The sequence below is a fragment of the Ciconia boyciana genome, chromosome 8 (assembly GCF_034638445.1).
Source record: "Ciconia boyciana chromosome 8, ASM3463844v1, whole genome shotgun sequence".
NCBI classification, from domain to species: domain Eukaryota; kingdom Metazoa; phylum Chordata; class Aves; order Ciconiiformes; family Ciconiidae; genus Ciconia; species Ciconia boyciana.
Genome location: NC_132941.1, coordinates 47185904 through 47246851, shown reverse-complemented (window position 1 = coordinate 47246851; position 60948 = coordinate 47185904). Strand labels below are relative to the sequence as shown.

The window sequence follows — 60948 nt, the reverse complement described above, 5'->3', positions numbered from 1 at the left end:
TCCCTGGAGGTATTTAAAAGATGAGTAGATGTGGCACTTAGGGACATGGTTTAGTGGTGGACTTGGCAATGTTAGGTTTATGGTTGGACTCGATGATCTTAAAGGTCTTTTCCAACCTAAATGATTCTATGATTCCATGATTCTATGACATGCTTAAGCAGAAAGAGCTTATGATAGAGCCTAAGGCTCTTTGGTTACTGTATGTCCAGGTAACATAATTTCCTTTTCACCTTCTCCATTTGCTTTCTGCCTTTTTGCTTGTGGTAATTTCTGACAGGGTTCAAGGCATGGCAACTTGACAACTGGAATGGAGACGGAACAGATCAATAGTGCCCTGGGTGCATTAAGGAGGGCAGCTGAGCTGCTGGAGCTTAGCCACAGGATGGGCTGTAACAGAAGTAACCCAGGAGTGACCATACAAGCATTGGGAGGCAAGGGGAGGGCTAGGAAGCCCTGCATTTTTAATGTGACACCAGTGATTCACTGAGTTTGACTTAAAGTGTTATAAAATGCAGGCTCTGGTCTGTGCCATGAAGGTTTCTCTGTGCTCAGTGGGGCTGCTGAGTTAATCCGGTCCTGAAGCAGAGGTGCAAGGGGACCCTTGGGGATGGTGCTAGCTGTTTATCAAATGCTTCAGTGTGCTGAGTCACATTGAGCAGGGATGTTGTCCGGGTAGCTAATAGCCTTCCGAGGGGAAGTATAAGGGGCAGCTGTTTCTCTTGTCCAGACACTGGCCATTCCAAGATGGCATTTCTTGGGAATGCATGTTTCTGAGGACTGTTCTGCACATACAACTCCAGCAGGCCACAGATTTCTTTCCTGAGACTAGTGTAACTCACACCATTTGGACAAATATAATCTATAGTGCTTGGAAATTAAAAAGATAAATGATCCTCCATGCCTTTTTTTGATGGTGGTGTTCTGAAGTGTAATTGATATTTAATTTAAAAAATGAGTTGCCCTTATTCTTTCTCTGGTGAAGGCCCTTCTGATGAACTCTCGGGTCACTTCTCACTCACCTGAAACTTTTTAAGTGTTGTTAAATTCTTTCAGGAAGTAAGAATCATGTTTCCTACACAGACTGAGTAGGTGACAGTTTGCCCATGCACTGAGACTTGGCACCTTTTGGAGAAAAAAGACTTATTCAGCAAACGAGGTTAAAAGTTTCTGGATTCAAATTCTCACTTATAAGCATGGTGAAGAACATGAAAGCAATACGTGAAGCAGAAGTGAACCTGTGACTACATTAATTTGCGTAAGTCTCATATCTCATCACAGTTGGGTTGCTTATCTGTTGTCCAGCTAAAGCTCTGACTGCAGTAGTCACTTAAGTGATTTTCAAGAGGGCCAGAGATGTGATGCTGGCTTAAGTAGTAATTTACACTGTCTTGGAAAAGGTGATGCCTGAAGCTATCGCTGTGCTTTGTGGAGGAGTTTGGTTTTTTTTTTTTTTGTTTTGTTTTGTTTGTTTTGTTTTGTTTTTTTAAATACTTTTCCTTGTTACCATGCACTTGTATATTGGTGTTAGGAGAGGATTAAGTAAACTACTAAGTTTTTATATGAAACAGCTGAGCGATTTGAGGTTTCTTTCAACGAGTTGTAGTTTATAAATTCTAACAACGTAGCCATTTGATGTAGGAGGATGTCTGTTCCTCAGGATCTGGATGTGAAGGAATACTGGCAAGGAATACCTTTTCACCTTTGAGGTGTTACTCACTCCTCCGTGTCTTTAGTCAGCAGAATATTCACTGCATGCTGAAAGATCAATCTATTGGGAAGATCCTAGTGAGGTTTGTGACAGGTTGGTGTAGTGTACGTTTCTGTTACAAGCCAACCCAATTTTCTTCTGGTAAACAGCCATTGAAAGGGTTAGAACTGGTGCCATCAAACTAACACTACAGTCAATAGAGCTATACTACTTTAACCAGAGAAGGATAGAGACAGTATATGAGTAATTTTATATGGCCTCCCACCTCACTGGAAAATAAATATGGTAATTGCATTGAAATAAAAGTTCTCAAATGTAAGATAGAGGGCTTGGACTTAAGATGGACAGTTACATGCAGATGTTTTAAAACTTGTTTACAAATATGCTTGAAATATAGCAAATATGGATTTAAACTATATAGGAAAAAGAGATTTTGGGGTGTCTGCAGACACTTGAAATATGCATGCCTTACTCAGAAAGACTGTCTGAGCGTAGTACAGAAGTACTATCAGCATCTTGTCTTCAGAGCCAGGCACACTCAAAGGGGACAGTGACATCAAGAAAAATTCTCTTCCCAAGGAAGCTCTACTGCAATTAACATATAAAATTAGCAGGTTAAACATCAACCATATTCATTGCTTGGGTTGGGGTAGGACAATAAGACTGAGCAAAAAGTGATGGAAGTGGCTGGCCTACTTAATAAGACACTGAAGCTAATTATACCGGGAGCTCTCATTAAAGGTGTGGGATCTAGTTGCTTCCCTCTTCCCGGTAGGCGTCTGAGGTGTTCTTGCAGAGGCTTTGGGCTATGTTTTAGTCAGAAGTAGCTCGAGTGGTGTCACAGAGGTACATTAAAACTAACTCAAACGAGGGACAAGCTCAAACAACTTTATTTCACGAAACAGCCAAAACCACACAACAGAAACCAATGCGAAACAGAGGTAACCCAAAACCCATCAACACTGCAGTAACAATTTAACATATAACAGGCTCGAGGTGTCAGTCAGGGGATTGTTACATTCTTGTTACACAAGAATGATGACCCAAAGTGCACACACACACTCACTCCCAAGGGGGGAAACTCTCTCTCCCTCGCGGGTACCCAGAAGATACAATCGCTCACCCGGGGCGGGGGCGAGGGCTCACTCAAGGATATATCCAGAAGAAATCACTCACCAGAGGTGAGGGCACTCAATCAAGTTTCCTCAGGCGGCGTCCCAACCCGAGGGGAGGGGTCCCAAACACAGGGCCACTGCTCCGAGAAGACCTCTCAAAGGGGGTCTCCGACGGCACCCCATTTGGACCCTGGGTCAGGTCGGAGCTGTGGTCATAGCTGGTCATGATCTAGAAGCTTCTCCGAGACAAGGCGCCTCACTGGCTGTGGACCCCGTCTGGTGACCAAGGGGTCCCGCCTCTCCTGCTCCCCTGCCGAGGTGTGTACGTGCCTGGGGGCACGGCAGAGCACAGAAGGCGCGAAAATGAGGTGCAAAAAGCCGGTGATGGCCATGTTAAAAGCCCGATCTTTATCGGGGGGGGGGGGGGAGGGTGCGGACCGTACCTGTCACAGGTGGCAAACTAGCTACCATTCATAGTTACTTGTTTTACGTTTTAGGTTTCATGCCTTTTTTTTCTTTTTCCCCCTCCCTTTCTTCACTTGTGAAATTTTCTTCCTCTCCCTCTCCCTTCTCCCTTCCTCAGCCTGTTTTGCTACTTTCCTTTTTAGGCAACCGGAAGCTGTTATTGCAAAAATGACAAAGGAAAATGCTTCTCTGTTGTAACTTGTTCTGTCAGTCTCCTGTAAGCTGCTGTTCTCACGCTTACCTTCCTGGGTTGGGTTTCTGAAGACAATTGTTTCATGCTACCAAGTAGAAATCACTTAAAGGAAATGTAGCTTAAGAAGGAGTGATACTTTTAAGTTAAATATTAACCAGATTCAGAAACGCTCAAGAGCATTTCAAGTGAGGTTAACTTGTTGGGCTGGTGAACAAGAACGCACTCAAGCAGTGAAGAACAGGCATGGGGATACTCTATTCCGAGGTACGTGACCATTTTCTGCACAGTAACTGAAGCTACTGAAGATAGGGATATTCACTGGGTTTGGTTTGTTCCTTTCACAGCCTCCCATACACAGGCTTACTCAGATCTGGAACTTCTTCTCCTTTGGAACTGCTGTACTTCGGCTATTACAAATGGACGGAAGTACTGTTTGTACCAGTAAAGAAAATGCAATAACCAGTGCAATTATTGTGACTTCACAGAGAAAATAAGTGTTCAACATTTTTTGTTGTTCTGTGTTCAGATCAGAATGATTCTCAGCACGGTGCAGACAACAAACAATTTTGCAAACTGCAAACAACTCCTTGGCTTATGTTGAATATAGATAATAAAGCTAACGCCTAAGGAAACATCCTTACCTCCCCGCCCTCCCCCTCTCCCCCCCCCCCCCCCCGATGTTTTTAGGAGTGTGATTTTTTTTTAGCTCTTTATGGGTTTGTCCCCAGACATGTTAAATGCTCCATCTTTATTCATGGCTCTAGAACTGGGTTCAACCGTAGTGTAAGGTTTAGAAAAAGATCCCACAAGTCAATGAGAGTATCAATCAGAAATGCCTTGGGCTTAATGGCCTGGCAAGTAAAACTCTTTGAGGCAGTACAGAAAGAAGGGCACAAAAGCATATCATTTGGTGACATGAGCTGCTGAACTAGCAAGAATCAGACTAGAAAAGGGTAAAGTTGTATGGTAAATGGCTGGGATTTGAGCAGGTGTTCAACCAAACAGCAAATCTCCTGCATCTTTAAATAAGCAAAGCAATACTTAAAAGCAAGAATAGTAGGGAAATCAGAGGTGCAGACAGACTCCACTTGATCTTCTCTTTCCTGGACATGAAGATACAGTACTAGACACCAACATGACAGAGATCAAAGTTCTAGAGCAAACTGATCATTTACATGGCACTGGTCTGCAGGTCACTTACACCAGGAGGGATTTAAAAGAGGGATTTCTCCTCAAAATCATTAAAACAGTTCTGGTTCTGGAGGAGTGTGTAATAGCAAATGGCACATGTAGGCTTTTAAAAGAATATAGACAGTCGATGCAAATTTACAGCGTTGCCTATAGTCTTTGTAGATTTTTGTCTGATAGAATAAAAACAAAACAAGAAGTGGTGCAAGGTCTGGTAAGCATGTAAATACTTTCTCTAGAAAGGAAAATCACTTCTCTTATGCAGCTGTCCAGAAGACTAAGCAGCAATGATGCTGGAGGTAAACTTGTGTTGTAGATCAAAGTTCATCTGAAGTGAAAGTGTAAATAAGATGGATCTTTCTAATGTTAAAAAAAAAAAGAAAAAGCTAACTATAGGGGGGGTGAGGAAAGGGCTCAGAGTTCAGGGCTAGATCTTGTTCCTGTAGTGTATTTAGTATGTGATAAAAGGAGGATGAGAAGGAAAAATTGCAGATAATATTTGAAGAAAATGCCTATCTTGGAAAATGGTGAATAAACCCCTCAGTATTGAAGACAGAAGAAAGAAACTTACTCTCTTTTCGACTAGATAACTTCAAATACTACCAATCTGCCACATTTCCCACTGTTATTTTCTGCCTGTGTTAGGCCATCAGAAACTCGTAGTACTCCTGTCATTCTCAGCTTCTCCTTAGTCTGAGTTCTCGCTGCTGGAGAGGGAAGGAATTGCACGTTAGGTCAAGGGTGCGTAGAAATACTGAGCGAAGACTTGAACAGCAAGCAGTTCTCAAAAGCCAAGCAGGATTTGAGCTGTGGGCATACATGCATGTATTTTTTAGGTATGAAGTTTAACTTGAAGCCCTAGAAAAGAAACATTGTGGATGTTTTAGGTTTTAGTGGTTGGTTTTTTTGTTTGTTTTGGGGGTTTGTTTTTTTTTTTGTTTGGTTGTTTGGTTTTTTTACATTTCTAGCTCAGCTTTCACCTGAAGTGTGGTTCTGTTCTGGGAATTTATGAGTCAGAAGTGGTACCTCTTATTCAGCAGTGCTCATCCAAAGGGAAAGCCTGCTGTAAACTTAGAGAGGTTGTGGGCTTGTCAGCGCTTGCTGCTTAATACAGTGACCAACTCCTGTGAGAGCAGAAGCCGTTTTTTTAATGGCTGCAAATGAACCGGATTTATTTCTTGGATTCTAGACACATCATCCAAATGGAACAGAAAGTTCATTCCACTGTGCAAGGGCTGTGACTTCTCAGGCTGAGGGCTAAGAGCTGCTGTGTGGCAGCTGCAGGAGTACCTTTTACCACCATCTTCTGGAAGTCACCTGGAACTGCAACCTCTGTCAGGAGTGCTTGGCAGTGTCTTAGCGTGTGCAGGTAGTAAGTCAGAATGGGAAAAATGGATGTCTTAGTGAAATGTGTGCTGATGAATATTATCTTCTCTCTTCAGCCCATTTGTCAGGCAGCTTATAATAACGATTTCAATGAAGTTCAGCTTCTTCTGGAGCACAACAGCAACTATCTGAACATCCAGGACAGCTTCGGAGGAGACACCCCTTTAATTTGTGCATGCAAACAGGGAAACAACAGGATAGTTAGCTATCTTCTAAAAAGAAATGCTGATATCAACCTCAGAAACAAGGTAAGTGGACACTGACTCCTCCTTTGCAGTGATTGTTTTTTCAGATTCTTGGAGTGTGTGTGGGAACAGTGACAGTACTGCCAAACCTGAGGTTTGTTTCTAACTGAGGCATAAGTAGAGCCCCCAAATTATAATTTAATAAACCTTTATGTTTCTATTTGTCTCCTCATTTATTTTCCTAACTTGCCATTGCACAGAAGATAATAAAGATCGCCAACCTGAATTTCTCTCAGTGTCCATGTTCCTAGTTTAGGTAATACTGCATGCCACCCCCAGGCCCCAGGGGGTTCTGCCTGCTTACCCATGCAGCACTCTGCATTCATCTTGCCCTCTAGCTTGTATCTGTCCCTTCTTGCTTTTCTTTTCCCTCTGTCTTGTTCTTCACCCTCGTTAAGAGGAAGGTCTGAAGGAGAGCCTGTCCATCTCTCACAAAGGTATCCCTGAGGAGAGACTGAATCTATGAAAACCTTCTTATTCCCTCTGCAGACCTCCTTTTGTCACATTATTTGACACATAATAGCATGCTGGGGGGTGAGGAGGGAAGCCTTTGTCTGTTCTTCACCTGTTCCCTATTTTAAAAAACCTACCTGCCTTGCACAATAGCTGTGACTGGCTATTTTCCCTAAGGTGATGCAGAAGTGTGTTTTTGTGGTAGATTTCCTTGTAGGTTACAAATAAAAAGTGGCCAAAAGATGTGTGTTCTGGTTTCATTGCTAATTTATTTTTATGATGTTAAGGTCGATAAATAACCGTGAAAAACCCCCACAACATTGTCAATTCTATTGTATCATCTCATACTCCAAGGCAATGTTTAACAAGTTCCTACACATTTGTGGGCTATCTTATATCTCTGGTTTCCAGTGCATTTGTTTAGTTCCTAGGAGGGCAGCAAATGTTCATGAGGTCAGAGGCATATTCTATCCTATCTATTCTTGATGCAGAAGGCTCTCCATCTTACCTCAAAGTCCCTTTGAAAGGGTGCAGTATTTTACAGTAAGATCATCCTAATTGCATTGGCAGCCATTTGCTAGCTGTGCCTGGCTTTCTTAAATGCTTCTCTGCTTCACCGTCCGAGATGGAATCAGGCCCTTGGGTGCACTGCTTAACTGTGGTGCTCAGGATGGAGAATGGGGAGCAGAGGATGACACAGAAAGGCTTCTCTGCTTATTTTGGGCCCCAGTATAACACTGTAGCCTAGTTTGTCAAACTCCAGTTTCACAACCTGTAGAAGATTTAACACACAAGTTAAAAGCTCTACCCTTTAGTTGCTTTGGTTCTCTCAGTATTCAAAGATTTTTTTAAACTCCCTTCTCACTAGGAATCTGCTGGGGGTGTTGCTACTTGCCTGTGTTTCTCATGAGTGCCAAAGGAGATCCCATAAACTCTCTTATGTCTTTGCTTCAGTAATCAGCACCTCTATAGGAAGAGCTGTGGGGATTCTTCCTGCTGATTTAACTTGCTGGGCAGTGTAGTAGCCACATGAGATGTCCACTCTTCCCTCTTTCACGCTGCAGCCATGTCCAAGTTTGCAGACATACACATGGAATACTTTGGTTCCCACACCCTTGCACGTGTAGCCCAATTTCCATGAGCCTGGATGTGTTAGATGTGCTTCTACTTGAAGGAAGCAAAATGCATGTGTCTGTTTCTGCTTGAAAATCAGAGAAATATTTCTAGTAGATAACCTAAAGGAAAGCTTGTGAAATATAAAATGGTCTACTATTGTCAATATTAAACAAATATAATCAGATCACTGAATCTGGTACTAATCAGAGTTATTTTGTGTTTAGAAAGACCGCACATGTCTGCATTATGCTGTGAGAAAACGGTTTACCTTCCTTGACTATGTGCTCATCATAATCCTCATGCCAGTTATGCTTATTGGATATCTTCTGATGGTGAGTCTGGATGAAAGCAGGAAAGCCCCCGTACTTTTACATTTCCCCTTATCACCTTCTCATGGCAGTATTTCAGGCCAGGAACCTGTATAGAATATGGACTGCTGTTTTTAAACCAAGGACTGATGGACACCAACAGAAGAAGCAGGGATTTTGCTGTGAATATAGCTAGTGAAGGAACAGAATTGTATCACTGCATCAGTCTGTCATTTGCAGAAGCCAGACACTATTTGGAAAAAACCCCCTCAGTATTTAGCCAAAATCTACTTAGTACTATATGCAGATGAACTGTGTTACTGTGTTACTCTTTCCCTTGCACCAAACAGGTCTCAAAGACTAAACAGAATGAAAACCTGATCAAGATGTTGCTTAGAGCTGGAGTGGATGTTAATGCTACAGACTTTGTAAGTGGGTTTATACAAATGTAAATGTGGTTTGTATGCATGCAACTTTACTAAAAACAGAATTCAGAATCTTCTAGCAATATAGTCCTGCTTTCAGAGTAGGATCAGGGACTGAACTGACTGTGATGTAGCAGGGTCATTCGGTGTTTCCCCTTGACACTTAGGCAATAGTTTTGTCATGTACATAGAAATAATTCTCCACTGATCAACTAATGCTCCCTTTCTGACCAATGCCCTCTTAAGAGAATCCAGGCAAACTGGGTTGAGATACTCACGTATTAAATACCTGATCCTAAAAAGATTCTAGTGATATAAGGGTCTGAGTTTATCACCATTTATGAGTTCTTGGACTGGAGCAGATTTGTGGGCAAAGGTCGTGCCACAGTGCTAGACCCTGTGTCTTCTCTTGATCTTCAGAGTGTGCCGATCTGCCATGTGTAGAGTTCTGTATCCACTAGCCTACTTGGGTGTGGTAAAGAGCTCCTCTCCTCTAAGGTAGAAAAGGAGAACCTGCAATTTTAGCAGTACCAAATTCTAAAACACTGAAGTGTGAGCAAACAGTATTGCTTAAGACATAATTGTTGAGATCAAGATCATGGAATCTTCTGAAGTTAGTAAAGAATTATTGGCTTCCTGATAAAGATAACTGACCTGTTTTAGCAGTTGCATCCTGGGGGAGGAATGATTTTTTTGTTCCTGTTGCTCTTATGCAAATGTATTTGTTTTACTGTGTAGTGTATTGTGACAGGAAATTATATGTGTCTTTTGCATCCAGCTGTTAGGGGGAAACTGATAAGGCTACAAGTAGTTGTACTGACCTAAGGTCTACTAAAGAAGTAGTGGAACTAAAAGTCATCTGCTTCTGTTTCCCTCCAGTCTGGTAGCACAGCCCTTCACTATGCTTGTGAAATGAAAAACCAGGAAGTCATTCCTCTACTGCTTGAAGCTCATGCAGACACTTCTGTAAAGAATCAGGTAAGAAGGTGAAGTTGATAACTGTATTTCCTTATGATGATGGTGAACCAGTATGTTGTAGGCCTTAGCTGGTGTGCAGCAGTTTAAAAAAAGGGTGCACAGCTTCCTGGCAGCAGACTTGTTTGCTGTGTGGTATAAAGCAGTGTTTGCTCCGTTGCCTTTGTTGGCAAGAGCAACTTTAAAGTCCAAATCCTTCACTGCTGGATTTCTACCGGTAAACACTGCGTGCATGTCCACTGGATTGGCAGATCTCTTAGCTATCTTTACAGTACCTCTTCTTAACTCAGAGCTGCTCTACAGTTGTTCCTAAGATGCAGGCTGCAGGGGAGTGGTAAGAGCCTTCCTAGGTGTTTTTTGTGCCACTGGACACCATTCTGAGAGGGGCTAAGTCAAGCTGCTTCTGTCGTCAGAAAAGCTCAAATAAATATTGACCTGGGAGTATCTGCGTTACTGAGTTGAGGTGAGCAATGTATTGCCCATGTTGCTCTTGAAATCAGCTCTTAGCTTAGCTCTGCACAGACTTTGGACATAGCCCCAGGAAACAGTGGAATGGCTGTCACTACTGGAGGGGAGGACTCTGCCCCAGGCTTCAGTGAGAGTGGTATTAGACCCAGCACATTCTGAAACTTTTGTTTTAGAGCAAGGATGTGACAGTGAAACTTATGCAGGAGAGCACTGCATCTGGGTGGCAAATTCAGGAAAGCTCTTTGGACTTGACCCATATCTATCATATTGCAATGTATTTCATCTGTTTCTTTCAGGATGGGGAGACTCCCTTAGATATAGCAAGAAGATTGCAGTTCCACAGCATTGAAAGCATGCTAAGAAAAAATTCCTAGTCATCGAGGACTCTTGAACATGCAGAAAATTACCTCATCTGGCAATCCATCTTGCATAGCAGCAGGAGTCCAGCAGAGGGTTGAGGGCTGTTACTTGATAAAGACTTGGTCCAAATCCATGCATTCCTTGCTGCAGACTTTGACTATTTTGTGTAAGACTTGTCAGTACCCCCAAGGCCACATGGGCTGAAAGGAGTTCATTTGATTTTCCTAAGCCGTGAATGATTACAATAGTGTTCAAAATATTGCCCTTCCCATCTGCTTCCCCAGTTTTATTACATGACTTGTGCAGACTGTGGATTTTGAAAGCTAGCTATAGGATTTCTGGAAGCTTAAACATTGCACATGACGGTTGGTAACCAATGCAAAAATAAAATATCCTTTAGAGTGTGCGCTACGTGTTCCGTAGGGGATACACTTGACAACTGAACAATATGCCACAGCAGCTTATACAAAGTCTGGCACTGTTCCTCTTTGTATTCCTCTTCCTGCAATGTGAGCGACTGGGAAAATAGATCTCTCAGCTTAGCACTTCCTCCTTCCATCCCTGCTACAAGTTTTACACACCTTTATTCTCATTATGTTGCTACAAGGGAAGGATTATCTTCTCTTTTTTTTCATATAAGAAACAGCAAAAAGAGGTTCAATGAGTTGTTGGAGACCACAAAGAAAGCCAATTCCCCGGTCATTTTAATGCATTAAGAAATAATAATGAAAATACTTTTGGCGCAGAAGAGAAACAAGTCTCTTGACTACCTTTCCAATATTAACAGAAGAAAAAAATCAATAAATGAGATGTGGTTGATGGGAACCAGATGTATCATTCCCAGGGGACTGGACAGGATAGCATGCTTTTCAGAGTGGTGCATGGAGCAGGGGATGCATATACCAAAATAATAATAATAATAATAATGATAATAATAATAACAAATTAATGAACCTTCTCTTGCATAGATAAAGGCAGAAGAAAACCTGCAGTGGTAAGCAATGTATTAATGTGGCCTGGCGCTTCGTGATTTAATAATGCAGCAATAAAGAGGAATCTCCTTTCAAACGCTGCTGTATCTTGCTTTCTTGGTCTAATGGATCTTTATTTTTGTTGATAGCTTTGGCCATTTCCTGTAAGCTGTCATAAGTTCAGAAGATAGATTCTATGATCGACACTGCTAATGGCTGCTAGACTGGGTGCATGGACAAGTTAGTGTATTTTTCCTGTCTTGCAGAACACAGATATATTTTTCAGTGTAACTATTCTATTGCTGACTCTGACTGCAGAGGGTCTTGGTTGGGCGACAAGAGCTTGAGGGCCACCCAGAGACACCCCGCGAAACAAAGCTACCCTGTCTGAGCCTGTAATAATAAGCACTTTGAGTGTAAGCTGGGGACAGACACTCTGTCCTACCAGATCAACTTGTAGGTGAGTAGATGTGAGGCACTTGCATGGATAATGAAGATGCTATCTCTCTGGGCTAATGGCTGGAAAGGGAAAACAGCTGACTGCTTTCCCATGCTGCAGAAATTGCTTAAACAAAGAATGGTCAAGACATAGAGTCATGTAAAAGTCAAAGCTGATACCTCAGAGTGCTTGCAACAACTTCATTGCCAGTGTCAAGAATAATTCATGGGGTGATAGCTATATTGCTTGGAGTGCAGCCTGCCTAATGGGTCTACATCTCCTCATTCCTCACCTGCCATCTACGGTCTTTGAAGTTGGGGGGTTTAGAGTACGTGAACAAACCTTGGGTGATGTGTAGGCATGGAGGGCAGGAGAATATTTCTATCAGTTTTTCTGAGGTTGGATTCCTTGATATTTGGGAGTCATGTATTGCCTGCTCAGTTTCTTGTGTCTGAAGATCTCTTGGTTGTGTTGACACTGTAGGTAAATGTGAGGAGGGAAAAAGAAAAAAGCAGCCAAGTTCTCTGGCAAGTGGATAAATGATTTAATTTAAACAAAGGTCAGTTGTACTTCAACAGAGAAATGAGCAAATCCCACTTTTGGGTCTTCGTGGGAAGACGCAAATTGGGCATGGGAATGCCTCTGTGGGGTATGTCAGATATACAAGAGAACAACAGAGTTTAGGCTCTAGGAAAATCAGTCTTGTAGAAATAAAGGTTGTCCAAATTAAGTGATCCCTGCAGTGTGTGCTGAAATATATTCATGTTTTCAGCTTTCATTCCTATACACCTCAAAATTCTCAGGAAGACAGCAGTCACGGTAACACCATGGAAAACCTCAAACTATGAGGAAAGCAAGAAACAAACAAGTGCAGATAAATACCTATATTGGTATCCATCATGTGTGTCTGTGTGTTTACCTCTTCCCCAGGTATCACCCTTATTGCCAAATAGAAATTGTGGAGGTTTTTACTGAGTGAATCAACACTCTGCATGTGGTTTCAAAGGTATTTTGTTATTATTTCAATGATTTTATGATACATTTTCTCAGTTGCATCAAGACCCCAGATGAAATCAAGATGTCCCCAAGCAGGAAAATGCTCATGGTAAATGAGATTAGTAATCCGAGGAAGTAGCTTTGCCACGTCTTTTGGATCTGCAAATTTGTCATGTCCAGCGCTCCAAACAGCAATTGGTGTGCTTATCTTCTCTATCTTGTACGCAGGAGGAGCAGACTGTAAGAAAGGGAGGAGACCTGAGTGAATGCTGCTTCATCAGAAGTTGTGTTTAGAGAAAGGATTCTGTGCAAGCATCTCTCTCTCCCTTCTGCACTCACTACAGTAAAACAGTAAGGATGAAGGCCACCCTCTTAGTGTCTAGTTCCCTAACTCCATTCCCTGTTGACCATGAAAGGGAACTATCCATCCTGTTCCTGTGTCTTTCCTTAACACATGGCTAGGAGTTGTCCTGCAGTTTGACACCTACTCATGCCCTTTGGAGGTGGGGCTATGGAAGGAGCAGTGTCTGCGTTCATCAGGCAAGGACTGTGGAGTTTATTCATGTGTATATTTAGGGTGGGAAGATCTTTAAGTTTTGTTGGGGCATGGGGTGCAACTGTTGGTCTTAGTTGTTATGCTTGGGGCTTAAGTGGCAAGGAAATACTTTGTCGATCTATAATTTCACCCTAGAAAATTTCTGAGACAGTGTGCATGGGTAGAAGTGACTGATTATATCTCTGGAGCCTTTCTGTCTGTGAAAAGCAGTCTGCCCTGGTACAGCAAGCCAAATGTACTGGTTAAAAGTGAAATGATTGTCAGCCAATTGGAGAGGTCATGGTAGCTGTGAGATTCATTTCCTCCCCTAACTGAAATGCAGACCTCGAGGATTTTTGGGGAAATGAAGAGCTCCGTACTCATCCAGTCCTAGGACTTGGGTGTGGCTCTTAGCCTTCTGGGAATGGCAGGTAAACTGACATGTTGTTGGACACATTCCTGCATCAGTAGGGGAGGCAAAACGAACTTCTGTTAGCTGTCTGCAAGGAACTGTCTATGCCTTCTCTGTGAACAGACTTTTACATGTATGAGTATTAAATTCAGGTGAAACATTTTCTCAGACCGCTCTCTCTCTCTTTCTGTAGCAGTCAAGGTGCTAAAATCTGAATTTTTCTGTTCTTAGTTTTGCCAGGACCTGAGGATGAGTTCTCAGAGAAATTGTATTGTCTTACCTGGTTGTATTTCTTCATGTTTTCCTTAGAGCCATAGTCATAAGCTTGAAATCGGTCTGCATCTCTTATCTGTTAAAAGAACAGATAAGGTGTAAGTGTTGAGAGACCAAGAAGCAGAGTGCAGGAGGCATCTTCCTGCCTGTGACTGAAGCCAAGGTTCAGGCAGTGGACTGACTGTGAGTTACTCCCACCCTCTTCTTCCTCCAGTTGCAGGCTTCTAGGGGTACTGAGGATGGATCGTAGGGTGAGTGGCCTCATTGCCTTTCCTCTTGCTAACTTTCTCTCCTGATCCCCAGCTGCCACCCTTGGTATGTTTTGTTATTAAAATTTTTCTTGACTATCTTAGTTAACTAAAGATGGGGCCCCTGTTCATGATGCAGAGTTGGGTTCAGTTGTCACATGGAAAGAGGACCTGAATGTCTAGAATGTGTCAGGGCTATTACTAGTATAGTGTAATATAAGATCTCTCCTTACACATCTTGTCTTTTTTGTGTCAGTTTTGTCTGGTCTGCTCACAGTAGTGGTGACATTTCCAGAGGCTCTGTACTTCTTACAAGAGTTTGGCTATACATGAGTTGTGCTCTGACAGCAGTTTTGAGGTGGGACATTAGAGATGAGGCATTAGCCTTCTTGAGTCTGTGTTCCCTAAAAGACATGATATATGCCCCTGCAGGACTGATGAGTTTTTTGTTTGCCTGGCTTTTTGTAATTTTATTTTTATTTTATTTTTTGCACAAACGTGACAAGTAATTTCATTTGTGAGTGGCTGTATGTCATACAGGATGAGAGAAAGTCAGCATCTGTCAGTTTAGAAAACCTCGACTTTAAGGTTTCACGCAGGCTTCATGTGCTAGAAATCTGCTTCCTATATTGCCTTTGCTATTTTCTTCTATCCTGCTGTATCTGTGTTTGCTTTGTAGCCACTTGACTTTGTTAGAGGCTGGCAAAATAGGTTGTAAAGCCGCTGGCTGTCAATGGTTTGTCCCCATTTCCTGGCTCTGGGTAGGTGTATCCTGCAGGACTGACGGCTGGGAATTTTTGTCAGGGGTGTACTCAGGAGCACACCTATATTCTAGACCATATTAAGTGTTTGCAGAAATGGGGGGTATACCTATAGGATGTATGCAACTATATCCTGGCTCTGCAGGTGCACCTGGACACATGCAGTGGTGTTTCTTGGCTGGAGCTGTCTTGCCCTGGTCTGATTCAGACCATGAGCAGAACAAGCTCAGATCTGCCAGTGCATAAGTAGAAACCCACCTTTAGAGAACTGGAATCCAGGATCTGGACAGTGGCAAGAGGGACTAAAGGGTTTTGGAAAAACCTGGGTGTTGGGAACATCCCTGTAGAGCGATGTTGCTTGTCATATACTGTAGTAGTATAAGGCAGTTCCCCACTTTGCCATTCTGCCAGAAGAAGCGTTTGCATGATTAACTGGCTTTGGGAGGTGATCCAGGCTGCAATTAACCCTCTGGGACAAAAGCTTTAAGCTGCATTACTTCTTTTCTGGCTCATCCCCTGGCCGCTCAGGTTTCCACTATCCTCCTACTGCCTGCCAAGTGCCCAGACTGTGCTTGCATTCACTTCTGCAGCTCTCAAGGCAAATGTCTTCATAAGTAAAGATGAAGACTGGAAGCCATTAGAGCCCAACATGCAGAGAGGCCTGATGTGCCCTGGGGGAATCTCAGTGCCTGATACCAAAGGAGCAATTCAGGTAATGGTCTGGTGAGCCATGGGAAACAGTGCTTCCTCTGTGGCAGGTGCTCACGGCAGCAAGATGTGAGAAGATGGGATGGGCAGTTTCCCAGATCCACTGCCTCTGGACTTCCCTGGAGGCCATTGGTTCCATAAAAAGCAGTAGTAAGAGTCTGTTTATACGTCAGTACGCGGTTATACCTGATGCCAATGAATAATGTTCTGTACTGATGTTCCAGCAGGGGAATGTCCTACGTATGTATCTATTCGACTCTGGAGAGAAAGCAGAAGTGTTATAAAGGCAGTGATGCAGTGTTGTGACAGGATGAAGCTGTGAAGGGCCTGAGCAACATACTGCTGCTGTGTTAAAACCCCATTTTAACAGGATATTCTTCAAATATCTGACAGAAAACTGAGAAGCAGACTTAGGAATAGCTGGCTAATAGTATGCATCTGCATGCTTTCTTCATGAAAGCAAGCCTGTTCCATGAAGATAGTACTGCTGTGGGATCGTGTGGTTCAGCAACAGTAGGGAAAAACCTTCCAGTCCTTTTAAAGTTGATTCTTCACCTCACACCAAACCCCCATGCATGTGTAAGTCTTTTGAAGATTCGGTTTTCTCTTCACTTTACTCCTAGTGCTGAAGAAGCCAGTTTACAAAACAGGTTGCTTTTTCTTCTGTTTGCATTTTTATAGTTCTGTTAAGGAGATGTTCCAATTCCATCTCCCCGGATTCCTCCTCAGACTTGTTATCTTGCCCTGAGAACCACATTAGTGACCTAACCCAAGTCAGGAAAAATCCTTAATGGTTTAGCTCTGCAATTCAAAAGGACTGCAATGCCTTTAATTGCTTTAGCACCGAACCTTTGATTCTCACTGCTTTCCCATATGTGCTTTTACAAGTGGTTATAGATGGAGTAAAAAGGGCCCCAGTCTTTACAGATATTGCAGTAATAAACATTACACAAGCCAGCTTCTGCATAGTTTGGCCACTGTAAAGGGGATTTAAGACACGCTACAGTGTCCATATGTTGGCAAGCGTAGCGACAACTCTCCTGTCTCTCCTGTCCCCTCTGACTGATGCACTAGCCTTTGTGAATCCCCACTGTAGGTGTGTTGCAGTCCTCAGGCACAGTGCAAGGACTTTCTGTAGCTCTACATGTTGTGGATTGAGCTGTTGGGCCCAGTTCTAAGGACAACAAAAATGGGAAAATGGCCCTTACAGTAGTTCTTTGGGACCCAGTTCTGGTGCAAGTAGTATGAAAAGTGGGAAGAGAAAAGGAGCTTTTTCCTGTCTTTTAATTATTTCAGTGTTCAGAGGACCCTGGTGTCTGCATGCTAAGGAAGGAAACTGGGAACTGTACTACCAAGAAGAAGACTGACTCCATCATCCATTGGCTCTTTTTAAAGAGCATCTGTGTATGGCCAAAATCTGATCAGCTTAGCCCCAAAAGAGGGCACATCTATTGACATGTGCAATATAGCTCCAGACTGAATTCAGTCCTTTCTTTCTGGGATTGGAATGTCCCTAGTTGTTGGTCCCATCCATCATTAGCTCTAGTCCTGTTTGGCACTGTTCGCACCACGCAATGTCCTGGCATTCCCTCAGTCTGCTGAGAACTACGTTGTGGTTTACGTATGTTTACATACATGACAGTTACTTCCAAAATCACCTTAGTTTTGAGCAGGTGTTCTTGCATATACTTACCGTGTTCAGATTTTTTATGTTGCCTCCAGCTATGTAACAGAGTACATGGCCACAAAACTTATCCAGGTTTGCACATAACTGTGTCACAGGTCCTCTCAGAAATCCAAGTTGGTGCATGGCTCCTTTGCAGCCAAGTACGAACTGAGGGAAGGGAAAAGCGCAACACTTTTTTTTCTTGTTACAGGAGCATTTTATGCAGGAAACTGTTGCTAACAGCCTAGCCTCCTAACTCAGTATTCAAAGATTGCTGAAACAGCTTACCCTCCCAGTATCCCTTAAAACACCTTCTTCCCCATAGTGCATCACATATCCTTCCTTCTTCATATTACTGGCATCAGTCCTGGTGGAAGCTGTCCTTCCATTTCTAGTGTAGTGACCTCAATGCTCACTCATTTCTGAAGTCCCAGAGATTGTCATGGCTATTATTGTGGCTCTGGTTTAGGTCCTCCTGCATGAGGCCAGCAAAATATTAGTTAACAGCAAGAGTCCTATGACGAGACAGAGTTTCACAAGTCTCCTACTTCACTGGGACCTGCTGCTACAAGCCCTATTTTTGCAGTATTTCCCCCACAGAGTTTGGGAACAGATTTTTCAAGAGCACTTGTTTCATCCCAAGCTCAGTATCAGCATGCCACGTGTTTGGGAACACTTCGTCTCAGGTTAAGTGAACCCTGTGAAGGTAAGTCAGGCATTAGGCCTCTTAGAAGGAAAAATTACATACCCTGAGCAGTGGTTCAGGAGCTTGTGCTAACTTAATCAGAGGGCTTGTACCATGTGAGCATGTGGTTACTGGGCCCAGAGCACAGAACATTTTCACCCGTTTAGCCAGCTCAGGGTATGTAGAAAATGCTATGAAGCCTGCAAACACAGAATAGACAGCCTGAGTTAGTGAAGACATCTTCCACAGACTAAATAAATAAATAAGCAGTAGGTAGCAAACAAGAAGTGAAACTAGATTTGCAGCCCATTATCTGTTGTCCATGTTTGTCTGTGCTACATGTTTTACCTAAGGCAAGTGTTGAAGCTAAGTCCTGAAATGAATTTTATTTGGGAGGCAAAGTTCATTCTGAGGTTTAGAGCATGTCTGGACATTGCCTTTATCAGAACAGTTTTTGTAGGCAACATGTCAATGAGGTTTTCATGACAAAAATCAATTCAGTCTAAAGTTCAAAAAACTCTCATAAAAATGAGGTTTTCAGATTATAGTCTCTAAACTTCTATGTATGTTTATGCTTCCATGAAACCATAGAATAATTAGCTGAATACTGGGAGCTTTGAGTGTTTTCAACTGATTGTTTGCATTGAAGGCAGCTGAAGAAAGCCTAGATGGTTAGTCTGTTTTGCCATGAGGGTCTTTAAATACTCTTATGAGAGGAAAAGAAAGAAAAGGTTTGGAGCTGTGACAATATATGATTTTCCCACATTTCCTTCTCTTTTTTCTGGGTCATTTACATTAACGAACTGGCAGTTGCTCATTTCTAATCAATGTCCATTCATGGACCTTGCACATAAACCATAAACATCAGGAACTTTCAGCTGATGCTAAAAGAAAGTTAGTTGCATTCAGAGGCCATGAAGTGAGTTAATGCTAAAGGCTGGCACTAAGAGAAAATAAGTTATTAATGTTTTTTCTTTCCTAATTTTCAGTCTCTGGCAATATGTTTTTAAACAGTAATGGGGCCAGTTATAGCCACTCATGAACTATGCTTTAAATTGTAAGATTGCCATTAAGTCACATGACTTAGTAATGTTGAGGTTTTTTTTCCTTGTCTTCTGTTATTTGAATTTATGTATTGTATGTGCTGTTTTATCTTTTTAGTTTTTCCTTCCTGTTCACAAGGAAAATAATTGTATGTCTTAATACAAAAGATGAACTTAATGAAAATTCTGTTGCTGAGAATGTAAGAAAAATACCCAATGCCTGTATCTGAAGTACCTGGTAAATAACCACTTTTATGTCTCTAATTATTTGAAAAGTTGAACTATATTTGGATCTGCTATTAGGTTTCTTTGCTTATTAAGGGTAACCAAAGCTGTTTTTAGAAAAGTTTTGCATATTTTCCAAATCTCAATTCAGAAGGCACTTCTACATTTGCTAGCTCTCCAGAAACAAGAAAAACAACTGAATCAATGGAGAGGCCTACCTACTGATCAGATAAGAACACGAATGGTTGTGAACCGTGAGTGTCCTGACATTACCTGTTGTTGTGCCTTCAGAGTGACCAACATAGTATACATCCTTCTGTCCAGTTTTATTCATGATGAAGTACAGCTCTGCTGGAATATCGTATTTACCCATTTCATCAAAGCTGCAGGGGAGAACACAAAAAGCTAGCAGACAATTCGGCTATCACAGTGTGAGTTACTGAATGTCAGTTTTGTTCGTTGCACCAAGCAGGACCCATTGAAAGACAAGGTTGCATGCTTTGTCTGCATTCTTGCTTGAGCTGGGGAAGGGGCTAGAGGGACACAGCTGTCCTGCCAGGCTGCCTGATGCCTTGGGCTCTCTGTGGAGGAGGTTCCAGTTTAGCCTGTCAGCTGCAGCCCTTGGGGAACTGAATTTCATCAGAGCTCTCGCCAGCATGGGTTACAAAACACATTTCTCACTTGGTTGAATTCAGCTGTGAGAGATCAGGGATTTCTAGACAAGGCTGCTCAGCCTGTTCTAGCTGAGGTTCTTGCTCTCCCTCTTACAATACTGTCCCCCTTTTCCTCAGCATCCCATTTCATTTCCCAGTGTCTGAAATCTCTTCCCCAGCCAATGCTCCCAACTCTGAGTAGTAGTGAGCATCCTTCTTTGTCTGGTTCTTTACTCTCCTTGGTTGGTGTAGACCCTGTTCTGATGCTGGTTTAGGTAAAAACTGTCAGGCTGAAGCTATCTAGTTCCTTCGGAGTTTCTGTCTTGAGTAATTCTCCCTCTACAGAGTACCTGAACTGCCAGAACGCTTTCTGGCTGGGATTAAGGGTCTTGTGTTTTAAAGACCAAGTGTTCCCTCGGCTGTTTCCCATCCAGACATCATAGCCAGCATCTGCGAGGAGGAAGCCCAAGCTGTTGTTGGGCAGGTTAGAAATCCAATGGGTAGCATCTCCTAGAAAAGCATGCTGTAGGAAGACTACAGGCTTTTGCCCTGGAAAAGATGAAAGTATTCTTATATTGGAGCAGTAGTTAATGTGTATTTAAGATTGGGGTGCAGAGTTTAGCTTATGAGAGGTTTTAAATCTTTCCTTCTTCAAGAAGCTCCCAGGAGAACTATGCATAGATATTGGTCTGAGAAACCTGAAGAATTTGTTCCATGCAAGCAGGAACCGTTTCATGACATATCATAACCATTTCATGACAGGACTGGCAAATAAATAATTTAATGAGGAGGCCTATCCCCACCTCCTCTTGCACTGGAAAGCCAACTTACATGTCCCTGTATTGAAACCAGCTACCCATAGCTAAAAACTGCTGAAGGCATAACAGTGTATGGAAGACAAAGAATAATTCACACAAAGCAGCATATCTGCCCTTAGGTCTATTCAGTAACCAGCTGAGCAGGGCTGAGAGGCCCCTGATCTGACTTTGCTTAACCTTACTTTGAGAGTGAGGCTGGTCCAGATGATCTCCAAAGGAGGAGATCCAAATAGGATCCAAACTAAATTATTCTATAATTATAACAAGGAGTAATAAACAAAGTAGCAGCATCCAGGGCACCTCAAATTCCAGGCAGAAATTTTTATTCCATTCAGAAAATGTGATGAAGCAGATGAAATGCATTTGTTTTCTATTGATGACCTGATTTCTTATCACCTTCCTTAAGAATATCTCTGTCCTTCAGAAGCTGGGAATTAATATTCATATGCCTAATCTGAGAGGCTTTGTTGTCAGGCTTAAATTTGTATTACTTAGGGTGTTAATGCAAAACCTCCCCAAATCCAGTCTACCAAACCCTCCCCCAGCCCACATGATGGAAAAAAACTGGGATATGATGAAATTATTAGAAAAGTCTGAAATAAGGACAGAGACACTGAATGTGTGGACTTCAGATGGATTCAGAATTCAGGCCACATTCCTGACTAGGTGGTCTGGCTGAGAGGGAAAGGTGTGGAACATGCCATTGCATGTGCAAAGGGGAAAGATGGGGGACCCCTGTAAGAGTTGGCTCCCAGACCTTCCTTATGTCCTATAGCTCTGTCACACCTGTATTTTGGCTGTTCCTCCCAGCGGGAATTCTGAAAACACCAAGAATGTATCCATCCTCCGTGGTAACTTGATATTCCTCGCTGGGGTATCCATGATATCTGATAATTTCACTCTGTGGGAAGCCAAAGGAGAGCTTGTTAACATGCAAGTTGTCCTGCTTTGGAAGGTAACCAAGCTGAGCAGTGTGGATGTGGGCTGTTCTGAGATGGTGGTGCAAGGCCTCTGGCCACAGGGACCATGGCCGAGAATAAATATTACAGGTCTTGTAAAAAGGTGCATCAAAGTCTTCTTCAGACTAGCTTAGGTGGTAGTTATCTGGTATTTGACCCCATGTTATGGGACAAAGCAGAACTGTACTGAGTGACTAACCTGTTGGGAGATAGTTTGTCATGCTGTGCAAGGCTGATGCAGATCATACCTTTCTAGAGAGTAAACATCCATCAGTATCTGTATAAGACAGTGCCAAAAGATGTGGGTTTTGGTCCATAATGAATCCTTTCTTGCCAGAGTGTGATTAGGCAAGCCAGGTAGGGTGGATCTCCTATTACAGACTCACTCACAGCACCACCTATTACACTCTTGCCACTATTGTGAGGAAAACTTTGGTGATTCAGAGCAAGGGGTCTTGGACTACTTTGTGTTGTGAGAATCTGCAGTTTGAAGAAGGGGTTCAACCTCCCTTGCCACTGTACTGAGCAAACAGGTTGTTACAGAAAGGGAGGACTTTGCTTCCCTTGAGACTAGAAACCAGCCTTTGCCTCCACTGCAAAGGAATTCTTCTCTCTGGCAGCTCGGACCGTTTGGATAGGAGCATTGAGTTTTCTTCTAGGGGGCTGCTCCTATCACATTGCTGGAGGCATCCCTTTGAAGGGGTGAAGGGGTCCTACTTTTAGCCTCCTGACAGGGACTGTTAGCAATGGGGCAGTGGTAGCGGTACTTGGAGAGACGCTTTGGAAAGAAAGGGAGAGAAGGTGACCCAACTTACAACGTTCATAAAGCATTCGGGGTTGCGAGTCTTCCTGTACTGGCTTTTGTCTGAATTCAGAGTGGAGGGTGTTGTGACTCCTGCTGAAAAGGCAATTCCTTGGGAGCAGAGCAGCACGAGGAGGCACCACATCTTGGGGCTGTGTGAAAGAGCACATGCAGGGGTGTTTGCGTTAGGAAGAGAGAGCTGTGGAATTCCACATGAAGACGCAAGTGGGGAGTCTCCTGGAGGTTGCCCAAGGTCTGTTCCCAGGGTGCTGCCAGAATAAGTACCTGTGTGAGGAGGGACTGTCCACAGCTCACGCTGTGTAACAGGTAAGGTTGCAGAACAGGTGAGGAAAACACTTGGGGATATCATGCGAGAATATACCTGAGCACTCTGCAGATGACAGGAGAGCTGTGGTTGGTAGACAGGGCCAGCTCCTGGCATGAGTGTAGCAGAAGCTTGACAAAGAAGCATGAGCACCTGAGATGACCATCACCCAGCTTGTCTGCCTTTATCTGCCTCCACTTCTCTGCCAGCAGGAGAGGTGAAAGGAGAAGAAAGCACTGCTTGTTTCCTGTCTCCTCAGGAATGAGGTGAGAGAGGTTTGGGATGGGCTTTCTTTCCACGTGCCCTTTCCTCCTTTGGGATCAAATGCCATTCTTGGTGCTGGTCAGTGGTGTGCTGGGGTGAGGGATCAGTCAATGAGGCTCATGAAGGGTTGTGTAGAGGCCAGGAGTGATTCAGGGACTCTGGGAGGAACACGCGTTCACCAGATCAGTGCCAGCTTTTGCTTTCACCGTGGGGTGATGTGCCCCAGACCAGGTTCAAGTTCTGTTTGAAATTAGTTCCTCTGAGAATATGGAGCGAACAAGGTGACCATGTGTGGCTCCCCAGAAGCCCCATGAGTCAGTTCACAGTCAATCTTGCCTTTCAGAGTGAAACTGAGTCATCTAGGTCTCCATTTACCATCCCCTAAGGCTTCTTCACCAGCCCCTTGCTGCCCACGTTTTCCAAGAACCTGCTCTGCTATTCCTAGATAATTCCATTTTTCCTACTGCTATGTCTGAGTCCGAAGTTTCTGTCTCTCAAAATTGATGGCTGCCACCAGCTGAGAAACCATGGAATGATTCGGTTTTAGAGCAGTGAACAATGGATCCTGAGACTGCCTTCATGTTGCCCAGGGAATGGGCAACATTCTCCTTTATCTCTTAGAAATGGCTGTCCATATTGCAAGTCTTGTCTTGGTCATGGGGAGGTGAGACCTTGCCCTTTCCTGGGTTGACTGACGGTACCAGATTACCTTTTCTGAATAGAAATTGCAGAGTGCAGTCTATCTAGCACCAGTTTATGCCGACTCCACTTACAGTAGATATGCTTTCAGGTTTTAGTCTATTTTCCAGAACCCAGTCAATGAGTGCAGGAACACTGCTCTCTGTGATCTTTCCAGACCTTTTTTTCAACATGCAAATTTTGACTCAAATGCTCCCTGGGAAAGGGAAGAGCAGGTTCTCTGCCCCAGAAAGTTACTGGGTGTGAGACTATGAATTAAAACTGTTGGAGAGCAAGAGAAGTGCTGACATAGTCAGTGCTCATTGCCTACAAGAGAGCTGCAAGTAGGTAGGATAGGATTTTTCTTTCCAATCTGAAGAACTGTACGAAAAGGATTCATCCACGAAGCTCAGGATGTGAGCTGGAAAAGCCCTTATACATCTAATTGTTGTTGTAGCCCTTATACATCTAATTCTGGAAAAGCCCTTATACATCTAATTGTTGTTGTATGCTGTGCCCGCATGTGTGAGGAGAGAATGAGGGCTGTGAAGAGAAAAGTAGCAGCCATTCTGCATGTGGATAAAGGCCATAAAGATCAGGCAGGCTACCTAAATGTTCAGCAATAGAATCCACGGGACAAAAGGGGCACGTAATGCGATGTAAGGCTTCAGCTCATCAAGGCATCTTGTAACATTTCCTCACCAGTAATGACTGGGGACATTACTGCTCTTGTAGGCTTGGTTTCCTCAGAAGAAGAGAGCATGCTTCTACGACTGGGGTGTATTTATGTTAGTTCACCTTTCTGTCCATCCTGTAATTAACTTTTGATGTCATTGGTAAATATCTGTCAAGTTCAGCACTGATGTAAGGGTATGGGGTTTGCAGGAGCTCCTGAGGACTGTTCGCTGGGGGAGGACTATTCAGCAGGGTTAGTGCCTTGCTGGGGGGAAGGCAAGCCAAAGGCAGCTGTTGTATGTTCTGCAACCAGCTGAGCAGTCAGCAAGAGTGAACTGGCCAAATAGTCAGTGTCCGTGTAGCTTCAGAGCAGCCACAGCATGCATGGCTGGGCATCAGGATTTGTGAGAGAATGTCATAGGAGACCTGCCTGTATTATAGTTCGGATTAGGAAGTTAAGCAGACTCAGGAAACAAGTCTTTCTGAAAGCAGGCATTCCTAGGTCTACTAGATGTGGAGAATCCAATTTTTAATGAAGAACAGAGGTTCTCATGCAGCCACATGTTTCTGGAGTCTGCTTCTAGCTTAAGACATCTGCTATGATGAGACATGCTGCTCTATGAAGTTTATTTGGACTTGGAAATGGAGCTACAGATCAAAAGAAAATAAAAGAGTATTCCCTGGCAAGTAATGGGGAAGATGAGCAGAATTTGTGGGAGTGAGGGAGAGGTAACCAAGAGATTCTTGCACTCTCTAAATCTCCTTATAGGAGAAGGAGTTTCGACTTTTTCTGACTAATTTGACTGAAGAAATTTAAAGAAGTCAAACCTCATGAGTCACCAGACAGTTGGAATGAAGCAGTGTTTGGAAACACCCAAAACTTTAAACTCGGCATCAAAACACACTTAATTCGATTCCCTTTGTATATCAAATACTTCTTAGTTTTTGTTGTCAAAACAGGAAGCCTCACAACTACATACTCAGTCAGCACAACACTCTTGTTTGCTTTCTGCTGTTTTACTCTATTCTAATGGGAGTAAAATATGCCTCCCTCTCCCTGCACGGGGAATCTCATTTGGAAAGAAAAAGTTCTGCTAATTTGTCAGCTTTTTAAAAAATTACTACCAAGACTAGTTGAGGCAATGAAGAGGCAAAATTATTCCTCGTTAGGGCAAACTTTTCTCAATGCACTCTATGATCACCTGGCTTAGCTGGAATGGCTCATGGACTTCCAGGTATTTGCCTTTTAAATCAGATACAGCAGGCTAAGTAATATCAGTCTTGGCAGGCCACTGCTCCCTTAAGCTTCAGGAGTAAAGACAGTTAGGAGACGTGAACAGTAGTTTTTATCTAGTGAGATTAAGTAATAAGGAAATACTGAGCATGGTAAACTGTCATAAAATAACACACTTAGAAGGAAAAAAGGTCAGAGAGAGAAATGCCCTTGAAAGTTTTTTAGGTACTTCTAAGATTTAGTGAAACCAAGACACAAGCCCTTCAGAAGTTCATCCATCTATCCTTGTGCTTTAAGCAGTCTAAACTTTATTTCATATAAGCTGTAAGGCATACACACACCAACCAGAGAAGCAACTGTGACTAAATGCATATGAGAATTCTGCATTCTTAGTCACTAACAAAACATACACGCGCATTACACCGCAAGAGCAGGAGGTCCAGTTTACACACACTGTTGCAATACTGGGACTTTCATTCCCTTGTTCTCAGACTGAAGAAAACAAGGAGAGGAAAATGAAATAGTTGCTCTTTTTCTTAATTTTGTGCAGGTCAAACTTCTTTGTCTTCTAAGTTGAGCAAACAAGCACTTTGTGCATAGCAATAGGCTTACAGATCACAGAGGCAAAAAGCTGTCTATTCTTACAAGCAACTGCAAAAAACCAACACTGAGCATCTTTATGGAGACAGGCAACAGAGAAAAAGACCATGAACACATATGTATAAGCAACTTACCTTTGCTTTGACTGCCTTGCTTGTGCCTTCTGCCACCGTTCCTGGTCTGTCTCCACTAGCAGACTGATTCACTGGCAGAAACCTGCGCCGATAAAAGGAAGTCAAAACGCAATGAGCTCTTCAGGGTGGCAGCTGTGAGTGTCATGAGTTGGCAGCCAGTATTGTAGAGCGTGTTTAAGTGCTGATTTGGCAGTGCTCCAGAAGTGGGGAAATCTTTGTGATAAAAAAGATCTTCTGGTTAAATCCACAAACCCAAAATGCACCATGGAGAAGGAGAATTTAAGAAGTACCTACAAATCAGTGGTTAGAATGTTTAGTTGGGACCTGGGTATTCCAGTTCCCTGAGGCTGTGGCAAACCTTGACCTGTACTGTTTCCCAACTGAGAGGCTGCTCCGAATGTAATCTTTTAGGATGAAGAACAGGAAGTGTCCAGCTTCTCTCAACATACTCTCTCAAGAGCACTGTCTCTGCTATTGCTTTTCATTTGGTTTATGTTAACTTTAACAATACACACAGACTCCTAAGTCTGTTTTTCAGTGAGCAGCACAACTCATGAAACCCATCTTATTCTACATTAGTTTCTCAGAGTTGACATGGCTTCTATAGGGACCCTCTGGTGCCAAAGAAGGCTTGAACACATCTTATAACCTTTCTCCCAGTGAGGGAACAAACAAAGATTCTTGTTTCTCCAAAGCCATTTTCACTGACTCTAAAAACATAGTGTCTTTGGAGATCTTTGCCTAACTGCTGAATTGGTTGTAGTCAGCCTGGGGGCTCAGTCCTCACTGAAATTGGCTCAATGACCACGGGCAGAGGGACATGTTCTGTGTCCTTAGGCAGCTGTGCTACAAACAAAGTAGAATCCTCCTACATGAGGACCAGCCTTTTCAGCCAATTAACTCATAAGTGTCTTCAGAAGAACTTGTGTTTCATCATGAACTGATGAACATTTAGAAGAACACCAGATAAAAGGGGTGTGTTCTTGGGAACACCGTTGCAAACAATATGACGCCTTTTGGTGGTGAGGGAAGGAAAGGATTGAAATAAGAACAGGATGTCAATGAAGCCACAGTAACAGTTCTGCTTTACATACAAAGTAGACAACATTACTTGGGATGGTGAAAAGGTAATTTGGTAATTTCTCAGTGAAAAGCATTATAACTCAGCTGCTCTGATGTCTCTAAGTGACAATAACTTTCATCAAACCATAAACTAATCACTCAGAAGGCCTTCTGCAATGTGATGTCTAGTCCCTCCTCATGTCCCAAGGTGGGATCGACAGTCCCCATGATGTTTCCAATGCTGCTTGCCCAAACTGTTTTTACCGATTGTCCAGAACATTCAACACCCTGCCTCCTCTATGGTCTCCCAGATTGCAAAATAGCTGCACAGCTGCAATCTCTTTCCCAGGTGAATTTAGGGGATGGTCTGGCTTCTTTCAGGTATATTGCTATTGCATTTCCCATCATAAGTATTGAAAACTCATGAAGTGGGTCTCAAGTCCTCATGCTTTTCCCCTACAAGCAGTGAGTTAGTTGAAGGACTGACTCTCTGGAGGGTATTTGTCCCCAGGAAGTTGCATCGGCTGTAGGGAATGTCCCTGTCTGGAGGGGAGCTGTTTTGTTTGGATCAAGCTCTACTTACATTTGCGGAGCACAAGAAAACAGGAAAGACTTCAGCAGTGGGCTCAGGAGATGAAACAGGCCTGTTGTTTGTCTTGGAAGAGAAAGGGACAGCAGTGGCACCAGCCATGGTTAATTTGTTCAGCTAATGAACCATTTCGCAGAGTGGGACGCTGACCCATTGGTCATATAGTGTCACCAGTGAACTGTCTTAGTGTAACATCTGTACCTGCCCTGGTTAGCATCCCAGACTTGGCCCATGTTAGCATTTGATTCAAATGGAGAATGAGGGTGTCACACTGAAAGGAAACCCATAAATGCACTGTGCTTCTTTTCACAGTGAAGCTAATGGCATTTCATTGTGGAGGGAGAGTGACCCATAATGCTGTAACCTTATAACCATGGAGGCTACCCTTCAAGTGAGTGTCTTTGTGCAATAACTACCTATTTGAAACAAGACTGGCAGAGCCAGAGTTCCCCCAGGAAATTAAATAGGATGACTGTTTCTTCAGCACTGTTTTCAAAGCAGCCCTTCCCACTAATGGGCAAAGTGCTCCAAATACCCATGGGATGGAGATAATAGATTCTTTCTAGCGATGTTTGGGTACTTTTCATTTTAGTGCTTAAACCCCAAAGAGACTTCTTAGAGCCATGATAAAGGTTAGAACAGCTCAGCTCTGTGGTAGCCAGTAGCTTCCATGTGAAATAGCACGAGATGTGAGGCTCCTGCTGGGTTCAGAGTGTAACTTTGAACCAAAATGTCCCATTGAAGTGCTGTCATTGCCAAGATGAAATCAGCTCCTTTCTCCCACCCTGGAGAGTGTATGTACACAGATCTGGAAAGTGTTGTCAGCAGATAGAGTCTGCCAAGATTTCTTTATCTCAGGGCGGGCCTTGAACCCAAGTTTCCCGTCTTCCAGGTGCATACTTGAACCACCAGACTGGCTACTGTTTTCTGCTGGGTCTACCCTCCCTGCGTCCCTTGCTCTTCCTCATGAAAAAAGTGAGCATCCCTGTTTCAAATGAAGACAAACTATCTTCTTTTCAGGAGTGAGTTTTTTGTGTGAACTTAGTTTTTACTTTCTGGTCATCATCTCAACTAATAAAATTAATCAATACCATAACTGCTAGAATTAGTCTTGGCTTACACTACGCCTTTCAATAACCGCCAGCCCAATAAACTGAGAAATATTATGAAGAATGGAAAGTGTCTTGAGATCACTGACCGTATCCAGAGAAAGTCAGTGCTTTCATTACTATTAGGGTCTAAAGATGAGAGCAGCCTGCAAGAAAACCCTGTCTTCTGTTAGTAAAGTACGATTATTGCAGAATCTAGGCTGTGCCAATTAAAAAGTGATTACTGACCCACAAGGTTGCCAGAAAATATGAAGTGCACCGTCAGGATACAAAAGGCATTGCAATGACACGTGGTGTGAAGATAGCGTCAGGAGGAACCCTTTCTCTGAGTCCAGCAGAAACCATCTGACGCAAAAGAAGGTTTTGTTCGTACCCAGTGAAAGCAACTGTTGTTGAATGAGTCAGGTATGGCTACTGGTTGTGGGTTAAGGATACTTCTGCATCAGATCAATAATTTCATTGTACATGTGCAAAGGTGCATCCAATCCCCAGATGAAATCCAGGTGTGCCCATTCAGGAATCTTCTTGTGATAGGTGAGCCTCTTAATTTGGGACAGTAAAATTGCCACATCCTTGGGATCTGCAAGCAAGTCTTATCCCCCAGTCCATGCTGCAGTTGGTACAGTCATCTCTTCTACATTGCAGAGAGGAGGAGAAGCCTGGAAAACATGAAGCAGTAGAGGAATGAATGTCCAGAAAAGCACAGCAAACTTTAAACATGCATTTGGGGCTTCCTTCTGTCACTGTTCAAAGTAGAGGTGCCTAAACCAAACAGGAAGGAAGTGCCCTTGCTTGCCTTTTCTGCTGTGCTTGCAGGGATGACCCAGCTGATAGCACAGCCAAAGGAAAAATGCCTCCTGAGTTGACAAAGAATTACTGTTGGGTCTTTGCCCTCTTAGCTAGGAATTCATAGGGCAGGAACCTGGAACAAGACAGAAAATGTCAGGATGCCTCTGGATAAACCCCCATCTTGGTCCTTCTGGAGTACTGGTCAGCCCCAGAAGACGTACATGGTCAAGTTAGAAAACAACACAACATGTGACAAGGATGAAAAGGAGCATGGAGTGGCTTCTGTAGGAGGAGAGAGGAAGTAGCTTAGGACTCCTGAGTTTGGAAAATAGAGGCCAGAGCAGGGACAGGAGACAGGCTTAAACAATCACAAGTAGGAAGAGCGAGCACAGGAAGTAATTATCCCATTACTTCTCATAACACAGAACCTAGAAGGCATCCAGTGACTTTCCAGGGGCAAGCAAATTCAAGACAAACCAAAGGAAGTTGCGTTTCATGCAAGCCATCATTAAAACATGTAACTCGTAATGATAGGCTGTTGTGGAGACCTAAAGGGTAGGAAGGTCAAGGATGGGATTAGAGTCTTGAATGGAGGAGAGGTTCTTCAGGGACTGCTTGAGAACAAAGTCCTTTTGTCTCTGGCTGCCAGAATCTAGGGGTAGCTATTAGCCCTCCAGTTGCCCTCTTCCTAATATTGTTTCCCTGAGCTCTCATACATTGGCAACTGTTTCAATAAAGCTAGTAGGCAAGATGCCTCTTTGGTCTTATCCACTAGATGTACTCTTCTTTGTCAAAATTCGTTTTCTATCTTTACTGCCCTTACTTCCTCTTATTCCTATTGATCATTTAATTGGAAAGTTTGGATCTTCTTCTCTCTCTCTCTTTCTCTCTCTTTTATTTTTAAAATTTATTATTGCCATTAGTGCTTGCATACTTTCTCTGTTGACTTCCAAACTGGAAAGTAGTAATACTTTAATCTACTTGTATTCTGAAAATGTGTCTCCTACTACATCCTTGCTCTCTTCCTACGTGCTTCTGCGTGGTCCAAGGGTGATAATATTGTTTCACCAAAATATACCTGTTGGTATTTTTCCATGTTCTTCTTTGAACTGCCCCAGTCATAAGCTTGGAATTTCCCTGAATGGGCCTCCTAAGAGGATGAACAATAGAAGGGTAGTTACAAAGCCATCATTCAGGAATTTTATTGGTTCTTTCCCTGCTGAGCCTCTGACTCCAATCTAAAGCCTCAATGGAAGTTCTTCTAAGACCTACGAAAGAGCCAACAGCAAATTAATTAAAAGTCTCAATCAGTGAAAAAGTCAAATGTTTTGGTCAGAACCAAAAAAACCATGGCTCCTGCAGAAAGACCCAGGGATGCTCTCACAGGCAATTTGTTATAGTGTGTAAAGTTGCTATCAACAACTGCCTCCAGCAAGTTGCCCTCACTGCTGCTGCCGTGTCCTCTTCTGACAGTCATGTTACCATCACTCAGCTCTGTGAGTGGCTCCTTCTTATGTTTTTGTCTTCCCTCTCTGGTTTGAATACAGAGGTCACCATTTCTTATTCTTCCCTTGTGCTCCTTGGCTTTGCCTACAGCATGGGTTGTTACTACTGTGGGAGACACCATCAATGGAATCTTAATATTGAAGGTAAGGTAAGGTGTCTGTTAACTCCTTCAATAGTAATAACAGCAATTACAATGAAAGCTTAGCAGTATTACTCCTGCATGTTTGTACTTGCCAGTCTGTGGCTAGGTGCTGCATTAAACCTGAGTCAATTTGCAGAGCTCCCCCCACTGTGCCTTTGTAACCCTTTTTCGTTACAGGTCTAGGGCATGGTTACAAAAGCAACTTAATAAAATCTAAATTCACAGACAAAGGTATTGTTTGATTTTGAGTACATGCCTGTGCAGACATCACTCAAACATATCCATGTGTTTGCTGTGTTGAAAAGTGCATTAACACTTTTGCAAGCTGCCTGTACTCACAGCTGCTTCCTGCTCTGCTCCAGAGCCTGCAGCGCTGCCAGGAAAGCTGCCTTGCATGCAGCAGCTTCTGTGGCTGAGCCCAGACTTTATGAATCCTGAAAGTGTGAGCCCAGAGACAGAAAGGCAGCTTCCATCAGCACTGCTGCTGAGGATGTGCTGTGACAGTACCTTGTAAGTAAGGGATATAACGAGTCTACTAAGTAAAGAGTTTATTATTTATAGTTCTATTGCTGTCCAGACACTGAGAGCTTTGAAAGCAAGAGATGAAAATACAAGGGCTTTTACTAATAAAATTTGATACTTTACAAAACAGCGTATGTCTTGCTCATTTGTTGACTCCACGTTTGAAACACAACTAATTTCTTAAGGTAAGCTCTGTTCAGAACTGTGAACATAATTTATAAAAGGTACTGCATCCACAATAAGAAGAGTAAAATATACATCTACATACACAGCTTCCAGCATACACGTTTTTACACAAATACAGTGTTTCACTGTTGGCTTCAAATGTACCTGTATCACATAGGGTATTTCTATCCTGCTGGCAAAAGAAGGATCAATGAAAAATAGTGTTTTGAATTGAGATGTCAATTGTAAACCACAAATTGCATGTGTTTCCAAGAAGTTAGCAATGGCTTCACAGCAGGATATCAGCTATACCCACTCTATACCATTCAGCCAGAGGTGAGTACCTATTTTGTCTTCCAGGAATTTGCTAGTACCTGTCTCCAGTGGACTATGTTCTGCACAGAAGTTCCAGCAGAGGTTTGTGCAATATACACATTGATTCGGTTCTGAAAGAAAACATTCAGTGAGTATTCTCTTCCTCCCTTCTATTCAGATGTGCATCAAAACATCTGCCACAGCAGTGTCATGTACCAATAAAACCAACAGAAATTGGAGTGGCATGGTCAGAGACTCCCTCAGAGTTACTCCAGATGTGGCGATGTGTCAGTCTTGGAGTAGCATTGAAAGAACAACCCCCAACCAGAACATTTTCCAGGATAACTGAGAATCTAAAAGAATGTACAGGTGGAAAGGATAGAATAGAAAGTCAGCAATTTAGACCCCAAACTAGTTGGGTTTTTTTAGGAGTCTGTAACAAATCCTGTGCGAGAGAGGATCGCTGTTGGACAGAACAGCAAAAGGAACTGCAACTGCCTGAGGAATGCACGACTATTTGAAATAAAACACACTCTAGTCCTGTAGAGGTTTCTTAACAAGTTGCTGTGTGATCTTTCCTCAGAGAACACACTCTAAGGCATTTTTTGGAAAACACTGGAGCAAAATTTTCATGCCCAGGTGGTCTGACCTACAGCTGTAGCATGAGGTGCTCAAGTATGTCTTAACCCCCAGTGTCTGCCAACTCTCTCTCAGGTACCCCCTAGGTATCCTGTGCCTCTGAGCACATCCCTGATGGTCCAAGTCTTGGAGGAGGAGGACAAGGGGGAATACATGCGTTTCTTTCTCCGTTGCAAAGAGCTCCTGGAAACACGAAGCAGGTAGGGGTTTTATTTCTTCTTCTGTGGTGTGCCACCATACTAAAGATCTCTGACAAGACCAGTAGTCACAGTATGAACCAGGAGACGGTGCCCTAGGTGAGGTCTGGCAGAAGGCAGACTGCAGTGTTTTGGGGGGCTTTGAGCAGCTGTTGATTGTAGGGATGGTGCCAAGTGCTCTTCTGAGGAGTGAGGCAGTGGTCCCCTGCCAGTGATGGGGCAACCAGCAGATACTGCTGTCTGGTAGTGGGTAGTGTTCCCTGCAATGTGACACTGAATAATAGAAATTCGGGATTCACACCACAGGATAGAAGGTAAGTTTTGGGAGCAGAAGCTTAAACTCTCAGTAGAGCTGGTAAGAGTTATACATACCATGTAAATGTTTTTCAGGTTACAGCCACCCAGACTGAAGAAGACACTTCTACAAAGCCTGGCAAAAGCTCGGTGGCTGCAGACAGGACTATTAGCTTTCTTAGATATTCAGTCTGGGGAAGGAATTGTCTTTTGCCAAGCAAACCCTATGAAATACAAAGGTAACATTCATTTAAGAATGTACACTTGTACATTGTGCTGTTGTTTTTAAAAGGTGTTTGTGTCCTGTTCCTCTTCTCCAGCACTTTCAGTGGTTCTCACTTGCTTTTTCTTTATTTGCTAGATGATGTTCCCACAAACAGGAAAGAAATTAGGTGTTTTTCCATTGCATCAGCCTGCTCAGGCATTACTCAGTTTGTGTTACATCACTTTTAATGAAGAGATATGTTAAATGTTAACTGCAATTTGTATTTTAGCTCTAAGCTTGCACATCGGTTATGGCTTTGTCTACAGGAATCTCGGAAACCTTTGAGGATCTGCATCTTTGTACCTCTCTGCATGACCTGTCCCAGTGCTGCACTATTGGCCTAGATAAAAAAATTTTCTTAATGTCCAGTCTGAACTTCCAAAGGCTTCAGTCATAAGGTAAACCTACCCACATGCAAATGAGTAGACTTCATAAAGCCCTATATTTAGGGCTGTTTATCCATTTTAAGAGCCGAACAAACAAGTTGTCCTGGGAAGTCCTTGACTAGTGTAAGCATTATTTAGCAACAACTAAAACATCAGTGTGTTACCAACATTATTCTCATACTAAATCCAAAACACAGTACTATATCAGCTGCTAGAAAGAAAATTAACTCTATCCCAGCCGAAACCAGGACACAAGTATATGGTTAAACACTTGAAACCAAGATATCACATACCCTAAGCAATTTTTCGGGAAGGTAGAGGAGTTTTGTTGCTGGGCTTCCAGCATACTTAATAGTAGTGACAGGTGCCAATGCAAAATAGAGTTTGATTTTTTGAGCCAGCTCTGGCATTGTTGCAAATGCAATGAAAGCTGAGAAAATAAAAAAGATGAGTTAAGAAAATAATCATTTGTACATTAGACAGTTTTCAGTATTTATAAATAATATTCTGCAATTTCAAACCTACAAGCAGCCTTGTTAGTTGTTCAGAGACTATGGTTCAGCCTAGATTTGTGTGAAATCTCTCTTATCCATGTGTTACCAGCTTGTAGTTTTATTTCGCTCTTCAGAGAGAAATTTCTTTCTGTATTTTGCCTTTGCAGCTTTCTTCCAAACCCATTTAAACATAAATGCACACTTCTGATGTACATTCATGCATTTCATATACTACTGGGAGAAACAGTTGTTTTCCTTCCGGTCAATCCAATTTAATATTTTCTTTTTTTTTTTTTTTTCTGTGCATCCTGTCCAAACTGGCCAACTTCTCTTTCTATACTCTCATCTTCCTATTTTGTTTATTTTGGTCAACTGACCATCTGCTATTGGGCACACCCATGCATCTTGGAAAGAAACAATTTGCATGGCCCACAATAATTTCCAGTATAATTCTAAGTCAACAGACTTACAGCAGCAGTGCATTTGGCCCATTATGTTTTATTGTCTTTATAATAAATTAAAAATGCCTACATGCTGAAAACAGCTTATCCTGTGTTTTTCACACCTGCAAAGAGTTAATGAAAACCCCAGGTACATTCAACATCTCAAATCACATTTTACTCCTGTTTTCCTGAAACATTAGTCTGTTGTGTGTAACTTACCGATGGTAGTACCTTGTGAATAGCCAATATAGTACAACTTTGCCTGTCCTGTTTTCTCCACAATGAAATTTATTGCTGCTGGAAGGTCAAACTTTGCCATCTTGTCAAAACTGCAGGCAGGAGATTGAAAGAGAGGCATGCATAAATTAAAAATCCATTTGAATTCACATTTTTATTACAGGCTGGTCAGCAAAGAAACAACATGAACCATTTAGTGAATCACTCAGCTATTTTAGGTTCTGTGTTTTTCTGGCACTGGATATGGAAGATACTACTCAAGGTTTTCTGGGGTATTTTCTCTCTTGACATCAACAGTAGGTCTATAACTTCAAGAAGTATCAGGTTGAATTGTAATGTTCTACACAGAAGGAACAGGTGGCGATACAGTAACAGAGCTCCGTCCATGGAATCACACATTTTATACAATTTGGCATTAAAGAAAAAGTATCTTTTTAAATGTTCATTAAAATAAGTGCAAAAATTATTTACATTTTCTTCTTCGGTGATTTTAGTGTTATTGTAATATACAGACTAGTGTTTCTAAATGGCCTCCAAAACTGCCTCCAGGACTGAGGAGTGGCTTGGACATGACCTGTGCAGGTTCCTCTGAGTTGCTCTGCTGCTATATGTCTAGTTTGAAGAACCTTTTCTAGCATTAATTAGAGGAAAGTGGTCTCCACCACTATTAAAGTTCACATGTGTGTATAGGGGCACCTCAGCAAAAGTGAATGTAAAGAATGCTTTTTAAAAGGTAGCATATGTAAATCCCTGATTTAGCCAGCTTAAATAAATATGTCAGGGTGGGCAATAGAGATGCCCTTCAATGGTTCAGTCTACCTGAAAGCCCAGGATTCATCTTGATCAGTGGAATAATTTTGATGTTTTCTGGACCAGTGATTCCCTCTGCTATGTCCCATCCAAGTGTCAAAGCCAGCATCAGCTAGCATGAAGCCCAAGCTGTTGTTGGGCAGGTTTGTGACCCAGTTACTAGCATCTCCCAATACTCCATGTTGGAGAAATACAGCAGATTTCAAAGCTGAAAAGCAAATCAGAAACAAAACAACAATTTATAAAATTTCTTGATTTTCTGGTAGTTCAGGGACTTTACTGTCCCATATTCAATATTGGGATTTGCTCCTGCACCAACTTGAAGGGAGACAACTAATCATAGGAACAAAACATCCCTTTCTGTAAAGAGAAAACTTCTTCTAAGCTTCTGTAAGGGTTTATGGAAAGATCTGCCTGACACCAGCAAAAACTAGCTTGGCACCCTCTGGTCATTGTTTGTGTAGCTCTACCACATTAGCTTGAGATTCTCAACAATGATATATAGAATGAAGGTGTGGGATTGTTTGCAGAGGTTTCCTTTACACAAAATATGAATCAGTCACTGATATTAACCAAGTGTAAGCAAAAGCAAAGCAAAATTAGAAGCTGGAACAGCTTTCTCAAAACAGGCCGACTGGGAAGATTACAGCCTTTACTCTATTTTTTTTTTTAACTTTCACTCATCAACTCTTATAATGAGGATATATGCTTCATATTATAGTGGATTTTTATTATAAATAGGTTTGCTTGACATAAATCATGTTGATCTTGCAGCTGTTCAGGGCAGCCAGAATTCTCTACTAAAATGTCACTCATGTATAAGCTTTGATGGATATTTTACAAATATAAGGCATCTCTTTCCAGAATGTGCCCTATCTAGGCTGATTTTGTCTCATATTAAAGAACTGTACCTGGGTTTCCCTGATTCTGTGTACCATAAGGGATTCCGTTAATGGTAATGATATAACCATCTTCTGTTGTCACTTCATACTCCTCATTGGGGTACCCTTTGAGCCCATTCTAGAAGAGAAAGTACAAATGCATTTGCTTGCAGAAGTCCATTTCATATATTATATGCATAAGATATTCACACTGAAGAAATGTTAGAGAGCAGATACAACTGGGGATTTAGTCTACATATACAAAGCATCTGAATAAAGCAATATCAGATTGGATATTATAACCCTAAAACTACAACAGATTTCCTTCATTCTTTGTGTTATATCCAGGATTTGACTATTCAGTTAAAATCTGTTATAAAAAACCTGTGTTATACTACTGCCATACAATCACAAGCCCTTGCATTCTGGTGATATAAGAATCACTATAACCTCATAGCAGGAGCTTACGATTCCCATAGCTGAGATGAGCAGCTGCCTGGGTGCATGCTCCTGATCTGGTGCAATGCAAAGTGAAACCAGTTTATTTAAACTACCTTCAGAGAAATCCAGAGAGCTTCACAACTGTGCTTTTGTGAATGGCGCATATGCAGTGAGTACCACTGAAAAACTGACTACGTTATGGAAAAAACAGGATTAGCCACTTGCATAGTCACAAGGGAAATCACTAGCACTGCCAATCTTAAGCTCTGAAATAAGTATCACTTTCGACCTGTAACATTCAACTTGTTTTGTTATGAAAGAGGATTGTTTTTTATAACTTGTACTCAGAGAATTACTCAATGTAATTTGTCACACACGACAGAAACCCCAATATTTTAGCAATTGACTAAAGATCTAAACAAGCTTGTTTGGCAAGAGGTGCTCTTCTGAAAAGCTGGCCATTTCTGATCTGTGCTGGTCATTCAAAAAAGGAGGAAACATAAGCCACTAGTTATTTAGAGTCTTCTTTGATGCTGAAATGCTGACATTACAGATGGTCGTTCTTTCAGATAGGGGGGATAGGGCCAGCAATAGCAAACTGGTAACCGATATTTAAAAGGAAATTAACTCTGGAGATTTACTAAGCATAGGTGTTTGCCTTCATTTCTGTCAAACATAAGATGTGTTGTTACACATGCAGAGGGAAGAGAATAGAAGAGAAAGCAACAGTGTATAGAGGGATTAGACAAGGATGGGTTAAATAAAGGCAGCTTATCTACCTTGTTATTTCCAACACCTAGAAACCCCTCTAGCTGTGAGACATGCATTCCTTCCATCCCCAGGTCACTCTATCGAGCAACTTACAATATTCATAAACGCTTCAGGATCCACAGCTCTCTTCATTCTCCTGAGTTCTTCTGAATAAGTAATTCCCTGAAACAAATATGTCACAGCAACCAACAGCCATATCTTCTCTCTGGATAAAACAGTATATTCATCTGTCAGTAGTTCTGCTCTGCCGTTGTAATCCAGACAGGTTCTGTGCTTTACTGATGAGGGAAGCGCTGCCTAATACTGAATGGCACTAGTCTGGTACTCCCTACTGGTTAATTAAATGGAACAAAGCTGAATTTAAACACCTATCTGAGGGAGTTTGGCAGCCACCTGGATTCCCTGCTAAGGTTTGGACTAGGGCGTTGCTCTCAATCAGGCCAAAAGTATCACTGAATCCAAGGAAAGGAGCAAAACTTTCAGAGAAATGGATTTCACTTGTTCTTCTGAGAAGCAAGTCACTTGCATTACCACGTTCACGCATTAATTAGGAAACATTTCTGGCTAACTCTGGGGAACACTGGAGTTATTGGGCAACTCGTAAGTAAATCAGTCATTGTCACAGTGAAGTTTTCAAAGTGGAGACAACCAAGTTGTTGGATAGTTAACTGAAAAACAAAGACAATTGAAAATAAACAAATTAAAATATTTATAATTTAATTAAGCACTTAGGAACCTAAATAAAACACTTGTTTATAGTTGCCTAGCATAATTTATACAAAGCTGCTCAATAGCAAAATCTATCCATTCCGTAGGATTAGGATGGAGAAAGGAAAATAAAGCTTTGCTAAATGTAATGATAGGTAGAGACTGAGTGCAGGACATCTACTTTTGTTCAGGAAATGAGGAACAAAAAACACCCGAGGGGAAACTAGCCCTTGAGCTGCACACATAGCAGGTCCCCAGTCTATGAACACCTACATACTCCTAGCTCGAAGAAAATGCAGAGTGCTTGAATTAGCATTCTCTCTACGCCATACAAACGCCTGGAGAGCATGTCTAAACCTCTGTTGTCCCAGTGATAGAGCTCTAAGCTAGATTGGATTAGCCAACATATCTACTGCATTTATGGATTTCCCAATCAACAAGACTTTGTAACATTTTCCCCAAATAATACGAATAGCTTATTTTTTCTTATCACAGAACAATTTATATTCTAACTTTCTAACACTACATTTCTGATATAATCCATATCTTGAAAATACTTGGCTCCTTTTGCAGTAAAAGGAACAGACATTTTAAAAACTTCTTTTTACTTAGCTTCAGCCTCCTTTCTTTTGGCTGAAAGCCACTGCCATCTTATTCCCACACTTGACATTTTCCCATGCCTCTCCAGTTATCCCAGAGTTACCCAAATTCAGGCTAGGCGATTCATGCTACTCCTCTTTAGCCAAAAGGAATCTTTCAAGAAATAACCATCCTTTCACCTATGTGAGTTACAAACAAAACCATATAACAGAATGTATTTGTTCTCAAATAATAAAGCAACTCCTCAAGCCTAGGTTTGATACCGTCTTTTGCAGCTCCCACAAAGCCTTCACCAGTTTTGGGTCAGAAAGATGTTAAAGCATTACCGACCTCGTGCCAGAAATCATGTGTTTGACTGCGCAACAGGGACGACAGAAGAATGGAAACTCAGTTCCCGGGTGTTTGGAAGCAGGGCTGGGTAAAGATGGCAGCGAAACGATGGTCATGCACCATTTTTTCCCCAATCATGCAGCACCTTGATAATAAGCATCTATTTCCTTCCCACTCCTCATTCCTTCTGCTATCACTTCAGCTTTTCCCTAGGGTAGCACCAGAGAGAGGCGACTCCTTTTATTCTCAAAGCTCGTGCTTTTCATCTCCTTCACCACCACAGCTATAACAAGGCTCTTTTTACTATCACAGACTGGTGGATTTTTAAGAAGCACCTCTGTGGAGTGGCAGAGCAGGATTAGGAATTTTGAAAACAAATATGTTCATAGATATACCTTATCATAGCTAATGAAATTGTCAATAACCTGTAACAATTTTCTCTTTACTAACAACCTGCCAATTCCAGCTTTTCATGTTATGTGGAAAAGATGGAAGGAACTCTGACTTTCTGATACTTCTATAGATGTCATAGCACATATTTTTCTTTTATTCTTTTAGTGCTCATGTTGCTGTTTTGTAATTCTACATTGTTGCAGGATTAGTTTTGGAAGATTCTCCTTTATTCATATTTCACCTCTAAAATGGCCATAGAATAAAACAGATATTCCCTAAATGAGTAGTTATGAAGCTAGATTGCTCTTCCATAATCTGTATGGACTCAGGAAACACTACCATAATGGACACTTCTCTCAGTGGTCTCAACCATACGGGGAGTTGTCCAATATTGCCCAGCAGCAGAAATTAGGTAGTTTTGAGTAGACTGTTAGGTCTTCAGGATAGTGACCTTTGTGACGCTCTTCTTTTTGTGGAGTACAAGCATAATGAAGCCATGTTCCCTAACTGGTGTCCTAGCTATTACTATAATACAAACTTTGCAGAGTATGATTGAGGCTTTTTTTTTTTTCCCCACTTGCATATTCTGGTGTGAAGCTGGTGGACTTTGCATTCTGCCTGTTCCAGCTTGGTATTTTTAAACCTTGAAAATCATTATTCTTTCTTGTTCAGTTCCCCACACTTGTTCCTCCAAATATTCATTCTGTCTCACAGATACCGTTCGTCCACAGAGAACAGATCAGCTTATACACTGAGATGAACATCTACGAAGGTTTTGAACAGACTTTGATATTTCTATTTATATTATAGCTTGCGTACTTTCTCCTTGGAGTACTAGCTCTGGTTAGGACCAGAATTATTTAATATATCCTCAGAAGTTATTTTCTTTAATATTTACAGATCAGAAAGAAATCTGAAAGAAAAATCTCAGGAGAAGACCTGTTCCTACAAGATTTGCTAGCAGGCTGTCAGAGAGAAATATAAAGGTCTGAGTTCAGGTTCTGGCAGGGAATTAGGAGAGGAAATGATTTTCAAAGAGCTGGTTTAGAACATGGAGTGTTTCCAAATATTGACTGTACACATCGGGTGGGTTTTTTGGGAATCTTATCTTTATTTCCTTTCATATACTTTAACATCTTTCATTGTCCCTCTAAGAAAACCAGGGTTTCCCCTTTTTAAAGTCCCAGTGTCTTTCAAAGCTCAACATGAATTCCACGAGTGAACTGTTTAAATATGTACTTGTCTTCAAGTACCTCATGCTGTTCTAACTCATTAAGATGTGCTGTTAACTCGCTGTGAACAAAGCCAACTTCATTCTTTAGTGTAATGCAATGCTTCATTGACAAAAAGAACTCAATAAAACAATATTGAGTAAAAGGACAACGTATAAATGGCATCATACCATAAATAGCAAGCTAGTGGATAAAGCCATCACTGCAGGTTATTGGCAGCATGTGTTTGAAGTGAGTGTTTGAGATGGGGAAAGAAGATGAACAAGGGTGAGTATTAGGCTGATTTTTTTTAAACACAGACATGCATACTCTGTTGTAAGTTGACAGGTTTCAGGGGAAGTTACTCACAATACAAACAGGTGTAGAATTCAGTGGAAATGCTTAAAGGTTGACATGTCACTGTCAGAGGTGTGGCTGCGACTTCACAAATGTGGTCATATGCGAATGAACTTTAAACTGGTCAGTCTAGGAGCCCTTATATAAATAAGTGCCTTTGTATAAATTCTTGACTACATGCTTGGTTTATAAAACCTCAGCTCCTTCCAGTGCTCTTTCTGGATAAAAATCCCCAGCAATGCACAGGAGATAATCCATAGCATTTTTATGTTTTCTGCAAACTCTTTGCTCTCCCCATTCCTTCCTGCTTCAGGAATTAGACCTGGTTCTGCCTGCAAGGGACTCAAGAAGAGAAGATATTTGCAAGCAGCTGAATATAGCAGTTCTTCACAGATCAAATATGTCCTTTTGGCTTCTTCATCCAGCTAATGTATGTAGTTATCAGAAACATTTGGCTATTTTGAGTATGTTAAGGAGGGCCTTTAGAGGAAGGTATGCTTTATTGAGAGACAGACTTGTTTTTGTGCAAGTTGCCAGGCAGTAGTCTCCAAGGGAACACACAGCAGCAAAAACAGAAGGAACCCCTCCGTGCACTCATATTGCTTTAAAAATATTTCATACCATAACAGCGTAAGCAGTTGTTTCTTGAGAGTGAGCAAAACACTGAGATCTAAGGACAGGGTCTAACAGTGCATTCTCCACGGCATCCCTGGGACAATACCTGGTTTCTGGCAGTGTGGGTGCAACGCCTGCCCTCAGCCACCCCACCCCGCATTATTGCCTTGGCTGCCAGCACAGGCATGTCTGGGGTGGTGAAGGCAGAGCCCCCCTGTCCAGCAATGGCCCCTACACCCCCAAACAGAGAAGCAATCCTTCCAATGGAGTCCACACACAAAGAGCCACAAGTGCAAAAGCATAAAGCACTAGTGAGAACTGGTGCTGCTTGGGTGAGAGATTCTTCTCAGCTCTGTCAGGCCTGCAGAAATATTCCTGGTGCTCGTCATCAAGGTAAATGGCATGGGCTTGCCTGCAGGATTTTCAGCAACTAGGCTGAGCGGCATGGTATTCTTAAGTGATGAGTGAGGTAGCTCTGAGTTGGCACTTACATAATTATGATTCTTTCGTGTGACAAAGGTAAAGTAAGAAGTGTCAAAAGGAAGGGACAGAGAGGGGTGCATGCCTGTCTCTTCTGCTCACACTGCTGACACCTTGTCTGGGAATGTCCCAGGCAGCACTGCTCTCCTGCCCGAGTCTCAGTCACCCATAGAAGGGGCAGCTTGCAAACAAAAAGCTCAGCACCAGCCCCGCTGTTGTCTTATCATCAGAAGGAAACACAACTTCTGAAAACAGAAATAATTTCCACAGTACTTCTTGGCTGTGCTGGAATTTGTGAAACGTATGCAAACCAGGATTTCTTCGCCTCTGAGGGCAGATGAAGTTGAAGTCTCTGTTGCAATTCATGAACTTTGCATAAATGTTCAAATTGTTTTGCCCCACAATCCACTGGTGATTCCTTTTATCCTTCTGCTAATTTTGTAGTAATGTATATAGAAATATCTCCTTACCCCCATATGAATCAACTGTAATTAGAATAAAAAGGAATTTACACATCTGTATACACATGCATGGAAAGCTGAATTAAGTACAGTTTCTTTATCTTGCACTTGTTGCTAAATGAAAGTCTTGGGAGTGTGAACTCAAATCTTCTGGCAGAAGAACTGGAACCAGTATGAGCACTAAGCAGGAGTTATACTCAGTCAGTGTGCACCAGTCAGTCCTGGTGACCATGTGCCATTAAGCACTGGTAAGCATGGACTAATGAACGAGGCTGGGGTTTGGTCAGGCAGTTTGCTCAGGTCAGTTTTGTGCTGGCATCAGCAGGAGCTACCCAGCTGTTTTTAAGGATGGGTCAGAGGGTCTGTGAGCAGAGTGGCTTGTGTTTTTCTTAGAGCTAAGAATTAGAGTAACGGGTTTGCTCTGAGACAGAAGGAGGCTACTGGCGAGGGGGTAAAAGATGGCATCGCAAAACCTCCGTCCTCTGTTCAAACTAGGATTTTTGCATACCCATAACTGGGTCGGCCTGGGGTTGAGTTGGCTGCAACCCGGCGTGGGCAGCGAGCTGAGGTCAGGGCTGGGCCCCGAGGTGGATGGCAGCTGGGACCGCTGGCTCTCTTCCCATGAACACCTTTCTCCTTGCCTGCTTTCTACTGAAAAATTATCTTCAAATATGAGTTCCATTACTAATTATCTCAGTCTTGTCTTGTTGAATTTTTTCATGCATAAAAAACAACTTCCCACTAAATTTTGCCAGGACAACAGCTTGGATAATCATAACTCTGTCTTTCCAAATTGTAAAGCACTTGGCTTTTTTACTTTTACCTTTATACACAGTAGGAATTTATTTTGAAACAGCGAAGGTATAGCTAACTCATAGATCTGGTCCTTTTTCTTTGAAAAGCAAAGATACAGTTACCAGTACAAATTGCTGGTCTGCTCTGGGCATCTACATTAATTTTCCCACATTAAATAGTCCACCATAAAATAATAAAAATTAAATAAAATTTACAAAATTAAGATCATTACTTTGCACTTAGGACTTAGAATATTGTTTTGATCTTTTGTAAGGAAAATGGAACATGATAAAAGTGTTTTAACCTTAGCTATAGAAATGCACTTTAAATAGTAAAGCTTCTTATCAAATATAGTCTCTGTTTTCAATAAAATTTTCCCTTATAAAGACAAAATTTGTCTGCTGACCCCAAAATGATACTTTTCAAAACCAAATGAAGAGACTACACATTCTATTTTACTTATGTCAACAATATTTCATTCTCTTGCTATGTGAAGGAAGTTTCCTTCTAATATGTTAGTGCCAACACATAGTTTCACAACACTGCACAGAAATAGGACAAATGAAACTTGCAGACCACTTTCAAGCTCCGCTCCATTTGATGTTGCACTAGACATTCAACGTTTCCATGAAACAAGGGAATATTCTTTCATTAAGCCAAGTAATATCAGGCAAGGGCATAATTCTTATCATGACAAAGGAAATTCATGTCTTTTTTATGGTCAGGATCACCTCTTTGCTTTGGGAGCATTTTGTGAAGTGCCTTGTGGCAGGAAGATCCCTTTGCAGGGTGGTCTCCTGGCTGTTTCGCTCCCCTGGAGCAGGTAGCAGTGGCCATCTGAAAAGTGGTGAATTCCCAAGGTCCGTGTAGGAGCATGACGTGTCCCTCAGCAGGGATGCCTTGTGGCTCCATGCTCTCTGCTAGTGGGACTGTCAATCTGCAGCAGAGAAGCTCCAATGTTAGAGGAGAAACAGGTCTGAAAAGCCAGTAATTTGTATTTTCCTTTTGAAAGCCAACAGGAAAACTTGTCACATCTTCACTGCCCAACAAGTTGTGGTGCAGTGATCCTCAGGCTGATTCTGATCTGAGCTGGTGGCATCCCTACAGAGTGGCATATAGAGGTACCAGCCCAGACCTGGCTCTGGCAGCACCAACTTTTAGGGTCCATACCCCTTGCAGTGCACCCTGCCCCTCAGCTGGCAAAGCCCAGCTGGCATCTCCCTGCTACATTTTCTGGCACCGCTGCTCAGCCAAATTGCTCTGCACTTGTATCCACAGTCTCGCTCAGGTCATCCCGGCATGTTGAAATAACTCATGTCCAGGTCTAACAAGTAAGACATTGAAACACTCATCACTTGTGCGATTTTGCTCAAGTCATTTTGACCTCCAGGGCTTTTGTTTCCTTCCTGTTGTCCATCTGGCAACCTCCAGCTATAAGATTTTGTGCATGGACAATCGCTAATACTTGTCTGAACAGTGTCTAAGGGATATTTCAGTTCAAGCTGCATTCCTGTTAATCCGAATGAATATTCAGATAAGTAAATGAAAATAATGGCTGAAATCCTTACTTTTGTGCCCTAAGGGATGTCAGATTTTATTCATATAAGCCATAAAGACAGACATGTCCTTATTACAAGTTGTATTGTCAGAGACTTAAGAGAACAGACTACTGGAGATAAACAAGTCACTGATGAGTTTTTGCTGTGAAAAAAAGAAAGGAGTATCTGAAAAAAAGATTTAAACAGATTTTTAACAGGCAGCTAGATTCTTGGAGCTAGCAATGCCATCAAAACTTTCATTCGATCCTATCAGAATTCTTCCGTGTTTAAAAAATCCTTCCCTGAGCACTAGATGTAGCAACACTGGTTTCCTGTAAGTTTGTACCTTACAGTTGATTGCAAGCTCCACTTAAATATTTCCAATGATTGGCATATCTCTCTTGCTCTTATTCTTCCTCTTCTAATCTCCTAATCATGCTGTAGTCTTTACTGGTCAGTTCACTTGTAGTCTTTCTCTTCTACTTGGTCATCTTTTTCTCATGAAACACACAAAGCCTTAATTATTTTGCAGAGGGCTATGCTGCTATCAGTGAAAACTGGACACAGGGCTTAAAATTTACCAGGGAACATACAGACAGACACACAGATAGCATAATCTCCCGAGCGTTGTTTCCTTGGGAAGGCAGCTTAACCATCCTCCCTTAAGCCTTTGAGTAAAATCACTGTCTGGTTCTGTACTGTTTCTGGATTGCTCTTGTCTTCATGCTTTGAAAAGGGATTGTGCCATTGCAAAACAAAATGAATTTTTTAAATATTAATGTAATTTTAAAATTATAAAGACAAGTACAAATATTTTGCAGAATATTATTTTGCATAATATTCTTCTGATATTGTAGACCCTCTGATGTTACAGACTCACCTTTAGCCTTACAGGCAATGTGCAGCCTAAAACTTGTACGTGGTGCATATACTGGGTACTCGCCTTTTTAATTTCATAAGAAAGCATTTGTTTTCCACAGAAGGCACCAGCTTAGGAAGCACCCTGAAGTTAGTGCCATTGCTTTCTGCACGGCTGTGCATGGTTCAATTTCAACGAGGGAGGAAATGAAGTTAGACCTGTTTGGAGACAACCTTGTAAGGCTCACCTAAAAATGGACGGGAGGTCCCAGGCCCCAAAGGTTTTGGCACATACACAGCAAGATACATTACCGTTTTGCGTAGTGTGCATTCTCACCTGGCATGTTCAACACCTTGGAGGTTGTTCCAGATTGTACAGCTGTGAACCATGTCACCATGTCCTGTCCTTATCACACCTTATGTCCTAGCAAGGGACATTGAGGAGGACCATTGGGACGATCTGTGGAAGGAGCCAGGATTCCCTTCTCCATTGCAGGATTGCCTAGCTCAGCAGATCTCCCACTTGATGCCTTCCTCACACACGATAACTTTCCCACGTGTGATGCCTTCCCCACGCTGTTTGCTGCCACCGGCGCCAGGGAGGAGGAGCAGCTTCAGGGGCAGGTCAGCTCTGAGATGGCTTCTGTGACCACTAGTCTGTAATTTTCATTTGGGACTGCAGAGAATTACAGCCTTGGAGTTTATTTATTAGAAATTAAAATCAAAGGCAGAGCTAGATAATTGCTTACGGCAAACTGACTTCTCTATGTGGTACACCAGCTGTCAACTACTAGTGGGTGAAATCATAAATACAGGGTGTATATGCATACAGGGTGTGCACATGCAACCCTCTACTCACAATGGCTATTTTTTCCCTTAGATGACAACTCACCTCAGAGGGAATTTTGGCGAAAATTTTTTGGCAGAATCACAGAGTTTTGGCCACTAATCTGTCTGCTTTTTTTTTAATCTTTGGCCACTGCTACCTATGGGACATCGGACAAAGAAAAGGAGTGTAGCAAGATAAGGGGCTACTCAAGGCACCAGTAATCAGTCCCTGGATGCATCAACAAGAGGTAACCAAACATGGGTTTTAGTGCCATTTGAGATGTCCTTGAGCATCCTGCCTGCTTCTGGGATTTGTCCTAGGCTTTGTGTGTATTCATTTTGGCTGAACCAGTTTCTTGCTGCATCATGTCTGGAGGGTGTGAAGTGTTTTATCCTTATCTGTTAAAGATCACTTTACTTACAAAAATACTAGTAAGTAATGAAGACTGGATTTGCAGGTATCCTTCACTTGGTTTATGTAAAGCAGCAGACAGATTTTCAGATGTAGAAGCAGCTTTCCATCTGTGATGGCTGATGGGCACAAGTTGGTTAAACTTGTGAACATCTGTTGTCTGCAAAATGTTCACTATTGGTAGCTGAACATTGTAGAAAAAAAAGGATGAATGAAAAGTAGGAGGTTGTTCACAAGAGGAATTCTAAACAGTTTTCTCTTTCACAGACGATGCAGACTAGCCATTTCTCTGCATTCAAAGCCATGCACGAGCTCTCCAGGATCACCAGGAGCTCCCCAGTTTTCAAGATTTTTCTCTATGACTGAGGCATCTCTCTGAACAGGAGCTGAGAGTCTGACATCTTCAGATGACTCCAGGAGCAGCAATTTTAATGGAAATTCTAACCAACCTTTCAATAAAATCTTAGTAAATTTATTAATTTATAACACCATTATAATTTAAATTATGGCTTTTCATAGCTATTGCAAGCATGGCAATTATTAGTATGAGCATATAGGGTTTGATATTATCCTTGCACTTCAGAATACTTGATAGCTAATTTTGTAGTTTTTTATCCAGTTCTTTGATGTTGTGCAGGTTAGAGGGATTTTTGTTTTTTTTTTCCCCATTACTGATATATTTGGTTTTGGTATTAACTCTGGTGGTAAGGCTATTTTATGCCCAGACTTTTCTAGTCATGGTATGTTTCCTTACATGCAATAGGCCTTGTGCTTGCACAGATCTGGACAACATGTACTGAGTGCGTGTGTGTAACTGAAAAGCATGTGCTGCAGAGATTAGCTCTGTTAGCGTGCTAATCCCAGAGGGTTTGCTGCCTTTGAAACATCAAATGCGCTATGCATCAGCTACCCAGCATGCACACATGTATTTGTGTCTGGGAAATCACAGTCAGAAATAGTGTAACTGCGCCTAATTGGGGGCAATCATCTTAATATTTCCCATCAAAGCAATGTGGATTTACAGGAGTGACACAAAATGAAATAGCAGGCTCTTACTACGCAATGCACATTTGTCTTCTTTATTAGTAATAGATAGGGAAGGTCATTTAGGATGAACGTGGTTTGCTAAATACAATCATACATCAAGAGGTGTGGTATTTTCTGTATGAGCTGAGGAAAAGCTGGTTAGCTGCAATCGTGGTGCTATAAGAGTGTGACATTCCCATACACACCCTGGTGTGCCATGTCTCTGAGTCCCTTGCAGTCATCTCCATCTGCAGTGTGAGGTGTTGCACATGGTCCCACTGTTCCTCCCACAAAACCACACAGCTATGCTGCAAGCAGCGGAGTATTGCACAACGTGTTCAAACCATCTCAGAATTAAAAAGCTGATGGAAAAGTTATACAGGGTAATTAATTATCATGTATCCACATGTTTGCCTATGTTTGCTCTATGTTTGTTTTTTTCAGTCTGCCTTCTGGTCTTTGAAGGGGAAGGAACCACTCCTAATACACCTGACAATTTCAGTTCCAAATTCAACTATATGTTGCCATACTTCTGCTCAGGATGAATGAAACAAATCTTCATATACCCTCTCCTTGTTCATGAGGTGGGGCCAGCTCCTAACCTAGCCAGTGTCCTGTCTCTTTTCTACTCTTCTGTACTTCAGTCTTCTTTGCAGTCCTGTCAATGTCCTCTACTTCCACTGTTTTCTTGCATGTCCCTCAGCACCTCCTGTCCCTCTTGTTTGCTTTTCATTTCAGTGTCTTGTTTTCTTACCTACCTGTCCTTTTTCAGCTCTTCAGCCTTTCATAAATTCCTCCTGTTTCTCAGCTTTCCTGCACACCCTTTTTTATTCTGCCTTCATGGTCCTCATATGTATTTTCTTGCTTCACAACCATTTTTCTTCTGTCCACCATACGCCTTTACATCCTATCAAGTGCTCAGACATATCAATACCCCAAGTGAAATCCCAGTGCTTCTAGTCATGGAATTTCTTCTACTAAATCAGATTACTGATCTGAAGACGTAACATTTCAGTGTCATACCACTGGTCTCTTTCTCCAGGCTATGCAGCAGTTGTTATGGCCTTTTTTAGTTTACAGAGGGGACAAACAGGTGTGGGAAAAACGTACATTTGAGAAATTATCATAATTTTAAAACAGAATCACTAACTTACCTTTGGCTTTCAGCCCTGGTCCATCAATGAACAGCCCTCAGCAATTCCACTTTTCTAGTAGTGGCAACTTGAAATTACACCTTCGTTGGAATTACATTTATATTAGCTGAAGCTATTCCTTTCCTTTCCTTTCCATTTCAGTCTAGTCTAGTCTGGTCTAGTCCATTCCATCTACTCTATTCCCTGACCCATGTATCCTCCTGAAACTCAATATATTCTTTCTTATAGAAGAGACTATAATGCAACCTGTTGTCTCAGGTCTTTTTCTGAATATCAGGCATGTATAGTAGATGTGATTTCTGAGATGTTGCCCATAAAACTATTCCCTGATTGCTTTGCATACACGTCCATTTGTGAGTGATTCATCTAAGGCAGAGTAAATTTACTGACTTGTGAACTCAGATGTCTGTTAAAGTTTCTCGTGACTATTTTGAATAAATCAGATTTTAAACATGATTAGATAGATCAAATGACATATAAACCACAGTATAGTAAACCAGAAATTCTACTTGGCTTCAGTGCAAGTTCTTCTTAGCAGTTATTCTGTGAAGGTATTGAGCCACGTATACACCTACTCAGCTTAATAAGAAAACTTTTCAAAGATGTCAGACTTTTTCCTAAAAGGATAGAACAAAGGCAAAATGCTATTAATAAAAATATCTTTCATCTTAGTAACTACAGCACTAAAAAGCATTGAGACTGCCAAAAGAAATGAATGTTTTCAGAAATATGATTTATCTTGTAATTTCTAATTACTGTTACATGAAAGCTCTGCAAAACTTGATTACAAATTATCATTAATGGTATTCTACTTGAGACTAGCTTTGATTGCATCCCATTTAACTTGTAATTTTCACTGTGCTTGCCTGAGACGTACAATCTTTTTTAGCAAGAAAAAAACCCTGTCTGAATGGCTCATCTGAATGCCAGTAACATGGGAGTTACAGTCTTATAAAAAAGGTTTAAGACATTGCCTAAGCTGATTTTTCTTACACTTTTTTATTGTTTTACTGACGTAGCTGCTTGTAGGGCAATAACTCGAATAATTACTTTTTTCAATAAAACTACTGAGTAACAAAACGAAGCTTTTTCATGGTAGCTCCATGCAGTCCTGGGTGGCTGCATGAGTGTTTCATGGGTGTCAGCCACACAAGAGTGGAAACCACAGAAAATGCTAGGGTGGGTGGGCAGCTGGAGCTGAACTCTGGGTATTTCTCTGCTGTCATTTACAGCTCCAAGCAAGTAACAAGAAAGGAGAGAGTCTCTCCAGAATGGTACACAGGGTGCTGTTTCAGGGCAGAACCAGCACAGTGGCTGCAATAACATTTCCATGGCAATATAAATTCTGTATGGTATGTTTTCCCTTTGCCTTGTCTGGTAGTTTGTATCACATGATCTGTCATGGTACCTTTTCTAAAAACACGATGTCCACTATTGATGGAGTAATCCATACACGTGGTGCTGTTTCAGGAAAGAGCAATGCTGTAATTAATGGGTTTGGGGCATTCTTAATTGTAGCTGCAGGACACAAAGCAAAAAATATTTTGCCATTTTGTGCCAGCTTCTCCATGGTTGAAAGTGCTATGTAAGTGGAAAACAAAGACATACAGTAACAGCAACCTTATGAATAATATCAGGATATGAAAACTAAAGATAATTTGTACTTATAACTAACTGATAGATTAGCAGAGGGACTATGTTATGCTTTCATTTGGAATTTTGATTTAGAAGGAATCAGCTTGAGTCAGGGAATGTTTGTGCCTGTGACTACTAGTTAGAAGTGAAAAAATCATAAAACAAGTTAGCATGAGGTTGATAAAATAATTATAGCATAAATGCGATAGTTTAATACTGGATAAGAGCCAGGAGAAGTAATGACAACAGCAGAGCCTTCTCCATTTCCAAACCAATCAGCAGGAATTTGTTTGCAATTTCCTTCTTATGGCACTTCCACATGAGAGATGTTGACAGTAAGATTGTAATATTTTTACATGGTGACCACATGCAGTCCCAATGTGAAACACATGACATGTCTATTGCTGGAGAAGAGACTTTGATTTCCATTTATGCAGCTGATGATTTCTTCTGAGGTTGCAGATGCTTGCATGAGAAACACATGCTGAGAGGGAATAATAATTAATGTGAGAGGAATAAGATGGAGTTCACTGTCATGCCTGGACCTGGGTTTTTGAGGGGAAGATGCGGCTAAAAGATGTAATTCCCTTCCCCTCAAGAACCTCCCAGATCAAGCTTCCCTGCCATGCTGCTACAAATGTATATGTCCAGGGAAGAGCTTCAGGTTGCTTGGCCCATCCAACTTCACCCACTGGATCTGGGAACATGGAGAGGATCCACGTGTTGTAATACACCTGCACCTTCATTGGCAGCCTCAGTCTTCCTGAGCATATGACATGGGGACATAGCTCTGCAGGGTGACATAAAATGGGATGTGGTCCCTTCATCTGATCGGGCTGGGAGGCAGGCTTGCTCCCATGCTGGGGACTGTCTCCTCAACAGGCACAAGAGTGAAAGAGGTAATAAAGAACCTGGACAAAGCCTTCCCACCTTGAAAGGGAGAAATGTAGTGCTACTATATCAAATTCAAAAGTACTGCCACTGTACCAAATTTCCCCAGAAAATTCTTCTTGAGTGTGGCTGAGAGAGTAGCCACTGTAGAAGAGCTTCTTCAGCTCAGTTTTGTGCTCAGTAAAACTCTTTTTGTGTACTTCTGTTTTCCCATGCTCTTGAAGGAAGCAATACAGTCTAGCACAAAACGTTACTAAAAAACAAACTTGCTTTTTTGTGGTGCAAAATTTGTAATACAACAGCAAGCATCAAGAGTTGGAAGGTGAGGTTTGCCCAAAAACAGCAGAAAAACTTAAGTTAATTAGGGCTGCTCCATAGTCTCCTTTCGCTGGGCATGTCCCCAGTGGCTGCTGCTTTCTTTCCTTCCAGGCACAATTTGGTATGTGTTACCTCCGTCTGCAGTGTTGAAAGCCTCACCCAAATCTGCAGCTCTAAGCGTGGCTCTCCAGGGAGAGCAAGCATAGGAGCAGTGGGCAATGTACCATCTGGGGAGCAGGGTGCCAGCAGGGAGCTGGGGGCTGGTAAGCAAGGTTGTGCATCTGGGTGAGTACCAAACCCAGCCCCTCTTACAGGGGAGTTTTGGAGAAGGAGGCAGTGGAAGGAAAGCTAGGGCAGGGAGGAACTGTGCAATCATGTCACAGTATATCTAATTTTGTTTAGCATGGATTGATCAAAATGATATTTCTTTTTAAACAGTCACATGCTGAGTGAATAGCTGCCTAGAATTAGTTTCCTAAAGGTACCTTAATCATTCACTAGGATATAACCTAAGTTCAGTCATTTCACCAGTGGTATGCAAGCTGAAATGGCAGCTGGAAGCCAGATTCCTGCTTTTGCCCACACCATGCTAAGCAGATAAGGGAGCTGATTCCAAGGAATCCCAGGCAGGTTTGATCCTGGTTTCTGGTTCCTGTAACTTCCTGCGCAGCACAAAATGCTGGAGTCCAGCCAAAACAGAACCTGCATTTCTGGCCCAGCACATGCGAGAATCTCCTGAATGGGATGGGGAAGTGCAGGGCTGAGGAGTGGTAGGGTTGCAGGTGCGTGAGCATGCAGCACTTGGAATCAAGTGGAGACAGGTCCTCTCCTGCATGTGGATATGACTCAATATTGAATTAGGAGCTGTCTATGCCACTGATGCCAATACCCATGTTTGCTGCCGTGACTGTTGCACATGCAGATACGAGCAGGGCATTTCTGATTTAGAGTACTGTCTCTGCAGAAAGTGAACACTTTTCTCTCCAAATGTACCTGATTTGCCTAACACTGGTGTTGTACGGGTAAAACATTCATATCCATGTTTCAAACAGGGAGCAGCACTCAGAGAAACTGGGGCCCAGAGTCCCCGGGAGGAGCGAGGGAGTTTGGAGGGCGACCATCTAAGCACCTGGTGTGAGGTGGGAGCACTGTGGTGGGGCAGGTAGTGTACCTGCCGTCGGGGCTGTGCAGCAACTACTCGTACTGGTGTGCACTGGAGGCAGAGAGGAATTGTAACTGAAGCCTGCACTGAAATCTATTTTTGCTTTCATATAAAACTTACAATGAGGTAATTGTTCGCAACATACTAGTTCACTAAGTTGTGATGGAGGCTGTCAAAGAGCATTGTAGAGTGTTTCCGCTGCACAGGTACATGCAAAGCAAGCAAATTTTTCCTCATGCAGGGAAATCTTTGAGGAGATTTTGAAGGAAACAATTTCTGCCAGGATTACCTCACAGAGTTTTCCCTTACACATCTATTTCTTTTGGATGACTCACCTTGTTTCCGTCCAGTATGTGAATCCATAGGAGTTTATAGCTTTATGTACTCTTACTCAGTGGATTAATCTCAATGGATTAGCTGTATAATGAATTAACTGTAACGAAGGCAAAAATTATATAGCAGCGTTCATGTGGTGCTGTGTGGACCTACAGTTCAGGCAGCTCAAATTCAGATATCACTGCACTGCACAGCTAATAGCGTCAAGTTCTTCTTTTTCTTTTCCTGCAATTACCCTGCATATATGAGAGTGTTTAATATACAGACCCCCCAACAGCTCTCTACAGCATCTCTGGTGCTTTCAGTAGCCCCTGGGATGGCCCTCACAGCTAGATGTAGGGACAGGGGCCAACAGAGGAAGTGCACACTTGAGCGAATAATCTCTGAGACCTCTGCAAAGTCATCTGACACCCCCTGAGGCTGAACATTTCCTCTGCACTGGGATTTTAAAGAAAGCCTGAGGCTGCATTTCTTGAAGCAGTTGAGCTGCTGCCTCTGAAAGGGGTGCTTTTATCCCCCATCCCCTTCATTTTGTGGCTGGCCCTTCCTTCCATGAATTTATTTGGCTCATTACCCAAGAAGATAGCCACCCGCTTTCTTTGTCCTAATTATTTTTCCTCTGGGCTAACAAGCTCTGTATGCTGATGGAGCTGGAAGATACCACCAGGGGTGGGATGGGTGGTGAGGAGCAAAGCGGGGGATGTACAAATGGACTCCTTAGCAGGGGCAACACGGGGAGCAGCTGAGCCCCTGCGGTGGGATCACACCCATCTGGTGCTGTTTGGGGCACAGCTCGGCTGCCTCTGGAGGAGCATCTGCTTCCCTGGCACTGGTGCAGGCTCTTGGCAGACTCCAGGGTGAGCCAGCCATGGACCTTAACTGAATAGGCAATTTAATACCACAGAAAAGACGAGCAGCTTTTTTGCAGCCTTCATCTCCTGAGCCAGCTAGCTGTGGGGCTGGAGAAGAGCCAGGCCAACACAAGGGAGCAGACAAGAAAAGCAACCAGGTCCAGTGCTGTCTCCAGGAAGGCTGAACAACCACCTCGCCTGTAGCTTCCCCCAGTCTTGCTTCCTAAGGGAAACCTACAACAGACTTTCAAAAGATGAGCCTAAAAACTGAAATACCTAATTCTGCAGACTCTGATGATTGCAAACTCATTTTATGCATTTCACAGAGCAATGAAATTTGCTCCGCACGCACTTCAGGGTACCACGGGTACTCTCACCACATTACTTCTCCCCCTTGCCAGCTGGCCCTGCTGCCCCACCAGTACGAAGCATGGGGCTGACTAAGGGCTGAAGGATGAAATTTGTTGCAGAGCAGGCCACCCACGCTGCCCTGGAGCTTTGCTCAGGGCTAGAAAGGAGGCTGCAGAAATATGGTCTTTCTCTCGTCAGCATATGGCTTGACCTATTGGGAGCACTGCCTTTTCAACAAACCTTATCTCTGTGTGTGTCATTAGTTATGCAATGTTCAAAGAAGAGCCTTGGATGATGCAGAAAGCTGAGTTTGCTAATGAGAGTACGTCTAATTGCAGAGCAGATGTGTGATCAAGCTGCGGAGCCAGCTCCGAGCACAGCCTTTTGGGGCAGAATTGGCAAGGGTGGGTACCCTGTTAGCATGGCTGGGTTGGGACCTTTGTTGGTGCAGGTATGCTGTTTGGTCACCAACTTTAGAGGACAATAACTATTTTTATTCTTAGCGTGGTGAATACATTAGCTTGAGGGTGGAGCTGTGGTTGGATCCTGGGCTTGCTGCTATCAGTTGTGCAGCATTATGCTGTAAACAGGCACAATTTTCTGAAGACAATTTTGCAGGTGCAAAACCTCCCTAAAGGCAGATGTGTATGTGACTCTTCCCCAGCATGCAATTACGGGGTGGAGGTTAATTTGTGCAGCTAGAAGGAGGGTGTCTTTAATCCATCTGTTGTGTTTAGAACAGATTGATACCAGCTATCACTTTAAATGTTGGTGATGCAACAAAAAGCTTTTTGTTTATGGCTGATTGTAGGAATGACAAGTGTGTGGAACCATTCATATGCTGCTCTTGTGGACAGAGTTTCACTATGAAACACAGGCAGTCAAATACTGTGAGTCAATATCTTCCACCTTCTTCCCCATCCATCTCCCAAATTAGCAGTCACTTAAAAAGAGTTTATTAAAAAGTAGCACTGAGTTCTTATCTCAATTGCCTTCTGATTTTTGCACGTTTACACTTTACATTTTCACACTTCAGTTCAAACTACACTGCTTTCCTACATGAACATGGTGATTGTGACTCAGAGAGCTCAGATTTTGAAAAGAAGAAATAATGTACTTCCAAGAAAAACAGCCAGCCCCACTGGCTTCTACCTTATAAATAGTCTAGCAGATCTCAGGGATCTTCTTTCCTTACCACCACCTCACTCCAATGCTGCGTGTCTGGGCTTAGAGCAGTTACAGCTCTTCATCCCAGCAGTGGTGACAATGTGGCCTCATGTCCCATGTCTGAGAAAACCCAGCCACCTGAGTTCTTTCCCATGTGCCGCCAAAAGAGTTGCCTGACTGAGAGTTGCTGATGAGAGGGTCTTGGTGGTGGTATCTGCAGGCACAGATGGCATTTGCCATGTGGAAGCAGAAAGTCTTAGTCCTCAGGTGGGAGAGAGCCAAGGGGATGAGTTGAACAGGAGAGAAATGCCTGATTATAGGTGAGCGGTCCTCAAAGGGCAGAAAATATGGTAGGATTAAGGCGGAGGTGAAGGGTTCAGGGAAGAGCTGGCATGGAGGGGAGTGGTGGGATAGTGTTGTAACTTTATTATTGCCTTTGCCCTCTGGGGCCCATAATTAACACAGATTGGGAGTTACGCACAGTCTGCTGTGCCAGCGTGGTGCTGAATCTCATGACCTGAGCTGCCACATCATCCCAAAGCTCTTCTGAGTCAAGAGGGCTGTCTGAGCAGGGGACACCAGGAAGCCCCAGGGTCCTTCCTGTTCCTTCGTAGGTGTCCCCAAGGCCAGAGGTGATTTGCCTGCTGGGCTCAGAGTGTGTCTCAGGGGAGAGCGCTTGGCGGGTGCTAGCCCCAAGGGTGTGCTTGGTCTCAGCCCACCTCTGAAATTACATTTTGGATGCCCTGGGCCTGCTGCAGCTGGTGCAGGTGCTGTGAGGGAACCTGCAGGCTGCAGTGCCCTGTGCTGAATGTGTCCCAGCCCTGAGCTCTTCAATGCGCAGCGAGGGCAAGAGGGAGACAACTGCCCTGGGGGCATGGCGGTCTCCCCTCCTCCTGCCTGCTGCTGCCTCATGGGAGGCACACGCTATGGCTGTGGTGTTAGGCAGGAGCAGCCGCTGTGATGTGTAGTGCCCTAACAGAGGGGTGACCCACGTGTGGGGCCACGGGAGCAGAAACCTCACTGTGCTGGCACTACCCTGGCTGAACTACCGCCTGACCCCTGGGCTCGGCGCTGCAGGGGCTGGGGACCGCCACTGGCCCTGTCACAAGGTGTGGGACCATGCAGTGCGGGCAGCCCCTTGAAGAGGGGGTGACACAGTTGTCACCCTGGAGGCAGGGAGGGCAAGGAGGGCCACCTCTTGGGGCCCTTCAGCTGCTGGAGCAGCAGGGAGAGATGCCAGTGCCAAGGGTAGCAGGTCTGTCCCATCCTCATTCCTGATGAGGGCTCAAAAGAGGCCCGTGGAGCCGAGGGGAGTGAGGATGACGGGGGCATCGGGCGGGGTGAGGATGGGTGTTGTGTCCGATGTGGTCTCTTCAGCCTCACTCTCCACGTCCTCCAAGCTCTCGCTGACAGAGGGGATGATCTGCACCACCTTCTCCTGGAAGTGCACTTGCTTGCGTGGGGCTGGCGGGGCCGCTGGTTGGGCAGGAGCTACTGGGGCCGGGCTCCTGTCCTTGCTGCCCTTCAGGATGCTCTTCATGTGGCCCAGCAGCGAGCGGTGCTGCTCCCTCGGGGCCCCGTGGAAGGTGTAGGTCTGCTCAGTGTCACCAGCGACGGTTGGGGCTGCCACGGTGGCTGAAGGGTCCACATACTGGCCCGCCTGGGGATGCATCTCTTTGTGCCCTGGGCTCTTCCTCCTCTTGCTCAGCAGGAAGTAGGCCAGGGCGGTGAGCACCAGCATGGACCCTGGGAAGAAGGCCATGTTGGCTGAGGGCTGGGCCGAGGCGAAGAGCTCGCCAAGCAGTGCTTGGTCTAGCTAGCTCAGCACCATCTGCAACCCGCAGAAGGTCCAGCACCCCGCGCATCCCCACCCTCTCTGGCCCTCGACAGACCATGTTGCTCTTCCATCTGCACTACTCCCCACCCCAGCACGGGCTCCTCACCAGGGATGGTGACATGCCAGACAAGGACGGGATGCAGGAAGCAAGCCACTGAGAGCAGCATGTATCCCAAGAATTTCTGGAAGCTCCCCGGGCGTCTAGCTCGCTTCCAGCAGGCCTGTGCCAGGGAGTCAGGCTCGTATCTGGGGAGAGAAACAGAGGTCCTTGTGGGATGGGGCACCAAGCACATGGCAAGAAGATTTGGACCTATCCGTCACCCATCTAGATGTGCAGATCCTCACTCTGGTTTTCCAAGAAACCGGTGTGTTGGTCAGGGAAGGTAAGCAAAGCCTGAGCCTCTCCCATGGGAAGAAGAGGACAGGGGCTACATCTGCCGGAGGTCAGCATCTCAGGCCATCTCTCCTTGGTGTGTTTGCTCACTTGGCCACTAGTCGCGTGCCTATTTGCTGGAGTAAGGTGTTGCCTCTAAGCTATCACGGTGTTTGAGTTTATGCCAAAAGACAGCAGAAGTGCTCAGGCTCTGAGAAGTACATAAGGATATTCTACATTTTAACTTAAACCTCTGTGCTGCCTCTGGGAGGGAGCTGCAGCTCACCCTGGGGATCTGGCTCTTCCCTCAACCCCGGTCCCTTGTAGGGCTTCATACTGTGTGTTAAGCAGATGCTGCAGACCAGGGTTTGTCATGCTGATGCTCAGCAAATTATGGCATAAGCTTGGGTTAAAACACAGGTTTAATTGGCTGTGGACATGGCCCCAGGTACCTCCCCCCTGCCTGAGTGCACTTGCCATGGCATTAGGGGCAAGACCTTTGGTCTGGCACTTGCAGTTCAGCTAGGTTTGGTGTTGCCTGCAATGGGCAAGTTGCCTTAGGGAGGTCCCACCAAGGCTGGAGAAGACTGGACAGGGTCTACTCACGTGAAGCACATCTCCAGGAACAAACTGATAAAGAAGAATCCTTCACAGACAGTAACTGCAACCCCTGAAAAACTGAAAGGTGAAGCAGTCAGGGGGGCAGGGCTGGGCTTGAGTATGCTCTCCAGGTGGCAGAAGGGGCATAGAGGGCCGGGATTTACTATCCAGTTCACAACAGAGTCTGTGTGCTAGGGTCTGAACACCCTCTGCTCAGGGGGTTTGTGGAGGAGAGCTCAAAGCCCTTCTGTCCCCAGGGGGCCAACTTGCAGCCAGTGCCACCTCTGGCCTGCATGAGTCTGCAGTAGCATGGGTGATGCAGTTGCATCAGTTTCTCTAACAAAAACAGCTTACTTTTCTGAAACCTAAAAATGGAGATCTGAATTCTCCAAAGCCTTGGACACTGTTCCCTGCTGCTGTTGCAGTCTAGTCTGGTGCTACATGTAGTGGAGAGGTTAAACGTGTCACCCCTGCTAGCTCTGACTTCAAGGGCAAAAATACTTACAGCAGATAGAAAGCCAGATTTTTGAACTGTCCTCGCTGCAGAGTTTCTATGCCCACACCGATCAGCACTAGAAAGAGAAGGTAGGAAAGGTGCTGACTGCAGGGTTGGTTCCCGACTCTCTGGTGCCCTACCAGCTCCCAGAATCGATGTCCCGGATTCCCCAGGGGCTGGCGAGGCTGCTTCTCCTGTGCTGTGCAGCACATTAGGACTGCCAGCACCGGTGATTCATGCTGACACACCAACCCAGGAGAGTCAGAGCTGAATGCTGGCCTTGACATACAGCCCAGAAATCCATCCCAGCTGCATCCCTACCACGGCAGCCTTGCCACCGCGTGAGCTGGGGAGAGGTTCTCTGGGGATACCAGCTGGCCTTGGACAGCTGAGGGAGGTGAGCAGCAGTGTCCTGTGTCCCTTCCACCCCCTGCCACGCCACTCCATCACGGCTGCCACAGGGACTTTCCTCCCACTGCCCCATCCACCTCTGCCCCCTCCCGGTCTGGGGACCTCTCTGCCCAGGTCCCCCCAGTGCCTGCCAGCCTCACTCCCCTGCCCTCCCTGCTTGCCCAGGCCTGCTGCACCCAACACGCGGC

General features: G+C 43.3%; 4 protein-coding genes across 4 annotated transcripts in view; 1 reads left to right on the top strand and 3 right to left on the bottom strand.

The window, feature by feature from the left end:
• Positions 1–3551: 3551 nt before the first annotated feature.
• Positions 3552–11451, top strand: ANKRD22 (ankyrin repeat domain 22). Its single transcript, XM_072869592.1, has 6 exons — positions 3552–3745; positions 6112–6303; positions 8094–8201; positions 8528–8605; positions 9482–9580; positions 10342–11451. The coding sequence occupies exons 1-6, from the start codon at positions 3725–3727 to the stop codon at positions 10417–10419; spliced, it is 576 nt and encodes a 191-aa protein (XP_072725693.1). The 5' UTR covers positions 3552–3724; the 3' UTR covers positions 10420–11451.
• A 929-nt stretch (positions 11452–12380) lies between these two features.
• LOC140655291 (lysosomal acid lipase/cholesteryl ester hydrolase-like) lies at positions 12381–26642 on the bottom strand. The gene is made up of 10 exons (XM_072869587.1): positions 26510–26642; positions 22613–22751; positions 21625–21739; positions 20371–20569; positions 19641–19750; positions 18163–18299; positions 17442–17582; positions 15935–16006; positions 14039–14107; positions 12381–13049 (listed from the first exon to the last, which is right to left on the bottom strand). Exons 2-10 carry the CDS (start codon positions 22742–22744, stop codon positions 12816–12818), a joined length of 1209 nt encoding a protein of 402 aa, XP_072725688.1. The 5' UTR covers positions 22745–22751; positions 26510–26642; the 3' UTR covers positions 12381–12815.
• A 3052-nt stretch (positions 26643–29694) lies between these two features.
• On the bottom strand, positions 29695–40221 carry LOC140655633 (lipase member M-like). Its single transcript, XM_072870371.1, is given in 11 exon segments — positions 29695–29928; positions 31137–31208; positions 32768–32839; positions 33917–34005; positions 34008–34062; positions 34783–34919; positions 35646–35755; positions 36483–36681; positions 37385–37493; positions 38660–38771; positions 40205–40221. Coding segments are annotated over 11 exon segments (1206 nt in total).
• An 18107-nt stretch (positions 40222–58328) lies between these two features.
• Positions 58329–60948, bottom strand: part of TMEM72 (transmembrane protein 72) — a 6185-nt gene continuing 3565 nt past the window's right edge. Inside the window, exons 2-5 of the mRNA XM_072871529.1 lie at positions 60359–60425; positions 59860–59931; positions 58987–59126; positions 58329–58789 (exon numbers count right to left, since the gene is read on the bottom strand). Coding sequence (XP_072727630.1) covers positions 58329–58789; positions 58987–59126; positions 59860–59931; positions 60359–60425 — 740 coding nt within the window. The remainder of the gene's footprint in view (positions 58790–58986; positions 59127–59859; positions 59932–60358; positions 60426–60948) is intronic.

Coding starts and splice junctions, on each gene's coding strand:
- ANKRD22 (XM_072869592.1), top strand. CDS start 3,725: ATGGGGATACTCTATTCCGAG. Junction 3,746..6,111: donor TGGGGATACTCTATTCCGAG/GTACGTGACCAT, acceptor TTCTCTCTTCAG/CCCATTTGTCAGGCAGCTTA. Junction 8,202..8,527: donor TTATTGGATATCTTCTGATG/GTGAGTCTGGAT, acceptor TGCACCAAACAG/GTCTCAAAGACTAAACAGAA.
- LOC140655291 (XM_072869587.1), bottom strand. CDS start 22,744: ATGTGGTGCCTCCTCGTGCTGCTCTGCTCCCAAGGAATTGCCTTTTCA. Junction 20,570..21,624: donor GAGGAACAGCCAAAATACAG/GTGTGACAGAGC, acceptor CATCTTTTCCAG/GGCAAAAGCCTGTAGTCTTC. Junction 17,583..18,162: donor CTCCTGAACCACTGCTCAGG/GTATGTAATTTT, acceptor CCCTTCCCTCAG/TTCGTACTTGGCTGCAAAGG.